The 72,089-nt window shown below is 36.0% G+C and overlaps 1 protein-coding gene across 1 annotated transcript; it reads left to right on the top strand.

Moving 5' to 3' along the window:
- Positions 1-13,981: 13,981 nt before the first annotated feature.
- On the top strand, positions 13,982-61,738 carry LOC149797144 (uncharacterized). Its single transcript, XM_089960719.1, has 8 exons — positions 13,982-14,057; positions 16,298-17,281; positions 18,242-19,660; positions 20,566-20,741; positions 29,648-29,732; positions 34,783-35,007; positions 48,186-48,311; positions 56,861-61,738. The coding sequence occupies exons 1-8, from the start codon at positions 13,982-13,984 to the stop codon at positions 57,100-57,102; spliced, it is 3,333 nt and encodes a 1,110-aa protein (XP_089816845.1). The 3' UTR covers positions 57,103-61,738.
- Positions 61,739-72,089: the final 10,351 nt, after the last annotated feature.

Genomic DNA, 72,089 nt, shown 5'->3' with positions numbered 1-72,089 from the left:
CTTATTCATTATTATTATAATGAAAGACTGGTCAGCTTTTTTAATAACCTTCTATTCATCTCATGATAATAGATGCAAAGAATCCAAGTCCTCTAGAAATGTTAGGAAAATGTTTTCTTGTGGGACTGTTATTTAAAATTTCTTACCTAGTAGGTTCAGTAGAAAAATCAAGGTAGATATTGCATCCACTAAAGAGTATAAAGGAGGATTCCACTGTAGTAAAAACATGCTTATTTGATACCAAAGACTTGCTTTCATCCAGTGATGTTTTAATCAATAATGAATAGACAGCTCTTTACCTGGTAGGATATAATCACTGTCCGTAAGAATCCAATCTTGTATGTTTTGTAGTTTCCTTCCCTCTTTGAGTCTGTTTTTGTAGTTTCTTTGTTTTCCATTAGTTTTTGGTTTTTATTCAAAGAAATAACACAAATTTTCTTCTGTTTGTGTTTTCTGTAGACGTTTTTCTTTGGTTTTCATGAGGCTTCTCAGTATTGCAAGTTGATCTTTTCAGGATTGATGTGCCCATTTATTTTGCCCCTTTCTTGATGGTTTTAGCGTAAGTTTGTTTCTTGATGTCTGGGTTATGATACCTATTATACCTAAATATTAACATGATTACAAACAAATGATTGGATCTCTTGCAATCATCTTTTACTCATAAGGAACAAAGAATCTGAGAGTTCTTTGTTCCAGATTAATAACGAAATCATGTATAAATGGTTTTTGAACTAAGTGTAATAGATGCATATGTTTGCACTGGTTTTTTTTCATTAATAAAAATAATTATTTCAGTAGCAGTGATATTATTGAAACATTCCAGGTGCATTATGATACTAACTTCATGTTATTTATTTGATGACATGTAAAATAAGTGTGGCTTACTCTGTTGGACAAACCCATATGTAGGTATCTTAAATACATTAATAGATTAGCAAACATAAATGATATAAAATAACTTTATTATTCCTTTTTTCCATGTTGCAGCACACTTTAACGACAGCTTCCATAAATTACGATATTTGTTTTAAAGCTAGTTGATATTAGTAATTTGGAAATAAAACATCTGTTAATAGAAAAATGTGCTTTGCCATCTATCCAATATGTTTAAATTCTAAGGTCATATATAGACTGACCGCTCCGGTGGCCTAGTGGTTAGAGCGTCCGCCTTGGATGCAGGAGGTATTGGGTTTGATCTCTGGCCAAGTCACACCAAAGACTTACAAAAATGGTTCTAACTATAGCCTCGCTCATTAAGAGGTTAGTGTTAGGACTGGTCGGCCAGGTGTTAGGATAATGTGACTGGGTGGGACATCATACTACATGTCTGCGGCATGATGCCCCAGTGCTAGACATCACTATAAACTGCCACATTGCAGACATCGTAGACTTATGACTGAAAAATTGTTAAAGCTACGTTAAAAATCCAAATCACGTCACACATATATAGACTTATTAATTGACAAATTCATATTATTTAGTCAGAGCTGTTCCATTAAAACATACATGGGACCCGGGGATGGCACTTTTAAAAACATATATGCCAGGGTGGTATGGATTCAAAATTCCTTCTGTCCCAGGTTGTTTATTCAATAAAAGTGCGAGCTAAATGTAATCGAAATCTTCCACTTTAGATATCCAGTCATTAAATTTGTATTTTATGTTATGCATGCTGTATTTGTTCCCATCAAGAGTAGGCCTATTTCCTTTGAGCAGACAAGAGACTATAAAACGTTGTCATTGGTCAGCTATAAATAGGGTGGCAAAAGCGTACCACGTGATCTGCATTGTAGTTTTACTAATCACAAACATAGCCGCCAAGTGTCTCATTTTTCCCATATTTGTCCTGTATTTTGAACCTGAATATGGGTGTACGTTTTTTTGGGGGCAAAGAATATGTTTTTTCATTTTTTTTTTAAAATTAATAAATTTCCTTGGAATTTTCAGTTTTGAATGGGCACTCGGTTCCATTCTGATAGCAATGTATCTCATGTATATAGGAATACAGTTCTTCAATATGATTGGTTCCATGGAAATGGAGGCTACCATGCCTGTCTTTATCTCCAATATTGGATTTCGCAAACAGTCACCGCTGTCACTGTATCTCATCTTCATAATATTCAACTTCTAATCATGTTGAATAGGAAAGCAGACTATTCCGAGTTTTCTCCAGGAAAGACAAGAAAACAGAACTGGAAGGACAATTGTGCAGTCTTGTTTAGATTTGTGAAAATTTATAGCAAAGGAGAAAACTTTACGTTTTGCAAATTGTGTAAAGTGATTTCGCTATTGGGCATGGAGGTGCCCATGAAATACAAGAGATTGAAATAGCCAATAAACATCAGCTTGTTGCTTCATCATACAAAACTCAGCCTGAACTTAATGACGTATATACCAGAGAGAACCTTGATGTAATTTGATCAAAATTTGGTTTATTAAATTTCTTTTAGAAATGAACCTTCCTCGTTCAGTTACTAGTGTTGCTGGCTATTTATTTTGCACTCGTTTTCCAGACAGTAAAATTGCAAAGGATTACTCATATGCTAGAGCGAAAACAATTCAGTAAGAAAATCACACAGAATTGAGATCATCAGTGAAAGTTGGTACATTGGAATGAATAATGATTGGGAACATGTATTTTTAAATACAGTACTGACAAACAAGAAAACCTTGTACTTCTATACTTTAAATTATATAGACATTGCATACGAATGAAAGGATTTGGGGGAATTGCAACAGTATTTCAGTTAAATAAGACTGATAACCATAAAAAGCGGCTTTCATTTAATAAAATTGTTAAACACAAATAACACAGCACAATAGAAAAAATTGTAATATTGTTATTAGGATAAAGTATACATGTCATTAAAAAGAGATTACTCCTGTACTTTTATTAACATTTTGAGCAAAGATATAACTGTATAAGAAACAAAATTAAAATTTGCTCTTGTGACTGATTAAAATTGATTTTCAGTTGGTTAAGTGAAACTGATTATCAATTATGAAATTCTGACCAATTCCCATCACTAGTATTTCAGGAAACGTTTTGTGATTAGTACATGTTCAGGAGTACAATATTGTTGGGAAAACATTTTTATTACATTATTTAGAGTTCAAATTTGCATGAACATTTCCATGCTTATCGTTAACAACTGAAATTCATTTGCCTGGTTGGACAAGTTATTATAGCTATCACTTGCTTTGACCTCAGATTTACTTGCCTTTGGCAGTTGGACAATGTCTAGCCCAGCACTGCTTTTGGTGGCTTCTTTGTTTTCAAAAATGCATTTTAATAAATAAGATTTCTGATCGCTTCCCATGCTTGCTATCAGGAAGGAAGTCATTTTGCAAATATGCAACCTTCCCATTTGTGCGATATTTTGAATAAATAATAGTCTTTATTCTATTTTTCATTTTGGTTATCAACAAATGCATGGCATAGTGGCATATTCTCTGACAATTTTTCTCAATTGATTTTCTATTTGATGTTCTACCTCGCACCACCCTTTTTGCTGTTGCTATTTGGTAAAATTGTAAAATGGTTGTGCATGTGTGTGTCTTTGGATTTTGAATGTAGCTGTAAAAACTTTTCAGTCATATCGCTATGATATCTGCATTGTGGCAGTTTATAGTGATGTCTAGCACTGGGGCATCATGCCGCAAAAATGTAGCATGATGTCCCACCCAGTCACATTATCCTGACACCAGGCTGACCAGTCCTTACACTAACCTCACAATACTGAGTGCCAAGCAAGGCAGCTGCTTGTTCTATTTCTGTAAGTCTTTGGTATGACTCGACCGGCTTCTAGCCCATGACATCCCACATCCATAGTAGATGCTCTGACCACTAGGCCACTGGAGAGGTCAGATGGTTGTGCATACTGTTAGGATCTATGGTCTTAAACTAAGTAACAGATAAAGCAAAATCAACAAATTTAGTAAAATTCAATGCATAATTTAATTTGTTAAGTTATAAAATGAAAATTTTAGAGGAACTTACAGTTTTGTGAAATAAATCCCAAATAATCCTAAAAGTTCTATCATAAATCAAAAGTATAGTGTTCCAAATGAATTCAAGTGGTGTTCCAAAGTAATGCCAACTTTGATTCTGCTGATGTACCATTAGATTAACCCCAAAGTAATATTTTAGTCTAAAAGTCAAGGCGCACTTTCTCATTCTGTTGAATAATTTAAATAAATCCTATCAGATTATAACTGAACACAACTAAAAGATTGATATTAAGATGGGAATAGGAATTAATAACTTTTTACTTTTTACCCCTTAAATGCATCCCCATGACTCTGTTGCAATACATCCCTATTTCATCATTGCTGTAATACATCCCCACCCACCCTATGGCACATGCAACTCTGTCATCCCAATGGAAAATTACCTCAAACAACCTATTTATAGCTTACATTATCTGAAACATAATCTACCTCTTGGGCAAAAATTAGTTATGTAATATGTTTACAAATGATCATTACAATCTACAGTCATGGACAAAAGTTAAACAGACAATATTGATATACATGACAATACATTTTGGTTACAAATCAGATCAGTCTCTTTTGTTCTTTTGTAAATTTTGTGCAGAAAGATATGAAGAAGGAAAACATGTCAAGACCCTTAGCAGTGTCTTGTTTAAGTGTTGCATTATTCTGATTTTAGAATTTTGTGCTGCTGTTCTGGATCTCCCCACAGATGCTGATATATACACTCGTATGCAGGCAGAATTATCTGTCAGAAAGAGGAATTGTCACCATAGCACATGTATTGTGTATCAACGAAATGCACTTTCAAAAAAGCAACAAAACTTCTCTGCTGATCATGTTGGTTCTGAGGCAACTGGTTCATTGTTTTGTGGACAGCTGTTGGTGTTCACATGGATAGAAGGTAAATGCTCATGTCATTGTATGAGAGTGTGTGTATATATATATATATATATATATATATATATATATATATATATATATATATATATATATATATATATATATGTTTCAGCCATTTTTACAGATTCAACCAAGCCTATATAAATCAAGAATGATAGAACATTCCTTCTTCAAAAACACCAATTCTGACATTAAAATTACTACAATCAGTGGTCTAAGTTAACTATGTTACCTTTGATTCTGAGGAAAATTCTGTTACCTCAACAAAATTGGCACTCCTGATCATAGAACACGTTTCCACATATAACAACTTTTGGAACTCCACGTACAGTGTGAAACTGATTGTGGTCAAATGTTGTAAAGTTGTCATCTGTTCCAAATATTATGTGTAAAGAACTATTTGAGTGCCATAATAAAAGGTCCCCTTTTTAATTGATGGATTCCACATAAAATGTGAACGCAAAATTCAGTATGTTGACATTATGACACGTAGTTTCAGAATATTAAACTTTATTATGGGCTGCATCTGTGTAATAAAAGGTTTTAGCATATTTTATTTTCTGTGGACTATTATTTTCTTCCTGGTGTCTTTGTTGTAATTATACAGGACAATAAATAGTACATGGTTTGGTGGACGTGACGAGTTATATTCGTCACCAATTTTTTGGGGTTCTACAGTTTGCAAAATTGTAAAGGTACATTTTTCTGATCTTTGATTATATGGGTTTTTTTTTGTCTTTAATAAGTTCATAATGATGTATGTTGTTGCTCCTAACTTGCCTAAAATTACACAGAGCTGCTTCAAGGAAAGTGTTGATGATGATGTAACAAAATGGCAATATGAAAATAGCCCAAATTTTCAAATTATTTTGCTTTTGTAAATGGATGTAAAAATGATGACAACTGTTTGTGCATGCTGGAAGTATTTTAATTATTATTACATTTATATATCTACATTTAGATAAACTTTTGTTGTAATTTTTCACTCTAAAGTCAGTCAGTAGCAAAGGTACCCATGATCTTGGCCAAGCACATTACCAAGATATAATACTGCCTTGTTGGAAATTCTTATACCCTATTGAATTATGGTGGAAAATCCTGTGATATTTAAATTCATTCACTTTGCTTAGATTAAAGTCACATTGTATTTACTTTGGCAACGTCTTACGTTTTGACTTTATACATTATTTTATTTGTTAATTTACAAATATTTTTACGATGAAACCCAGTATTTTTTATACTAAAGGCAGGTTCTTATGCTAGAAAAAGAGTAATTGTTATGTATATTATACAATTTCGCATCTTGATTGACTTGGTTTATTGCCATCATGGAGTCATATTATCTAGGTTTGTTCTGTTTAAACATACATGGTACCCAAGTAAAGACAGCAACCATACCAATATTGATGGCATGATTCCTATTTTGAACTCAGATCACACCATTACAATCATTTTCTTCTTTCCCATTTTTTTGTCAGATAAAATTTTATATTGGCGAAATGTCAACTTAATACCAGTAGGTATATCAAGATTACTATGATGCTGGTAACATCTGATTTTAATGAATTTTTGGAAGTACACCTAAGTGTTTGTTACACTAAAGCATTTGAAAATTGAGCAGTCAAAAATGTCAGCACAGTGCACTGATTAACTGGAGAAAGATCATGAATATGGATTATACTTCAATGAAAAAATGTACATATGCTGCAGAAATTCAAAATGGGATAATGCTAGTCATTAACATGCTGTGAATAACATTCATTGCAGTAACTTCTGTACTTGAGCTTGCACAAATGGCCAGGATGAAGATCATAGAAACATGTTCAACAAAACTCAATTTGATTCACCAAAACTTTATTCCATTTGTTATGTTCCAATTCCAGGTTTTTAATAATCACATTCCTGTTTGATGCTGATGGGGATTGGTATATCTACCTATGAATGTCAGTGAAAGAAAACCCAATAAATATCTGATAGGGTACTTGGAGAAGTTGGAGTTCAAATAAAAATTGTGTATTTTTGTAAATTGAATAAATGTGTGGCTATCCAAATTTGGCAATGCCTTTCCTTATCCAGTATACGTTTCATTCAACATTGAAGAGCAATTTTCTGGAAAACATTGCATATATATGAATATATCAACAGACCCTCAATTAAATTCAATGGCCTTTGGGCAACTTATGTTCATAGTCTAATGAAATGACAGGGCATTAAATTTGCTGAACATTCCCCCCTCCCCCGATAGGATTATTTCTGAGATTTTAATAAAACAGATATATGCAAGCTTCTATTATACAATTAATGACAATCATTTTAGGCTATACAACAAATTGATTGCCCAAGATGATCGATAATTACAGACAGGCAAATGCCATATACAGTATAAAATACATGCATTGTGTAGCAGAGAATTACTGAGAGGCAAATGCCATATGCTATGTAAAATACCTGCATTGTGTGGCAGAAAATTACTGAGAGGCAAATGCCATATGCTGTGTAAAATACCTGCATTGTGTGGCAGAGAATTACTGAGAGGCAAATGCCATATGCTGTGTAAAATACCTGCATTGTGTGGCAGAGAATTACTGAGAGGCAAATGTCATATACAATGTAAAAATCCTGTACCGTGTGGTAGATTATTACTGTGCGACAAATGTCATACACAGTGTAAAATACTTGCATTAGGGATCAGATATGTATACGGGTAAGTTCCATGAAACTCATCATGCTCAATGTGGGTTTCATCAGCTGGTTCTTTCCTAACAGGTATGCTAGGATCAAGAAATGTGACCCCAGTAAAGAAAGTTATTTATAAAGTTCTGTCAGAGAATTTATGTACATATGAAATGAAGTTTCCATCTGAGACAAAAGATTAGCAAACCACAGATAATAGGAATAACTGCCAATAGTGAGGGCTGTTCAAATACAATTTTAAGACATGAGTAAGCATAATTTTGTTTTAGGTAATACCTACAGCTCCAACTCTTCACCTCTATCATAACCAGGTGCAGTGGAATGATGGCTACAAAGATCTAATCACAGTTACAAACTTCAACAATATTAGCACGCCCTCCTGGTTTTGTTTTCTTTTAAACCCCTACTGATTTTAAAAATGAAAAGCATCAAGGATTTTTAAAAAATGCACAAAACTTCATTTCATTCATTAATTTATAATTTCTAACTGATTGTCGCCAAGGGTCTCTAACACTGTTATCTTACTGCCATTTCAACACAAACGGAAGCTCATGATGTAATGAAGCAAACTGCTCGCTTTCCATTTCCGGTTTCTAGAAGAGTCTATTTCAGTAAAACCTGGATCCTCACTGTTGAATATCTGCATTGTCTGGTTATAGTATTTCTAAATAATTTCAACAAATAAATGGGAGGAACTCTTGTATACAAAAGTTAAAGAAATTTAACTCCATAATTGACAGAATTATTGAGGTTATCAAAGACGGTGAACTACATCACATCTGCTTGAAAACATAGACTGGCCGAAGAAAATATAGCAACTCCCATTTGATTCATAATGTCAACAAATTGATAGTATCTGTGACCCCCTGGTGACTATCAGATCAGAACTTATAAAATAGTGAATGAAATTACAAAGTTTTGTGTAGTTTTTATTTCACTGATGTCTTCTAAGGGGGTGGGGGGTGGGTTACAAACGGTATTTTGTGAGAATACTAGGCAAAGAAATATGTGAGTTTCCGAATGCACTGGTTATAAAGTTTGGGTGGATAAGTGAGATTTTTATAATGATAAGTATATATAATGTACTAAGTACTTCAAAGTACTGGGCAGAAGTGGCTCAGTTAAATGCAAAATCAGTTTCAGGATAATTTTTTACATCTTTTTTCACGGGGTGGTGGTAAAAAGTGCTAGGGTCAACAATGAAAAACAGGGATGACACATATTTTTTGTAGCCTGATAGAACTGTCTTATTGTTATTTCTTCTTAGTTTGCATTGTGAATTAGTACAAATAATAAATAATTTATCAAATAAATCATAAATTACATTTTTTGTCATGAATTACTTGATATATGGGAGTAGAGCTGTAAAAATTTCAGTAAACTTCTACTGGGTGCCTGTCAGTCGGTTACCCATGTTACCAATCAAAGGGAAATTGTATAAAATGTGAACAAACCTGATATACTTTATTGTAGGTTGACACTGACATGACTGGTATTCAACATTGTATTTTTCAGTGGTTGAACTGTACAAATTGGGGTGTATTTTGAAAGTCAGGTCAGTCTGAAGGGGTGGCTTATCATCAGTGAGTCAGTATTGCAGTTTGGAAAAATAAATAAGCCCAACTGGATCACTAGAGATATAGATATGAAAGATAGGAAGATATAAAAATTATGCACAAAATTGTGTAAAACACTTGTGTGATTGAGTGGAATATGTCACAGATGTATTAGCCTAAGATCTGTTATAATTAAAGCCACAACGCTTGACATTTTAAATCCATTTCTGTGATAAATCCATGAATTCAGTTATAGGTCACGTAGCGGTATAAAAATAGTTCAGAATGACCTGATTCACAATATCTCATCATGTTAATTCCATGCATCTAGTTAAGTTCACATTTTTTTAATTCACATTATCCTATAAATGTCACTACCTAATGTCATCTGGTACAAAGTCTAATAATTCATCCTCATTGTCTAATAAAGTTCTGAAATCCTCCCTCAACATCTAGTAAATTGTCTTCATCTAGTTATCGTATATATCGTCTGACTCCCTTTTCTTGGCCTCACTGTCATTTGTGGCTACTTATATAGAAACTGAGCAAGGCTCTGTAACTAACACTTGATCATACAGTTTGTGAAATCTATTAAAGGTTGCAACGGAGCACATGTCAATTTTGTGGCAAGATCAAATAACCCTTCTCTTTTGCTGGTCAGTGAAAAAATATTACATGGATCAATCAGAGTCAATGCCATGTAGGAAAACAAGCTAAGGGATTATGGTGAAATGTTTACTGGAAGAGGAAAATTTCTGCTAGGCCCTAACAAGTTAGTGGGCATCCGTTAGTCTCGAGAGACGATGGCAGTGCGCCCATGAGAGATGTTGTGCAGCTACTGCTGTGGCTAAGTAGTCCAATGCGGGAGTTGCAGTCCCTGCTGCACTTGCAGCACTTGAAGGTTGTGTCAGGTGTTGGTTGAAGCTGCTTCTTCTTCCATTGTGATCGTCTTTCATCAGCTAGCAAGCATTGCTTGTCCTCTCTGGCTTTCAGACCAGTGATCAGAGCATGTCGCCTGCCTGATCTGTCTAGAGCGAGCTCTTCCCAGTTGTTGACATCAATATCAAGGGCTTTCATGTCATGCTTACGGACATCCTTGAAGCGGAGATGTGGCCGTCCGATCGACCTTTTGCCAGAGGCGAGTTCCGAATAAAGAATGTCTTTGGGGATCCGTCCGTCAACCATCCGACGTACATGGCCAAGCCATCTGATGCGGCGTTGGCGGAGGAGTGTGATCATGCTAGGAATCTTGTCACGCTCGAGCACCTCGTTGTTTATTACTCGATCGCTCCAGGTGATCCCGAGTATGCGTCGGAGGCATCGCATGTAAAAGGCGCTCAGTCTTTTCTCTTGTGAGGCGTACAGAGTCCAGGTTTCACTGGCATACATGAGAGTGCTTAGCACGCATGCACGGTACATGGTGATCTTAGTTTTCATGGTCAGCATGCTGTTGTTCCACACTCTCTGCGACAACCTGGAGAGAGTTGTTGATGCCTTTCCGATCCGCTTGTTGAGCTCAGCATCGAGCGAGAGGTTGTCGATGATGGTAGAGCCGAGATACATGAACTGACTCACCACCTCAAGTTCGTAGTTGTTGACGATGATGCTTGGGGGTCCGTGTCCTGAACCATCACGTTTGTTTTCTTTAAGCTTATGGTTAATCCAAACTCATCACATGCTTTAGGAAAGCGGGCCATCAGGCGCTGAAGCTCAGATTCTGTGTGGGTGGCTAGAGCAGCATCGTCTGCGAAGAACATGTCCCTGATGGTTACTTCATGCACTTTGCTCTTTGCCTTCAGTCATGCCAGGTTGAACAGTCTGCCGTCTGCTTGTGTGTGCAGGTAAATCCCTTCTGTGGACGTCCCAAAGGCGTGCTTGAGCAGGACTGCGAAGAAGATGCCGAAGAGCGTAGGGGCAAGGACACAGCCCTGTTTAACTCCACTGCGGATGTCAAAGGGGTCGGATGTTGAGCCATCGTACTGCACTGTGCCTTTCATGTCATCGTGGAAGGACTGGATCATGCTTAGCAGCTTTGGAGGGCAACCAGTTTTCGCCAGGATTGTGAACAGTCCGTCTCTGCTGCCTTGGTGAGGTCTATAAAGGCCAGGAAGAGGGGTCTGTGTTGTTCTCTGCATTTTTCCTGTGGACCTCTCTGCGCGGAACCCGCACTGCGACTCTGGGTAAACTCTGTCAGCAAGTGTCTGCAGTCTGTTCAGGATGACGCATGCGAAAATTTTACCCACGATGCTGAGAAGTGATATGCCCCTGTAGTTGTTGCAGTCGCTTCTGTTGCCCTTGTTCTTGTACAGGGTTATGATGTTAGCATCTCTAATGTCCTGAGGCACTGCCCCCTCGTCCCAGCACTGGCAGAGGAGGTCGTGCAGGTGTGTGAGCAGCACGCTACATCCACACTTGATGAATTCTGCTGTGATGCCATCCTTCCTTGGGGCTTTACCTACGGACAGTTTCTCTGAGGCCTTCTTTAGTTCGTCTACAGTAGGTTTCTCGTCCAGTTCGGCCATGAGAGGGAGGTTTTCAATGGCGTTGAGGTCATCATTGTTCACGTGGTTCTTTTTGGAGTACAGTTCGGAGTAGTATTCCACCCAACGCTCCATCTGCTTCCCCTTGTTGTGGATGGTATTGTCTGTGGCAGACTTCAGTGGTGCTGTCAGTTTCTTCGTGGGACCCATTGCTTCCTTTATGCCATTGTACATGCCTCTGATGTTTCCAATATCTGCTTCTGACTGGATACTCTGACAGAGCTGAAGCCAGTATTCATTGGCACACTGCTGTGCTAATCTCTGCACTTTGCTTCTGGTAGACCTGTATGCCTGTAGTGTCTTCTGACAGGGGGATCGCTTGTATTGCAGGTGAGCACTGCGACGCTCTTCTATGGCTGGCATGAGTGTGGCAGAGTTAGCCTCAAACCAGTCATTGTTCTTTGATTGTTTCTTACCAAAGATCCGTGTGGCTGTGCTGTATACAGTCTCTCTGATGTGATCCCATCTTTCTTTGGCACTGCCGTTGGGGGGTTCTTAGTCAAACGTCTTGGAAAGAGTATAGGTGAATTCCTCAGCCTTGTCAGGATAAGATGTCTTGCTCACATCAATGTGTGGTTGACCCTCTTCCTAGAGCGGTGGATCTTCTTTGGCTGAAGCTTCATTTTGCAGCACACCAGTGAGTTGTCGGTGTCGCAGTCAGCACTTTGGAAGGTACGGGTAAGAAGCACACCCTTCACGGCTGACCATCTTATAATGATCAAGTCCAGCTGATGCCAGTGTTTAGACCGGGGATGCCTCCAAGACACTTTGTGCTGTGACTTTGTCTGAAAGAATGAATTGGTGATGCTGAGTTCGTGGTATGAGCACATCTCTAGAAGGCGCTGTCCATTCTCATTCATCTTCCCAACGCCAAACTTGCCAAGACAGGAGGGCCAAGAGACATGATCGGCACCCACTCTAGCATTGAAGTCGCCAGCAAAATCAAGTTCTCTTCCTTGGGAATTTTGTTGATGAGCGAGTTTAACTCATCATAAAACTCATCCTTGGTATCTGTGGAGGATCTTAGCGTGGGAGCGTAAACACTGATCAGGTTGACAGGCCTGTTTGTGGTGTGGTGGCAGAGGGATAGCATTCTTCCATTTCCTTGTTGGCAGGGTTCTATCATTCTCGGCAGACAGCGAATCCAACACCAAACTCTCTGGCTTCATCTGCACTCTTTCCTTGCCAGAAGAATGTGTAGTTCTTTTGTCTGAGGGACCCAGAATCTGATAATCGTGTCTGCTTTAGTGAGGTAATGTCGACCTGGAGCCTTGCAAGTTCGTCGTTGATGACTGAAGTCTTACGAACACCACTGATTGTCTGGAGATCATCTGAAAGCCCAGTCAGCATGGTCCGGACATTCCAGGTACCTAGCTTGAGGATTGAAGTCTTCTTTTTTATTTTTATTTTGTTATTTCTTGGTGCAGTAGTTGCAGTCCGCTTGTCAGGTACTCGCGTACCTTAAACCTTACGCACCCAGCAAGGCAGGCGAACTGTGGCGGGACGGCACCTTATTGGTTGGGGGCTGCCCAGTTTGAGGCGGGCGGTAGCTGTCCAGTGAAACATGTTGGTCTCTCCCACCGTCAGAAGCAACCCCTGGCGTCTGGCTCTACGCCAATCGAGCGGTGACTTATAACCGGTAAACTGCTGCTTCCCGTGTTGTGTCGACGCTATGGAGCGAAGCTGGAGTGTCCTCCCCCTTCTCCACGCAGCTGATGGATCCAAGGGAAAGGACAAGTCGATACGTCATGGCACCAGCTGCGTCGCAGGAGTTGCCGAGATGACACTGAAATCAGTGCCAAGTCGCCTTAGGGACTCCGACTCCGGTTTTTCTGTTGGGGTTTACTCCCTTAGCCTTTCCCCTGAGAGGGTATAGTTGCAAGGCAGCGAAGGTTTGAAATCGGAGTTTACTTTCTCCTAGATGGGCGACCATCCAAGGTTAACGAGCCCCATCTGCCCGAAGCATCTGGTTTTGAGGCACCAGAAGCTCGCCTGTCATCCCTTCTCTAGTCAGTTTAAACAGGTTCCGCCACTCGTGAAGGCCTGGGGCTGGATTTGGTTGTCAGAGGCTCTATCAGACGTAAGCCATTGGGAGATTTCCATGGGAAGTGGGTGCTTGTCTCCCACATCCGCCCCCGGTGATGACAACCATTGAAACCCAACTAACAAGTACATGTATTCAATTCATGGTTCTATCAAATGGATTATCAATTTGAAAACAAAGTGAGTGCTGCCTTTACAAGCCAAGAACTTAAGGGGCATGTTTACAGGTAGAAAATTTGTACTAAGTACCAAATGGCTCAGTTTATTACCCAGGTTATTATCAACGGGCAGGTACCTGAGTACCCAGGTAGCGTTCGAGCTCTTATTGGTAGGCGCTTATTTACCCCTGTTATCTTTATTGATTGTCATATGACACCAGTTTCACATTTCATTAATAATGACTTCATGGTTCCTTCATATTTTTAATGTTATTGTATAGATCTTTATCCAGCTGCTATGGATGGAAGAAGCGCAAGCTTTTAAGGTCTTAAGGTCATAGCCCAGAAGAATTTAAGGGATAGTCTGTTTTCTGATGTCCATACGTCAGTTAGTACAGGTTTGTTATCGATATACCTCTTAAATGACTTGGATGATTGATGTTAAACTTCACACACACATTCATCATGAGGTCTGGTTAATGATGCTGCTTATACATCCAGTATGGCCATCACAGTAGCCATCTTAAAATCTTGATATCACTACTTCTGCAGAGTGGATGGTCATGTCAACATGCGTAAAAAATTGTTTATCATTCTTGTGTATACTGTTAACTCCTTTGTGCTAATACATATTTACATAGAACTTGTAGTGTGTGCATATTGGAATGAATATATGTTTTACATAAAAATGATGCTCATGCAGGTGAGACATTGGTACATTTTTACTAATGGCATAATTGGAGCAACCTTTCCTAGGTCCCTAGCTAAATCAGATCTTAGGCGTCTATTAATTCTTAGCTCCTGTTTTTTTTCTCCATTAACATTACATTGTCAGAATCTTGCATGACTTCATATTGCTCAACACATGTCTAATATATTATTTTCTATTCAGAACTACTTTGATTGTAAACAAACATTGTATGCTCATGTAGCACAAGCTTAGCTTTTGGGTTATTAGATTCGTATGGGGATGAATTAAACAAGCTGTTTCATCAATTTGAAGTAGAGATGATAAAGTTAAACGATGTGGACCAGTTTACAAAGTCACTTTTGAAAGTTTCATAAAAGCAAATGAATGAACATGATATTTGCAATGTCAGCAAAAACATGAGATTTGCATTATTAGAAATACCTTTCTGATCATTTAAACAGTTATTTAGGAGTTAGTTTCATAATTTGTCACACTTAGAAAGGTTCAGATTATGACAAGTGCTCTCTAGGGTCTATACAAATAGCATAGATAAGCATATTGAGGCTATCAGAAATGTACCATTTTACAAGTCAGTCAAAACAATAAATTTTAGGAAAAAAATGCAACTCAAGGTTTTGGTAGAAAATTAAGAGCCTTAGAGCCAATAAACCAAGACAACTAAGAAGTCTTATATCTGTTAGCTAAATGGATGGACAGCTGCTTTGCAAATTTCCCAGTTGAAGTTGTTTGATATAATGTTTGGATGTAGGCTAGCAATAGAAGCCATACAGGTCATGTATGTGCAATCCCTCCAACAGAGAGCATTGCAAGTGACAGGGCACAAACATTTTTCTTCTTTAGGTGGCATTAAGAATGGCAGTAAATATACTTACATTTTTGCCTCTTGAATTTCCTCAAAATGTACTTTTATAGTTCTGAAAATCCAAATTACAAAACTTGATACACACCGCAAAATTGTACTGTAATTTTTGATTACATTTCCAACAGAAATCACATTCTCCTTACTGCACTAAAAACTAAATGAATGTAACATTCCGTAGCGTCATTTTGACAATCTCATTTAAAAGAATTAATATTTTTCCCACATTATGATTCAGAAAAATCAATGACGGGGTGCTGTTGATTCAAGGCTGTTCCTCCACTGCTCAAATCACATGTACATTGTATGGAATTGACTCAGCTAATAAATCCAGTCCATCTCAAACAGAAAAGCAGAATTGAGTTGGATCAACAGAAAAACAAAATCCATCCTTCTAGACCAACTGGAAAAGTTTTTTCAGGGCACATTCATTCACAGTATGATCCTAAATTTCAATTTTAAGTAGAGCAAAACAGGAATTTTCTGAAACTAATGTCGAGTGTGCGAAGAAGTTCAAAAGTCACTGGGTGGTGCTGTATGTACATTACTATTGTTACTGTATATTGATGAATCTACAGGTGTGTATTTATTTTGGAGCATGAATTCAGTTACTTTGTTTCTTGTAGTGCATTCTTTTTATTATTAAACCTCAGGTAGAAAAACAAAATGAGTATATAATAAAAAGGTTACTGCATTTGTATGGGAAAATAAAACTCGTTTTTTTTAAATACTGATGCTGCACTCCCAAGGTCATGCAGTATTACTTAGAAAAACTAGTTCATATTTTCCATTACAAATGCAATGATCCTTAAGTATTGTGCATTTTTATCTACTTGCAGGCATGACTTTTTGTAGTATTTTAAAGAACTTATTATGCCCCAAGGATTCACTGAAAGTGAATAGAGCAGAGGCTGAAAACCTCATGTTTAAGAAAGGAACTTTGAAAGTCATGGCCCAGAACTCTTATGGTAATGAGTTTGCAGATCTCAGAGTAAAGGATAGAATTGGGAATGTCGCTGCCCAAACCTTTCTTAGTACAGAATCAGAAGTTAAAAGTCTCGTAGTTAAGAAGGAAGCTGCAGAATGCACTTTCAAAACCTCAGGTGAGGCTGAAGTCAAAGACTTAAGAGTAAATGTGGAAGTTTTGAAAATCATCACTGAAACGCAAACATCTGCTGGTTTGGAAGTTGAATATCTCAGAGTTGAGAAAGGAACTTTAGACAACACTGCCCAAATGTCAGATTGTACAGAGATTGAAGATCTCTTAGTAAAGAAGGGATCTTGGGAAATGACTGCCCAATCCTGTATCAGTACAGAAGTTGAAAATCGAATAGTAAAGGAAGGAACTGGGAAAATCAGTGCCAAATCTGCTAATAGCATTCCATCAAAAGTCCTCACAGGAAAGGAGAAGAACATTAAATTCATTGTCAAAGATGATGTTAATGCAGAAGATTGTACTGTCTGTGTAGATGAGGAATTCGTGAAAATCACATCAAAAGCCACATGTAAGGAAGCGTTGGAAACTTATAAAGCAGAATGCTGTGTGAGTGAAAGAGATGACAAAGTTGAAGGCTATAACAATATTGTCCCTTCAAATGGACCAGACTTTGGACAATACATTGATGATTGTGTAAAGATGGATGACGTGAATAAACTTAGTCTGCAAGGAACATACAGATATGAAGATCATATAAATGAGGATAAAATTAATTACCTTTTCAGCTACCAAGATATTCACAAAGGAAGATATCAGCTGGCTGTATTTGTTGAAATATTTGAATCAATAACAGAGAAAAAGAAACAGCAGGGCTATGGAGCTAAAGGTAAGTTATAGAGAGAGAGAGAACAAGCTGCACTAAAGAAATAGCATCGTTATAAAGAGTTTTTATTATCAGAAAGAAATTAATTCAAATATAATAAACAAATTGATCATCCTTGCATTTGAATAAAAAAAGTCATAAACATACATAGATAAAGATATTTAAGCCATCCATCCCTTCAGTGAAATTCATAATGATGGAAATATTAAATCAAGAAAATTAGGGCACGATTTCAGTATACGTTTGAAGTCTTCCAGAAATAGAGATTTTGGTCCATATTTTCTTCATGCTTGGTTTGCAGCAGTGACTGTTTTACAGACGATTTAGTGAGAATAATTGTTTAATTGTTTATGATACCTTAAAATTTCCAAGTGAGTTTTATTTTATCTTGAAGGAAACTGAAACGATTTTCAGCAATTTTCTTTTCTGTTTCAAGGATAGAAAAGATGACCATGGGTCATATTTTAACCTATCAAGCTTTTCCATCAATTCTGCTATCTCTATCACAAAAAATGTCAAGATTTTGTCATAAGTATCATAAGCAAGATGATGTAAACTCTTAATTTGAGAACCAATTTGGAGAAATTCAAACTGGCCTGCATTCATAAGTTGATGGTATTGCTCAGTAGCATTGTAGGTAAATGGCAAGAAAAAAGAAGATATGTATGTATTAGTGACTGACTGAGTGATCTGGCCCAATATTCATACAAATGAATGAACAAAGAAAATTGAACACAGATGGTCCACTAGATCCACTACTGAAGACCACATTTAAAGCTTCAGTTTAGTTGAAATTTAGTAAGCGTCTTATTTCTGTATTCTAACCAGTAGCAAATTTCCAAAAGATTACTTTTTTATAATTTAGCTTGAGTTAAGTATTTGTGCTTAGAAAGTGTAAGTCTTTTAGACCTGATTACATTTTTTGGAATTTCCTATAATTATCTCTGTTTTTAATGTTTACAGAAAGAGAACATGGCTTGTCAGAGAAAAGAGGGGAGATTGCACAATGGTTTCAGGAAGGTGGGCCATGGCTAGAGTCGTATCCATCAGCCAGATGTGTGCAACAAGAGTTTACTCCTGTTACAAACACAGAAGAATCTGTATTAATAGTCACAGAGGAACCTTTTGATGCTTCTTCCCTGAAGTACAAGGAAATAAATGATGAAAATTCTGGCCATTCTTCTGACTTTATTTCTCTTGAGTGTGAGAAAAAGAAGAAGAAATCTGTATGTTCAAAATTACATGTAAGGACCATAGAGAACGGTTCATGTTTTGTTTCCCATAAAAGTAAATTAAAATATGCAGAGGATTTAAAACATATGAATGGGGTAAAATTGTCCCCTTGTAAAAAACAAGAGACAAGGTTCTCAGTGAGAGCTTTCTTTGTAGCAGAGGTTGCGAATTGTGACCAGACAAAAGATGCTAATGAAACTGAACAGCAAATCTTATCAAACATGGATGTCAGTGTGCAGAAAAAGAAAAGTGAGGTTGACATTGATGACAGAACTGTTAGAGACATTGACCTGAGAGAGAATAAAAAGTACCATCTTAGACAAATTGTGTTGAACCCAAGAAATTGGTTTCCACTACCCAAACTTAGCAGAGATGCAATAATTGCATTTGTTGAAGAACAAACCCGTGATGGACATGGCGGGTCTGCCTTGCCTCCTTCTGATCATGAAGAACTGAGAGAAATGTTAAGACAACTTGCTTCAGATAATGTACCTGGGCCACAGATTACTATGAAATATGAGATGCTCCGACTTTGCACAATGAAAACCTTTCTAGGACAGGATCGACCATTTGCCATCAGAATTATTGGTGCTGGATTTTATTATGCTGGACACCAAGACCAGGTTATATGTTATTGCTGTGGCAATCGAAAGGACAGTTGGGTTCTTGGAGATATTCCACTGTTGATTCACCAGAACATGGCTCCAGATTGTGGCTTTCTTACACATAATGCTCTAGTCAATGTTCCAATTAGAAAAGCAAATTCCACAGAATCACCATCACCTGCAGAAGTTCGTCTTCTTGCAATCCAAAGATCTTATGGGTCAAATCAGTCAGACACAGCACAGGGCGAGTCATCTTTGGTGCTTCCGTCAAGTGAACAGAATCGGGTCAGTATTTCAAATATGTCTCATCAGATGTTGGTCACTGACAAAAGCACACCTCCAAATCAGCTGGTGTCTTCAGAGGGACAAAATGTATCGGACAATCTGCAAACTGTTTCTGCCCACTCAGACTTCATGGAAGAGCCACCACCTAAGTATCCACAATATACAGTTAAGAGCATGAGGATTAACTCCTTCCAGGGATGGCCAGCAGAACATCGACAGAGGCCAGAGGAAATGGCTGAATGTGGATTCTACTATGCAGGTACAGTAGACTTTGATACACTCTCATACTTATATAAACCACTATATACATGTATGGATCAACTAAGTATTAAAAACTCTCTTGATGGAAATTTGGTACTTCATTGTGTGTGTGTGTGTGTGTGTGTGTGTGTGTGTGTGTGTGCATTAAGAGACAGCAATGTTTAGACATCAATATCTGGTAACCTATGACTGATTCTTTTTGAAAATTTACATTTGGTGTCTGTATTCCAAAATTCCTTTTGCAGTTCCTGTAGCTGTTGGAAATGAACATATGTTAGGAAAATACATACAGAGTAAGGTATTAAATGCAATGAGAAAGTTACATTTGATGAACTATACTTATAAACCAATTTAAACCAACACAAGTCCCAATAACTTTGATATTAATTTGCCCATGTTTGAAAATGAAGCCAATGTAGTTTCATTGACCCATATGTATACATATTTATGTGTGTTCTACGTGTTTGTTTGTTTAGATGTACATGCATAGGTAAGTGTTCATGTGGGAAAGGAGGTAATAAGTTGCAAGTTTAGAATTTTTATATTTTTTGGATGTTAAAAAATTGCACAATTTACTTTATCTATTATTTTGGGTCATACAATTAAAGACAGTGCAGATCATATCATGTCTTTTAATAAACACATGCAATTTGTTTACTTTGTGTTTTCGCTAATTCTGAACCCCACCCATTTGCTGCATTTTATCGGATTTGTAACAGGGATGGATGTCAGCATACCAATTTGGTAAAACTTCCATAACTCCCAGTTACATGATTTGCACTTGTATTAAATACTTGTATTTTATTGAACCTGATAACATGCTTAATGTCAATTATATAATTTGTTTATTCACTATTGGAAAACCTATTAATACTGAAGAAAACCATGCTTTTTAAATTCCAGGATTCAGTGATTGTGTGCGCTGTTTCTTTTGTGGTGTTGGATTGCAACATTGGATGAGTGAAGACGATCCATGGATTGAACATGCACGATGTTCAACTGAATGTATATATGTACTCAAGATGAAGGGGGAGGAGTTTGTCTCCCTGGTAAAGATGGCAGTAGAGATAGTTGAGAGGGTAAAAGAATTAAATCTGCATTGCCAATGTATGACATAAACAGAAAATAGAAGCAAATTCCTTACAGTAAAATTGTGCAATCTGTTAATAGATATTTGATTTGGTGACCATTGTTGTTTTCCATTATGTAATAGACCATTCCCACTACATTTTTTGTTCTTCCTTTTAAATATTGCTACAGTATTGGTGCAATGTAAAGTTAGTACTGTACAGTTCTTGTTGTTTTGTATTTTGGATTCTTTGGGCATGGTCTGTGTACTTTTGATGTTTAAAGATCAGAAGTAATTTATAAAGGATTAAAGATGTTCATGGCTTATTGTTGGATTAGTAATTACTAACGTCAAACAGGTCATTTAGGCATTCAGCACTGACTATTTCAGTAGTGGGTGTTATTGTTTAGAATTTGATTATACATACCTTTAAGTGGCAAGTCTTCACTTCATATGGATTCTTATACATACATATTCCTTTGGAAGGTTATTATTTAAATGCCCCGAGAAGTGCATAGGGCAAAATCTGCTAAAGTACGTCGACATTTTTTGACAAAATGAACCTAAATGTGTGATCCGATACAATCCATAATGAATGTCATGCGTTGTGATGTCACAATGAAAGTTACACATATTGATAAACAAATTTGTTCTGTCCTATATTGTAACGTTTCCAGTTGACATGCTCTTTTCTTAACCCAAGATTAGTTCATGAATACCATTGTAAATGACCATAAGGATAGATAATTTTCATTAGACGTTTCTTGTTGACAGTTAAGGTGCATTCAGTAATCAGGATTGAATAGACTTTGGTTGTAGAAAATTAGTGTTAAAATTTAAAAGATCAATATATGTTTAAAATGAGTAAATACGCTAAGTGATCAGTGTGAGTTTTACTATAAATGCTTCAGCAATATTTAAAGTTTTTCAGGATATCATAAGGTGCATTATCTCCAAATGCTAAACCTACAAAATCTGAAAAGCCAAAATATCACATGAAAATCAGTAATGGATACAAACAGGAATTTCAGTGATTGGTGTTATAACTCTAAGGTCTGAAACTATGTAACAGGATGAAACAAAGCCAACAGGTTTCATTAAATTCAGCAATGTATTTGTCCAGAAAACAAAGTGAAAATTTAATAGGAACTTGCATTATTGTGAATTAAATCTCAAGTAATCCTAAATGTTCAATCAAAAGTTGAAACTGTAGAGTGAATTTCAATATTGAATATGGTGATGTATGAATAGTCTTGATAATTTACTGACAGTCTTGATGTATCACATTGATGTAATCCAGAATATGAATAGTCTTGATAATTTACTGACAGTCTTGATGTATCGCATCGATGTAATCCAGAATATCTTTGAATGAAGTCGCAATAATTCCCAAATAGTAATTTAGTTAAAAAAAAGGGGCACTTTGTAATTCCAGTAATTTCAAATAAATGATTCCTCTCAATTTATATATGAACACAACAGTAAATAATTCCACAAAATGAACTTAATAGCGGAATGTATAATTTGTTTACCTCAGCTTTGTATAAAAACCTAAGACTCAGTAAAATGGGTAAAATGTTTGCTTCTAGAACATTCTAAGTTTTATAAATAAGGCTTGACCTTGAACTCATATCAGTAAACAACTTTATAACTTACAAATAAAATACAATCTACAATAATGGATCTAAGTTAGGTACATACTATAGATATTTGATACATTGGAATCAAGTTCAAGGGAACATATATTTTACCATTCTTAAATAAAGTTAATTTTAAAAAGAACATGCCAGATTGCACTTGCACCAGTCATGAGTAGTTTAGGCAGACAACCAGGAATCTGAATCTAGAAAACAATTTAAACTTCTTGGTGAACTTGAAAAATGTTATACCAACACTCGCATTCAAGTGCAGACACATTTGATAGTAGCAATAGCTTACCTATAACTATTGTTTAGATTTCTTTTTTGTGCTGATAAACCCATCTTTTTGTTTGATGTGATTACATCCTTTCCTAGAGTGAAGAATTGTCAGTATGATGCAACTTGCTTGTCCTTGTTATGTCATGCACAAAACTAGTGTAGATCATCTGTTTTAAGGATTTTGTAGTGATCAGACATGTGCCAATGATTTACCAGAGAAAATTTGCTTGTATCAGTGTTTTTTTAACTGCCTGGCCTCTACAATTATTTGTCTCTAAGGGTGTTGCTCAATCCGTTTATTTTTCCAAATCTTGTATGGTAAGCATTGCCCTATGGTATTTGGTTCCTTCAGGGAAGTGGGGTTACTTTGTGTATGCCACTAGGATTTGGTACATTTAACAATAAATAATTTGTGTACGGTATGTAAGTGTAAGTTGTATGCAAGGAATGACAGCTTGACTAAATAAAGGCTGTGTGTTCTTCTCTATAGATGGACACTGAATATGATATATTTTGTATTTTTTATTCAGCACATTAACTTTTCTTTTCACATTGCTATTGTATGTACATATGTATGTATGTATGTATGTATGTATGTATGTATGTATGTATGTATGTATATTTCTTTTAATCAATCTAAGTTTTTAAAAACGACCCCAAAACAGATAACTCTAACAGTTTCTACAATTTACATGTAGTGTGGGCAGTTTAATATTTCAGTTATTACAACATATTAATATATCACTATGTGCTTCTGATTGGCCCATGAAATTCTTGCACAGGATTCTATATACTGATTGTGCTGTGATTATGGGAACATTTTCTTTACGGAACTTCTTCATTTTACTAATACTATGAACATTATCGCAAGCACTTTTCCATTTGACTGCCCAAACTGGACATAAATCCCAGCTGACAGAACTTTTATTCAGCTACAGCATTTACATGGTAAATATATAGTGCAGTTCTGACTCCAAATGAAATTTGTATATGTCTTCTGTAGTCTTCTGTTCCAAATCAAATAACGCAAATATGCAATCACAAATACGTTAAGTAAAATATGGGAATTTCAACATCCAGTAATCCCTTTGACATGAATATTGCAACAATGTAATGTTTATTTCTGAAAGTGACACTTGAGGGTTAACATGGATTGTCTACTGTACTCTAACCGGTACTGTATCAAACAATGTGACATCACATGCGTTGGACATTCTGTGTTGAAAAATGATTTTGTCTGTAAAATGTTGTTTATTCAAAAGGACACTTGTTCTTTGATTTAAAGTTCTTGCTAAAGTATAATCTATTTTTAAACGTTAATACTTATTCATCTTCGTTTTATGACTTTTTTATGCAATGATTGAAAGGTGCAGTCTCATTCGGAATGCACGAAAGTATTCATTCTTCTTTCTCTCTAAGTGATTGCCACTGAAATAAAAATTGTGTGATAAAAGGAACCTCACATGATTTAATACTAAAAGTGGGAAGGTATGACCACAAGAAGTCTTCTTGGGACTCTCACCCAGACTGCATTAAATGTTCAAAATGCACAAGAAAAATTTGTTTTGTAAATCATGGCTTGCAGAATGCTGGAATCATATGGACTTCAGCCACACATATCAACAAAAGAAAAACTAAGCTCTTAGTCTTCATTAAAAAATTTCTAGCTTCTCTTTTACAGACCCCTCAAGGCTCAACAAGAGCCATGGCCATCTGACCAGAAGACCCCTCCCAGGGTGTAGCTACCTCCTGTTGTGAAGGAAATACATTAACCACCTTTCAGCATCTCGCTGCCTCCCATGGAGGAGGGATGCGCAGCTCATTCCATAGAGTGTTGCTGCTTCCTATTGCGGATGAGATGCACCACCTCACCTCTTATTGTGTCATTTGCCTCCCATTGTGGACAATATGCACCACTCATCTCGTGGCATGTCGCTACCTAGCAGGTAGGAGGAGATGCACCACTTACACCATAACGTTCTCTGCCTCCCATGGTGGAGATGAACCTCTTTTCTCAACTGCTCCGGTGGCCTAGTGGTTAGAGTGTCCGCCTTGGAAACAGGAGGTTGTGGGTTTGAACCCCGGCTGAGCCATACCAGAGACTTACAGAAATGGTACTAACAGCAGCCTTGCTAGGTGCTCAGCATTAAGAGGTCAGTGTTAGGACTGGTCAGCCTGGTGTCAAGATAATGTGGCTGGGTGGGACATCATGCTACATGTCTGTGGCATGATGCCCCAGTGCTGGACATCACTATAAGCTGCCACACTGCAGACATCGTAGCGATATGACTGAAAAATTGTTAAAGCTACATTAAAAACCCTAATCATACACACATGCACCTCTTTTCTCATAGCATGTTGCTGCCTCCCATCAAAGAGGAGATGTCCCACTACCACTCAGTCAGGGGTAGTGACTTGTACATTATCATTGGAAGGATTCAGCACTACACCTTTCTGAGTTTTGCAGCAGTCAATGTTAAGGCTTGACAATACTGGGATAGGCTTTAGACCAAGTTACCTCTCTTCACCCACTACCACTTCATTAAAAACGACATTGGGAGTCTAACCAGTAGGCTCAGAATAGACAAGGAGATAGGATCAATATACCCCCTCTTCTTATTATCCCAATAAATCCCTTTGGAATTTGTGTCCCTCCACCTCAGCTACCTTGATCATGTATGTGCCACCTTGGGCTTCTAGATTGTGCCCTCTTAGTAGAGGTGATATTGTGGCATGCATCTCGCCATCACCTCATCACCAGGTAGAAACAATTCGGAAGGTTAGAGGTGTCACTTCTTCCAGGACAGACAGACATTCTCATCTCTCCTTGGCAAATGCCATTCCATAAACCCTCGCTCACCATGAAGGGGCTTTGCAAAGAGTGTTCCTATATCCTCGTCACATCTGAGGAACTTTGTCCTGCCCACACACTCTCCAGCTCAAAGTGTCCTCAGTGATGCTTTCTCCATTTTATTAGGCTATAATGAGTTCAACATCGAGGAAGCACTTATACCCACTACTTCCTCACTATTGGGTGTGGTCTTTTTTTAAATTGATAAACAAAGTATATCACCTCTTACCCTGACTTATGTCTAAAACCACCTGGTACACAGTCCAAAAAGATCCTTTCCAGTTTGGAAAAGATCTCAGGGGCTGAACCTCAATTAGACCTCCTTTTCCGATTCTTGAGAAAAATGCTCAAAAGTTTTTGATGGCCCAAACCATTACTTTGCAGTATTGAGGATGGACCGTTCTTTCCTCAACTTTGATACATTTGGTCTCTTCTGTCAGCTACTGGTACATTCCCCAAAACTTTCTTATGCTGACCTGTTCTCAACTGCTTCTTTTATTATGCTGAGAGAGGCCTTGTTGAACACAGCCACTCTTCAGTGCATGCTGGAAGCTGTGGAAAAGATGTATCATCATACACTGCTTAAAGTTTTGTCTGCATAACGTTTTCATTTGTGCCATGGCTTTGCTTTTGATTCCTTAAAGGTCTTAAGAGATCACCATAATGACCTTCTTAGGGTATCTCCTTTAGAAGCTGAGACCATCTGGCAAGTCCTTCAAGCAGACATCCCCAGTCCAATATGGAACCTCAGACTTTACCTCCTCTTCCTCTGTTAAACTTACAGAAGCTGAAAAACAGAGGTTCCCAATGAACCTGGAAAGGAAGGAAGCAGTTCTCACACTCTGCTTCTTTTCCCAAAGAAGGGGGTAGGGGATATCCATAGAGACTTAAGCCCTCTCCTGCCACACATCCCTCTCCCAGATGTTCCCATCAGTGCTTGCCTAGGCCACTTTTTCGAGGCTTGGTAAAGCATCACAGACATTGGTTGGGTCCTTTGTGAGGGGAACCAATAGCAGTTTCAGTATCTACCTTCTCTATCCAGGACCTCAATCTTTCTTCATCAGTCCAATTTAGTGAGGAAGTGCACACCCTTTTACAGAAGGATGCAGTCAAGAGGGTTTTGAATGATGAGCCATCTGCCTTCTATTCCTGTATCTCGCTGGTTAGCAAGGGAAGTGGAAAGTTTCACATTGTAATCAACCTCTGCCCATTAAATTATATTCTTATGGTTGAACCTTCTAGATGGAGACCACCTCCTCAATCCAGAATGTGCTTTGCCCATCAGATTGGACAGTCTCCATCAATCTTCCGGATGTTTAGTGACACATCCCCATGTTTCTCCCACAACACAAAAATATCCAGTTTTGCTTAGACCAGGAAATTCTTAAATTCCAGGTCCTACCATTCAGAATTGTTTTTGTGCTTTGAATTTTCACCTGAGTTATGGGATTAGTAGCAGCATACCTCCGATTACTGGAAACACCAATTCTCCAGTATTTCAATGATTGGCTGATCCACAATGTTCACGTCCAGTGGGTTGATCAGACTCAGATACACTTTTGTTCTATGGTAACTCATTCAGGCCTTTTGCCCAAACTAAGAATATCTGAACTCATTCCATTGCAAGACTTTGCTTTCATCTAGATGAATTTCCTTACAAATCAGAACATTGAGTTCCACTGGATTAAATATATTGAATGCCAGTTAGAGGTGCTACGAGCAAAAACTTCTTTGTGTGCTTGACTGTACCTGTCATTTCTGGGAACCTTGAATGCCACTACCACTTCTATTAGGGCGTCTTCTTATACGGCCTCTACAGCTCCTCCTCCTTGCAAGGTGGAAACAGCATTTCATCACCATTTGCAATGGTGGATAAATCTGGACAGATTCATGATTGGATTCCCCATGCATGCACCTGAGCCCCACTCCCATCTGTTCGCAGACACATCAGATTCCAGTTGGGGTGCTTATTTAGAACCAACAAATCATCCCTCCACATAAGCAACCTAGAAATGAAAGCATTATACCTAGAATTGCATGGGTGCATCAACAGGGTTGATGTGTCATGGTCTCCTCCAACAACAACATCCATTGTAGTTTATCTCCAACATCAAGGAGGCACACATGCCCATTCTAGTCGGGAACCTCCTCCGCTGAACCACCTTGGAAAACATAACACTCAGTGTTCGACATATTCAGCACAAGAAGATTGTTTTGGCAGACAGTTTGTCCAGAACTGGTAGAGCCATCATCACAGAATAATCTCTTCGTGCAATCTCTTTGTGCTCTTCGAGTCCCTTTCTCTGTGTGGGAAAGGGCCCAGGTGGGTTCTATTCGCAGCCAGGCTCAGCAACAAACTTCCCTTTTACATTTCTCCTGTCCTTGATGAAGGAGCATGGTCTGTGGTTGTCTTCAGTTTTAAATGGCATCAGATGTTTGCTTAAGCCTTCCCACGCTTCCAACTGCTCCAGGTTAAGTTCCCATTGTTCAGATTAATCTCATAACCCCACCGAGGTCTCAGTACTCATGGTTCAGCAGTCTCCTTGACCTGTTGATCACATGACCCAGGTGTCTTCCTCACTGGAGGGATCTTCTGTCACAACACTGTGAATTCCTCCTTCATAACAGACCCCAAATTATCCACCTTCACGCTTGGCCTATCTTAAGCGATCTCGCTACCAGAATAAACTTTCTGGCCGAGTTGCCAGTTGCATCGTTAATGCCAGGAGAGATTTTACATCTAAGGTTTATGATCCCATTTGGAGGAATCTTCTGTAATTGGCGCAATAGGAAATACGTTGATCCTAGCTGACCCACTATAACATATGTTGCAAATTTCATTTTGTTCTTCTTTGACAACAAAAGATGCTCAGTATCCACTATTAGAGACTTATTGAGCTGTCATTTCAAATACAGTTAAAACCCCTATGAACCATTGAGTGAGGTTTCCTTTTAGGACCTCACTTTCAAGACTGTGTTTCTAGTCCCCTTCACCTGTCAGAACACGAAGTAAGATTTATGCCTTATCTATCGACACTGTCTTTCTCCAGTTCATTGGAATTACAATTTGGATTCCCTGCTTTGTCAACTGGTACCTTTAGTCAAAAATCATTGTCAGTTACTTTCCATAGATCCATTGCCAGTAGAAATCACCAGTTTTAGTTGAATATGTGCTGCAGATGATACAGATAGTCTTTATGCCCCGTGATAGCACTCTGTTTCTATGTTAGGGCATCCAAAAGGAAAAAGAAAGGGTACTAAGTGTCTTTTCCTTCTTCTCAAGGGCTCCATAGACATTTCAGCTGCCACATTCTCATGATGGATTGTCACCACGATCAAAAGAGGATACCAGTCTCTTACTGATTTGGACCTTTCCTTGTGAAACTTAAAGCATATGAGATCTGAGTTGTTGCTACCTACATTAATCACTCCACCATGGAAGACACAATGAAGGTAGCATTTTGGCCTTCCAATACTACCTTTTCCTCCTTTTATCTTGATGACTCAATTAGCACAACAAAAGGAAGGAATGTTTTTCTGGGCCTCAAGAAAAACCAACATTCCAATACATGGACCTCTCCATCAACTTTATGTTCAGTTTTCTCTTTTTTTTAACAGACAGTGGGTTTTTCAGCATGAAAAGAAAGCTAAGCAGTAGATATCGGTAGGTATTGCATAATTAAAATTAGTTTTACCCCACAAAAGCTACATTTTTCTGTTCTAGGGAAAATTCAGGCTGACACCAGTGGCAACCTGGATCCAGTAGTGATACATCCTCTCCTGAGTGTTGAGATCTACAATGATGAGAACTGCTACAAAGATAATCCAGGCAACAAACTAGTATGAAAGAATAAAATGCTTGTGCTACATAAAAAGACACTTAAAAGGCAACAAGCTGCTGTAAAAGGACTGACACAATGAGATGATATAAATATTTGAATATAGAAAAGCAAAATGGGTACAGTAGTTGTCATTTTATCTATTAGCATGCTAAAATGTGGTTCATGAAACTCCTATGGATTTAAAGCCAATCCTCTGACCAAATTTAGTAAATTTCCTGATCTGTCAAAAGCTGCATAGGACAGTGTGATGTTTTAAGCATTAAATGTCATGAAGACTTTGTTGATTTTTTTAATTGTTTTTCAGGAGGAGGCAGCAAGAAATAATAGTGGAGGAAACCAGGCATCACAAGATCGCAATGAACCAGCCCCAACAGCTGTTGTACAGGAAGGTAATAAGGGGGATAAATCTCAAGGAAACTGTAATATCCAAACCCAAACTAGAGGAGACACAAAAATTTGGTCTATTGATTGTAGTGATGGTATGAAACAGGAGTATGCAATAAATGGACTGTCAACATATTTTTGTCTCATGGCCATTACTTATTACATGTGTATTTGTGCTTTTATTATAGAAAAAATCTTATGCCATGCAGCCCATTTAGTATAAGTTAGGATCAGTTCTGGCTTACGTAAATGTTTAAGTTGTGGGCCACTTATATAATAAAAGGGTAAATGTAAGTATGGTAGAACAGGAAATTATAATTTGTGCCCAAATACATTTTTGTTCATAGAGTGTGACCCAGATAACTGGACTGTACCATGTTATGTACTGAACCCTGTTTTAACCAACCCAAGTCAGTAAGCTGAAGAAAGTGATGCATGTTCCAAAAATATATTGGGTTGGGTTAATAAAAACATTAAAAAATACATGCTTTTCATTAAATGAAGACAAAACTAGTCTGAAATACACTTATAAATTGACAACTTATATCGGTGTGGTACAATGCTTATGCATTAGGTACTGTACATGTGCATGAAAAATCCATGAATTTGAGTATAGATCGCACTATAAAATTAATGTATCAGTTGCATCCAGTTAGAAAACATGAAGAACATGCATAAAAACAATGGCAGTCTTCATGTGATCTATATCCCATTATCAACAAGCATGTGTCACTAAACATTTCACTACGATGTTCACCAGTAGTATTAAATTGGCCTAGATTTTGGTCAGCTGGAGACAGCTATCATCTTGCTGAAGCTGCCCAAGGAATGAAGCTGTTCATAGTCAAATGAAAACATGAACAAATTAAAAATTAAACAAATATCTTTGTGAAATGCCCCAAATTCAGTTAACTTGAAGGCCAGCTAACTATGGTTTAAAAATATTGGAAATTTAGTTTGCATTTTATGTGAATGTTGGTAGTAAATAGTAAGCATAAAATTTTTCCCTGCAAAAAAAGGAAACTTTTCATGGTACTGTAAACATTCCAGTTACTTTGGAAAATACAACAATCCATCAGATCATATTGCTTTTATTTATGTTTGGTGCTGACTTCCTTTGATGAAAGGTGTTTGTTTTTATTGAAGATTGTCGACAACTTGCTTTGATGAAGGTGTGTGTTATTGAAGTCACTGCTGTACAACTTTGGAGGACCAAACATATGCCTTTTTGTTGTTGCGGTAGCAACATCAAATAATTGTAGAACATCAATTGAGACTGAAATATTTTTTCATCTCTTTAGTATTTATAAAGATCATTCAGCACTTCAAAGGTAATAATTTTGCATTGAAGTTTCAACTTAACTATTTTTTCTGGGAACATTTAACGGAAAAGATGTATCTATCATTCATTCGATTATAGCTGTTCCTCCTCCTGTCTTCTGATCATGAATTTTAGTCTGGTAGCATGACTATTCAAGTGTATCACATCATACAGTACTCAGGCCAGATGTCGGCATAAGTTGATTTTGATATACCAATGCACTGTTAAAATAGTTTGTCAGTATGAGCAAAGGATTTGTTTATGTAACAGTATATAGATTCCAGTGCATTTTGTAACTTGTGGCTCCCTTTCATGGTACCTTTGAATTTCCACTCCAAACCCAAAACTGTATGTACAAGTTTAAATGGCCAACAGTGAGGAAAAACGTTTCAATTCTAGATTAAACTTTTTAAACTCAATTTTCATACTTTTAAGAAGAAAAAATATTGTTTGCATATGAGAAAAATACATATGAAATTTCAGGAGTCATGCCATGATTGTCTTATATAATATTAGAATTATTATTATTATAGAATTTTTAGAGTTCACACATGCTTTGTTCCCCACAATGAAAAGAAACTTTTTACTCATTATTTTTTGTACTTTAAAGAATGCAAATATTTTTTGGTGTACGAGAAAATTATGCGCATGCAAAATTTCAGGAGCGATGCCCCGATCGTGTTATATTTGAGTTCATGTTATAACTGAGTATACTATAGCGGGATCATGCTCTGTGTTTTAGTAAAAACTTTCTTATTTGTAATTTGATAGACATGAGCCAATGATAAACTTTGTTTACTATAACTATTTAACTACTAACAGCTTCTCATAATAGAATATAAACTTAATGTTAATCTGACAACATTTTAGTGCACTTTTACATTTTGCCATATATAACATGTTGTCATTATGTTGTCATGGAGTGTTATTATACTTGTTACATATCGATAAATTATGATATAGCCCTTTTCAGTAACCTCCTTATCTGCCCTTTCTTTCCAAACTCTTTACTGTATGGAGGTTGCACTAGAAATATTTGTGGTAGGTATTGCTGCTGGTCAATATTGATCAATTGTAACACAGAATGAAGTGAATCAAATTAGATTTCTTGCCATGAGCAAACTTTCCAACTAAATACCCTAAATAAATGCATGTTAAAGTAATTAACAGATAATTGTTAGGCACAGTGGATATAATTATAAATCAAATGGTATGTTTATTACCTGTGCAGATACTTGTAACTGAAATTTTAAACAAAAATGTGGAAGAAAAAGATAATTTGTAAAATAGTAAATAGTTTAACACAATTCCTTGGCTAATCAACAACAACACAAACAAATAAAATGAAAAAGGTAAATGAATTAAAGTTAAATTGAATATTGAAAGTAGCATTTTATTTAATGAATGATCTTTCATTCATGATTATATTCTATATTATACATAATGTTTAATTAGAATATGAATCTGATGATGAAATTCTTTTGTCAACCTTCTGTAATTAAAACAAAAATCATTTAAAAATAAAATAACTAATTTCCATTGCATAAATTCTTTCCATTGTGCTAAAGTTTTGTACTATCAAAAAATTCAGCAATGAACATTATTTTGTGAGTGATGATTTTCATTTGGATATGGCAGTTGCATATTTTCTCAAATACACACGTTTCATACAATTATTATCATCAGATTTGAAGTATTTCGTGAGTGATGATTTTCATTTGGATATGGCAATTGCATATTTTCTCAAATACACACGTTTCATACAATTATTAGCATCAGATTTGAAATTAATTCTATTTTCTGTTAGGCAGTTCAAACAGATGTATATGCATCTGATGATCAAAAACTTCTTTTGACTTTTTTCAATTTATAAACAAACATTATTTCCATTGCTTATTTTGTTTCCATTGCATTCTATGTTTCTGATGCATATTGTCTTTTCTTTGTTTTTCATATTTTTTACTGCATATTTTAGTCATACCAGTCTGTAATCCACCAATCATGTTCCACAACAACTAGACCATTTATCAAAGCTCTTTTACAAACAGTGAACTGTATACTGTTTCATTTGTGGGCACTTCTCCACCCTTTTACCTACGTTGAGCTATTGGTCTCTGAAGTATGTCCCTTCCTCGCCCCTGCAGCCATCCAAAAATGCTTTTTTAAACTTTTGTGTGGTGTTTGTTTTTCAGTAAAAGAAAATCAAAAAAGAATTTGGATGAAAAAAGTATTATTTTTGTTCAGGGGTCACTCTTTGTTATTTTCATTTTAATATTTTACCGTCATACTCACTAGGTCCATGGAGCTGGTCCCTTTGTTTTCATTCCCAGTATATTTTTATGATCTATACATCCCTCCTTACACACTAGGTCTTGCTGCTGGTGTCTATATCATGGTTCCTAAATTAAAGTGATCTTGGCAAGGGATCAATCTAATATCATGTGTGTTACATGTGTATGCTATATTGTTTCAATCATGCTACATTGTCTTTGTGTTAGGACAGTATTTTTTAAAAATATTTATTTACTTTTTATTTACATACAGAAAGGAAAACAAAAATGGTGTAAGGTATAATAGTTGTATAAAATTATGTGTTTTGACAGTTCTCCAGTCTTGTTCTAGTCATTCTTTTCAAAATTGTGATGAAATTGGAGTTTTTGAATATAGTTTAATGCATATATGTATACCCATTGATATTTTCTTCATAGCGTTGCTGTATACATATGTGTTTGCACTGTCCTTTCTCCCATAGTAATTGTATTTTGTGAGAGGGGTTAGAAATTACCCAGCTTTGCATCATGGTTAATGTAACTATGTACATCTTGTCCAGCAGCTTAATTACCTACTATAGTCTGACTCTACATCCCCGTTTGTTTGTACCCCCCTACCGATTTCCAAAATGAGAACGTTTAATGTGATAAAAAGTGCACAGAACTAAATCGATTGAATCATTGATTTATAATTTCTACCTTGACTATGACCAGAATGTCACTAATGCTGGCATCACCTGCACCATTTCATGCATAACTTTCCATACTAACATGGCGCCATATTGCGTTCACTGTAGGCTAGTTTATTTCCATCAGACAACATAATGGCGTTCATCCTGTTCAGCAACTGCTGAATAATTGTATAAATTACATAATGCTGAGAGTTTGGAATTATATCCCTCTGCATATATGAACAAGAAATTAAATCGCTTGTTAAATCCACATGAAAAGCAAATTTGTAGTTGTCATTATTTTCCTTTGCTTGATTCGACATTGTAAATATCGGAAGCAGACGACTTATATATGTACACCTGTACCCCTTTGCTGAAATTGGACTTGTCCAGAAATTGTAAATGGATCCGAGCATGTCCGTCTATTACACTGAAAACTTCCGTTAAGCATGAAACGCGCATAAGATGACGGTGTTAGGGCCGCTCTACTCAGTGTCAGGTTAGAAACTATAAATCAATGAAAGAATTGACTTAAGTTCCTTGCACTTTTTATCACATTAAAGGTTTCCATTATTTTAAATCGGTAGTTGGGTACAAACACACGGGTTTGTATTATCAAACTATAGCTGTTGTACATGCCTAATACTAGAGGGAGATACTAGGTTACTGAAAGGGTCTTTAGGTATGTTAACCAAATAACATGGTAGTCATGTAATAAAGTGTTCAACGAATAACATCACCTGTTGACAGATGAGATCTAATAGAGATGAAATAATTTCCTTCATTTCCATAGCCCCAAACAACAGTGTTACAACTAATTCCACAGCTTCAAAAGACTTGCCAAGCAGTGTGAGAGCCACAGATGGCAATGTTGTTAGTGGGGCAGCATCCAGACTGCCACCTGGCAATACAGAGATACAGAAATACTTGCTGACGGATGCAGCTCAGAGTGTACTAGACATGGGCTACCAACCCAAGCTGGTGCTGCACGCAATTGAAAGAGCGCTGATGAAAAAGGGTAAATGTTTAAATGAGATGACATTATTGTTAATTTCACTTACACAAGCAGATATAATATTGAGTGCCCCAATAGTAATTTATATCGGTATGGATTGTCTAAAATTTCAGAAAATGATTATTAACAAAGGGGTAGGTACTATGAGGTCTATTTTGTCCCAGAATTTCACACATTTTCAAAAACGTTGCTGATCAGATAATATGGTAAGAAATATATCAATATTTGAAAAACTTAAAATTGCAATTGATGTTTTTAAATTATTTGATGTGACATCATAGGGATGTGCTTGTGATGTCACACTTGGCTATAGAATAACCATTTTGTGCCAAAATTGGGAATTATTGTAAAAAAAATTAAGGTTGTCCACATGTGGGAACCAAATTCATATTTTTAAAGAATATAAAGGTACATGTGAGTAACCTTTCACAAGAATATTGTTTTGGTTCTTGCATGTGGACCATGTGAAAAATAATAAAATTTAAGTGTGTCAGCATTCATTGGTAGCTTGCATGTCTACATTTGTCAAGTACTAACTACATCTAAATTGGTGTTTTTGCTACACTGAATGCATATGATAATTTTTACGTATACCAAAATGACTTACATGTACACAGTAACATGTACATATATGGTATAGTGAAACACTAAAGTTTGTTCATACCTTCGTCAAAAACCACAAATTTTGCCATATTTCTGCATCTTCTAAAGACCTCACAAACTACCAGCACAGTTTAGAACATGTTTTATTTTATGACGGAAGACACTTTGTTAAATCTATCTAACACATCTGTAAATTTCAAATGTATTCCTGTTTAAGCTACTTCTTATCAAAAAGATAAATCATTCTTAGCTCACCCCCTATGTCCCTCACCATATGGGCTATACAGGCTAAACAAAGTACAAAGTATTGCTTTTTCTCTGAACTAATTTTAAGAGAAATTTGACATTCAGATGTTGCCTGTGGTTTGTGATATTTCTTTTCCTTTTTCTCTTCCTGCTTTGGGACAATCTGAATATTGAGCTGAGGAGTTAAATGTAGAAGAGGCACATAAAGAAAATTGACCAACAACAACAAAAAGCATTGTATGGCATTATTTTATTAAGTTAAAAACAAGGTTTAAGAGATAATGGAGTCATGATAAAATAATAATAGTCTGCTTTTCTCACTTGATGAATTAGTTCAGTGCACAACTTCACAGTTTCCTTTGCTGAAGACCATAGATGATAATAAAATGAGGGGAAAAAATTTGCTTTCAATACTGCCATTTCAACAGGTTGCTTACATTTGGCATTATCTAGTGCATTATTGTTTATCATTCCACTGTTTCCTGATGCTGATTAGTACCGATCATTTGGGGGCCTCGAGTGGCCGAGTGGTCTAAAGCGCTCTCCGTTACGGTTCACTGCCATCTCACCTGTCTTCGCTGGTTCGAGTCTCGAATTCAGCCAGTGTGAGTATGTGAGAAAGCTTGCCTGTAGCTTCTCGTGGGTCGGTGGTTCTTTTCAGGGTTTTCCTGGGTTCTTCCTCCACCATTAATACTGGCCGCCATGTACAGCCGATCGTGTGCTGAAAAATGGCGTTAAACCCCACAACAACAACAACAACCGATCTTTTGCTCATGACTCTGGCTATGTGAGAGAAGCAATAAGAATGGCCATATAAAAAGAACATAAACTGGAGGGGAGTGAGCCCTTTAGGGTCTTTCACATCTCTGTCATTGTTCATTCGCTGGATTTTGAATGTTATATACCTGTCTTTAATCTTATAACTTAAAATTTATATGCATTTTGTTTATGTGCTTGTGGATTGTCACAATTGGGCAAGTCGGTCTGCCATAGCTGCTCCTTTGTTTCAAATCAAATTATAAACAAAGCATTTGCAGGTATAACCACTGGTAGAAAATTCTCCCTCTCCTTGAGTAAACGGCTTCTTTTAAAAAGACTTGATAGCCTGGGACTCTTTGTGTGTGCATAAGTATTTGTGTGCCTACACACTTAGCCAGATACACACATGCGTGAATGTATATAGATTCTTCTTATCCATAAACTCCATATTGAAGCATGTATGAAACATTTTCGGCATTTTTCATGCCAGAATTTTGACAGTTATCCTGTTTAATGGTTCATTCTAACATTGATATCAAAGTGGTGTACGTCTTTTCAAGGTTTAGTTCTATATTTACATGCTTACAAGAAGACAAATTTTTCTGTGTTGGCTTGAAACTCAATGCCAATTGACCAAATGAATTTGAAGTACAGGTGTTCAGGACTTCAGATGTCATAAATTTAATATAAAATTTCAAAAATTTGGAAAAATAAATCCAACAATATGGCACATTGTTTTTTCAAAAGTGAAATTTAGAGCTGTTTCCTGATTATATTAACCACTGAATATACAGGAGCCTAAAGGATAAATGCCATGCATTTAAAAAAATTGATAAAATAATGTTGAATTCTAATTAGGTATGCAACAGCTGCATGGCGGTGATAAACTCATGGGCAAAGGAGCATTGTTCACTGGAACAAATACATTTCGATTAATCTGTAAGTTTTTTTTTTTTTACCCTCCATTCTGGAGACCCATTTGATTATAATTAGAATAATTGCCAGTTCACTTGTTGTCTTGACAATAAATGTATAAAAACTGATATCCTAGGTCAGTGAAGTAATAAAACCGTACAATAAATGAGAAATGAGTGCCTCACACGCTGTATAATTACAGCTACTGTACTCTCTCATATAATTTATAGAAATATATCAATACTTAGGATCAATCATCATCATAACGAATATTTTTGTTTGAATTATTAATATGAACCAAGTTTTAACCCCTAAATGCTATATAATCAATACAGCTTTCTTCGCTGACATCTTTAATTCTTCTCTATTACACAGGATTAACATTAGGCTATCATTAATGTACAGAGTTTATTCGCTACAATTTATGTTTTTTTAAAAATGATAAATACACCATTTTTTTCACAGGTGATTAGGTAAGAATGGGGTAGAAAATCAGTGCCAAACATATATAATGTGAAGAGTTTTCAATGAAAATGAAAATAGGTTTCAGAGTAAATCAGTTGAACCTATATATATATCAATTATTTATTGTTTCAAAACAAAATCAAGTTTTATAAGTATTATGATTGATTGTTTGCACACTGCATTCAGATGATCAATTTAGGATATATATTTTTCGGCAGTATATATGGGAGGAGCGCTTTAACCTACATACCATTAATCCATGAATATATGTTCAACAATGGAGAAGAAAGCCATAGACATTTTAATTGTCAATTTTCTTTATTAAAAGTGGTCCTGGATAAAAATCTTGCACATATTTAAGGAAGAGACAATGGCATATTTTGTCTGTTTATTTCATCTGGATCTGAGTTTGGACCGAAAATTAGTCTTACAGTAAGTAGCCCTTTCTATGCAAGAACATGGACACGTGGATGTTTTCACAATTGTGAGAAATTTAAGTTGATTAATTCTTATATTTACACACTCAGTCTCTATAATACTACTTAGCATTAGGAATCATACTTAAGTGTAATAAATCCCATAGCTACATTAAGTCATTGAATGGATACACATACTCTGTATTTTGTTCTTATCTCATGGTAGTTCATGATGGAAACTTGGTTGAACATTGAACCACCATGTAAGCTGAATAGGCAGAATCTCTGTACAACTGAGTTTAGAGCATAGATGTGACCCTTAGTATAAAGCCAGTAAAAACGTCTGAACAGACCATTTGCTGGAAAGTCCATTTGCGAAAAATAAAGCTTCCTACAAAACTGAAAAATATAAGGTCAATAATGTCAAACCGAAGCTTCAAACCAAAACCAAGAGTTTCTCTAATTGTGTTAGTTTATTTTGTTACTTTTTCTTTGTCCACGTTTTTCTAAATTTGCAATGCGTGTTTTGTTTATCTTTTGGACACTCATTTGTGGTCGCACCCTCCCTGCTGCTGTATTGTGTAAGTAATTAAATCATTGTATCAGTAATGGAATCTTGCACAGCTGGATTAGCTCAAGAGTGACTAGAGGCAATTAAAAAATATATCTCTACGTATGATGCTGTCAAACAAAAATTGCAAGCACGTCAGGAGTCTCGGGTGGAATTTGCAGAGGGCTCGGAACAGTTATTTAAACCAATTATCAAACCAACAAAGAAAATTGTTACAACAACTGAGGTGACTCAAAAAGCTCTTGAAACATTGCCTGTTGATATTGCTGGGTGTCTTTAAGCAGCTCAACCACCACCCCAGCAATCTCCTCAGCCACAACCTGAAGATGAGCCACACCCTGTCAAGATTCAAAACCAAGATAATAGATAAATTTATGCCAGAAGGTAATGGCACTATCAAAGACCCAAACAAATTAATTGATATTGCCACATATGGATATCGTGAAAGAGAAAAATATGTAAAAACCAAATATGTTAAAACTCTTAAAAGCAACTTAAAAAATCAAAAGCAGAAAGGAAACTATGGAAGAAATTTGGAAGAAATTACATATTTCACCAAGTAAGAAAAAGCGGATATGACAACAAGTGAGGAAGAAGAAGCAACTGGAAATGGTATTGGTTCAGGTACCAGGGGTAGTGGTCTTATTACTTCAAGTCCCAATAATATCCTTCCTGATGTTGAAAGACTAGACATTCTGATTGGCGGAAAATGAGCTGGTAATAATTCCCCAGAAATCATTAATAAAGCAGCTGATATTTGTCAATGATTATCTACAGGCGGTTTCATGGACATTAATGTTTATTGGTCTCTCATCAATGAAATCGTTGATGATTATCACAGTGATTGAGGGTATGTAATTAGAAGAGTGACAATAAGATGATCATACATAATTCTCAACTTAAACCTTGATTAGTCAGGGTGATAGATTCGCGATTTTCAAGATACTGAGCATTCTGCGGTGATGAACTCAATGATGTTGTTCAGGGTCTGTTTCAAAGGATAGCCCCAAAAGCAATACCGATTGCAAAGCAGCTGGGAATGAAAACTATTGACATTTTTCATGATAAAAGTATTGGTGATGTTGCTATTAAAGCATTCTTGGCAATTAAGGATAGACTAGCACAATTAATACGATGAAAACCCCAGCCAGTAAAATTGCCAAGCACTGAGGATATGTCTTCAAATGTTAGTAAAATAATAAATCAAGCTGCAAATAATAAACTAGCAGAGTTGGCTGGTGAAGCAGAAAAAATACAACTGTTAGTCTTATAGTGGGAAGTGGTCTTTGTGTTAGACGATAACAGTTATAATAAAATGTTCAAATGTATGTCAGATACAGCATTTGAAATGGATGTACCAGTTCTCAAAGATGAATCTGTGCGCAATTATCAGTATTATTCTTACGATGCACAAGAACCAGATCAGCATGGGAGAATCGAACTATAAGTTCAGAATACAAGTATATATTTCTTACCCGCTGAAGCATTTATTGAATTAGAAGGTGAACTTCTAAAAACAGATAATACTGAATATAGAGCTGATGATAGAATTGGTTTTGTTAATAATAGTATATTGGCATTGTTTGACAGCGCCACATGTATCATCGATGAAATATTGAATCAATTCAGAAAGATGTTGATGTTGTCACAACGATAATAGGTCTAAGATATTCAGATGATTATTCAAGATCAGCTGGTCCGTCAGTGATGTTTGTTAAGGATACTTCTTTTCTGATTACACACAGTATGAAATAAGATGACCAAGAGACAATGCAGGCGCATTAATCTAAAATTAAAGCCGGGATTTGCGGCATGTCAATCAATGTTAAAAGGTGACAGTAGACGATTTTCATGTGCAATCCTATTATCTCACATTTTTAGATTTTGTAGAGATGTTAGAAACGTTATTTTTGGAGATAAACATACTGTTGCACTTGTAAGAAAAGCTACAGACATTGATGTAATCTGGTGTTCAGTTGATGAGGGTAAAGTAATATTGACAATACTTTCATTGTGGATGCTAGTGATGACTCCATCAATCGACGAAGAATAATGATTGTTATCTTTCATGGTTTATTCATGCACCAAGACGTATATTCGTCGCATTTCAAGATATCGCATGAATAAATGATCACAATAATAGCATAACGATATTTGACAAACTTGGTGTTAGTGAAGTTTCTTTAAGGATAAAAAAAAAACATCAAGAGCCATCTGAAGATATATTATTAAATTTTGATCAAAATCATGTGGCATGTGTATATCATCGTTTGATGAAGTGTATGTGGCATGATGAGAATATTGATTCTGGTTTACAGATATTACAATTAGATTTTACAACGCTTCATCCAATCTATTAGTTTTCTCTGGAACATTTAGATTTACTTAGACAATCTGTAAGTAGAGATGATGCCACTATTCCTAATTATAGAGCAGTTGCTGTTATGCTCAGCGACAAAACAATGCTACTTCAAGGTACTGGTGGACAAATGAGAGATGCCCTAGTAGAAAACTTGTAATTAAATCACTCATGATATTATAACATCATATCATCATGTTAGTGTCAGTCTGATTCCTGGTCAGATTAAAAAGCTTTAATCAAAATCAGCAAAAAACTGGAATAAAAATATCACTGAAAAAAGATCAGATCACAGGGGGTCAAAATAAACTATCATTGTCAGAATATCAATTCAGGCACTTCAGTGACACCAAACAATCAAAAACAGGTGTTATATTTCCACTTCTTGCAGCTATACCAACATTAATAGACGCTGCAGCACCAGCTGTTACAAAAGCAGCTGCACTTGGTGTTGTTGAACTGCTGCTAGAATGGCATTAAAGAAAGCAACAGGAAAAGGAATAAAGACTTCTAAAAATGGGAAGGGGTCTAAGATTGCCATGAACCCTTCATTGGTACGGAAAAGGTCTGAGACTTCCAGGAACACTTCGCTGATTCTTTTTGATTTACTTGATGCTGCTAAAAAAATTAATTATAAAAAATTTCAGGTGTTCATATGCGTTACCAATTATTAAAATAATCAAATAATATTGAAACGGGCATTATTAATCTTGATAGAAGTTCTGGTCTAGGTGCTCTTTGGGTTGCATACGCAATTGATCCTCATGGAATTATTTATTTTGATTCGTTTTGGTTGGCACCACCAAAAGAATTTTTAAAATATGTTGGCAGTGATAAAATCGCTGTGCAAAACACTCTCGTCTGGTATTCAACATTACCAATACAGACAATAACAGATCCGCCAATATGTGGCCATGAAGTATTTTCTGTGCTCAACACTGTGTCATCATCAAGAATATCACCTCAAAAAGTCATGCACGAGTATACAAGTAGACAGTACAACCTTCCACCATCGTTTTAAACAGATTTTAAAATATAATGGTTGATATTTAAGGAAGATCTTCTTTCAAAGACAAAAGAAAAAGATGATATTGATTTGTCAAAGTACACTACTAGAGATGATCTTTGCTGATCTTATGAACCTCTATGGAGTTGTCCAGGATGAAGTTATTTTTCAGGATAAATATGGTGTTTTAAAAATGAGTAACATTAAGTTGGTCGACATAGTTCGTAGAGTTCTTGTTGCTACCACGGTTAACATTCCAGTACTTACTGATGGTGTTAGAATCAGAGACTCATATGTTTCAATCTCAACTATTGGAAATGAAATTATAAACAGTGTTGCTAATCGTTTATGATCAACCGATACAAGGACATGTGAACTCAACATGGGCAGTAATTCTATTACCGCTTTAAGAGAACCAACATCTGATCTAGATGCCATAACCAAAAAATAATCAGACAATAACTATACTACAACAGAAACCATATCAACCACGCTGCGATCTGTGTATGATGTTCATGTAAACATGTTTTCAGATATTCATAGAAATTTTCAAAAATTCAATAAAATCGCATATGATTTCTTTGGAAGTCCGTTTGTTGATGTAAAACTCTCTGAAATTAACACACAAATCGGTGATATTAAAACAGCTATGTCAGACATTGAAACGATAAATAAACGATTGGGTGTTATCAGAGATCCTAAATCATTTTCAGAGGTAATCACGATAGCGCAGAGATATTAGAAAAAAACTAGATTTTATCAGTGGAATTCCTGATATTGTTAAAATATTTAGTCTGATTAAAATTCCTCACAAGCAGATCATCAATGTGGTATACACAGTATCATCAGGATCATTCACATGGTCACAGCAAAATAACACTATCAAACATACTACCGCTCCGGTGGCCTAGTGGTTAGAGCGTCCGCCTCGGATGCGGGAGGTCGTGGGTTCGATCCCCAGCTGAGTCATACCAAAGACTTACAAAAATGGTACTAACAGCTGGCTCGCTTGGCGCTCAGCATTAAGAGGTTAGTGTTAGGACTGGTCGGCCTGGTGTCAGGATAATGTGACTGGGTGGGACATCATGCTACATGTCTGCGGCATGATGCCCCAGTGCTAGACATCACTATAAACTGCCACATTGCAGACATCGTAGCGATATGACTGAAAAATTGTCACACATCACATCAAACATACCGCTCAACAAGGAAATATTTTGCATAGATTTACCCCTCAGGTACGTTCTGGATATTTAATCATACAAGAACCCATTAATCCAGTTTATCTGCGATGTCATAATCCATATTATCAAGGATACATTTCAAACTTACTGACCAATCCGGTCACCATCTTGATTTGTAACATGAAATTTTGAATATAAATATGTATGTAAGCTCAGAGATCTTTACGTTCGTGTTTGATTTTCAATCCTGACTCCTAATCAAGAGAAATAAAATATATTAAAACAAAATTTGTTTTTTTACTTATTCTCGTTCATATTTCTGGTAAATGATACTCAAAATAACAAAAATTAGTTAGATTTTATAATTTGATGGGGTATATGGTACTTAAAATTGTTAAAATTAGTTAGATAATTTGATGGGGTATATGATACTCAAAATTGTATGTGTGTGTGTGTGTGTGTGATTTAGATTTTTAACATAGCTTTAACAGTTTTTCAGTTCTATCGCCTCAGTGTCTGCAGTGTTACAGTTCATAGTGATGTCTAGCACTGGGGCATCATGCCGCAGACATGTAGCGTAATGTCCCACCCAGTCACATTATCCTGACACCAGGCCGACTAGTCCTAACACTAACCTCTTAGTACTGAGCACCAAGCGAGGCAGCTGTTAGTTCCATTTTTGTAAGTCTTTGGTATGACTCAGCCGGTGTTTGAACCCACAACCTCCCGCATCCCTCAAAATTGTTTAAATCAGATTTTATAATATGATGGGTATATTACCCATATTTTTTCCGATTATCAAACAATTTCATCAAATTAATGGGTATATTACCCAAATTAAATCAGATTATTAGTCAGTTTCATCAAATTGATGGGGTAAATATTACTTAAAATAATAAAAATCTCATCGAAAAAAAATTACAGGATAATTTCACAAATAAATATAACAGAATTTGTCTTTTTACTGATTCTCGTCCAGATTTCAGGTAAATGGTACTTACAGTTATGAACATCAGTTAGATTTTGTAATTTGATGGGGTATATGGTACTCGAAATTGTGAAATACCGAAAACAGAAAATTTCATAACAAATATTATAATCTGAATCTCGAATTTGATGGAGTATATGGTACTCAAAATTGTTAAAATCAGATTTTATAATTTGATGTGGTAAATGGTACTAAAATTGTTAAAATCCTACTAAAAACAGAAAATTACGTAATAAATATTATTATCAGAATAAATATTATCATTGGATAAATATTATTATCAGAATAAATATTATAATCTGAATAAATATCAGAATAAATTATCAGATTTGTTGGGGTATATGATACATATGACACTAAAAAAATAATAATAGGACTGATTTCATAATTTGTTGGAGTAAATGATAGTAAAATTAATAATTATAATATTGATTTAAATGATACAAAAAATAATAATTATAAGGCTGAGTCAGAATAAATATTATTACCAGAAATAAATCTGAATCAGAATAGATACTATAATCAGAAATAAAACAACTGAATCTGAATAAATACTATAATCAGAAATAAAACAACTGAATCCGAATAAATATTATTATCTGAATAAAAATAAACCTGAATCAGAATAAATATTATAATCGTGCTATTATTTTGTGTTAACACTTTTATAATCACTAGTAACTTTGTTATTGTTTTCTTTTCACAATCCGTTACCTCAGACAAAGCTGAAGCGCTTGCTGTTGCCATAACTTTCACTTTCACAATCCCCGTTAGTGACGTTTTCACTACTATCACTTTCCTGATCACTACAGTCACAGTTTTCATTTTCACAATGAATCTTTCTCAGTTGCCTCACACGTGTGTTAATAATCTTTTGTATAATCGTGAGCTAATTGTGATCTATCTTTTTCAACTGCACATGAGAGAGATAGGAATTTTTCAACTTATGTATCTTTGTCACCAAGGATTGTAACCTAAATCGTTGAATGAACTTGTATTCTGCTGGTGTTGTGTATGTATCTTCAAACTTTCGTTCTTTTGCCGATTCAAAATCACAAATAATTTTTTCAGGATTCAGTTCATTATATATTTTTACACTGTCATTTTAATTTTTAAATTGCAGAAATAATAGCATTAGTATTTTCGTGATTCGTTATATTATAATCTTATATATAAATGTATTTTTAACAAAAAATAAACAGTAGCATGATAAGCGGTTATCATTCATGGGGTCTCTTCATTTGCCTTTGTGCCTTTTATAAGGTCTATTTGTGAGATCTTTCTTATTGTCTTTTTGGCACCCCATGAGGCATTTCTTTTTGGCTGACATTGTTTCTGAATGTTTTTGTTTTGGGTACCCTTCAGTGCGATTGAGAGCTCACATCACACTGTTTATTTTTGGAGGCTCCACGAGTTCTTGCATAGACACCCACCAGCGAATCTCTAAACGAAACAAAATTTTAGAGATTTAGAGGATTTCCTGATCACGATGAATTGCGGTATGGCCTTGTCTGATTTTGACGCTATGTTTTTTTTATATCAGAAATGATACTGCACCAAAAGATTCCTTGCCAAGATCAACCTGTAGCAACTGTGGCCATCGCAAGGGTCCTTATTGATAAATTCGTTCAAAAATAGATGCAACTTAAGTTGCTGTTTTAGTTGATAGTGGTTCTGCTTTTTTATATCTACTTACAATGTATATGATAGTCAACACATATTTGTATGCACGTGATTGATATCTACCAATTTTAATAGCAATAGTATCATGTGGTAAAAACAGAATATCTGCTTGATGAACTTCATTGTAAGTGGTGACATCAAAATGTGCGTAATGAATTTGTTTAGGTGGTGGTAGATAAATTTGCCATGTTGCCTGTGGTACTAACCAATTTGCAGCAAGAGAATGTGTGACATTTGTTGCATCAGCAAGTTTACTAATTGCTGCTCTACCTTTCCAATATTCTCTTGGGCTATAATAAATTGATTCCATTATTTTAATAATCGGTTGATTAATTACCATCTGCTAGCACTAGTTTACCTTTCATCGCAAATTTTACTAGAAAGCCAGTAAGTGTTTGAGATTTATTCTTATTGAATTTAACGAGTGAATTAACTTCACATCTGCAATATGTCATTGTTGTAAATCCTTATTTTTATTAGCTACATCATGAACGTGACATGTTTGATCAGTCGCATTTATTTAATACTCTCTAGATCTTGGTTGATATGATTCATCAAGTAGGATATCAAGTCGGGTTCCAGGACCACAATAATTATATCCAGGAAGATGTTTTCCTCCTAGGTATTTAGCCCATGGAGTCGCTGGTAATTTTCCCAGTGAAGCAGTGATATCAACACCAGACACTTTGTGTCTGGAGATAAATTTATATTTTTTTTGTGCCACATTTCACACATTTACCTGAAAGTGCACACTTTTTGTTTTTTGTTATTATTGTTGTTAATCCACTTGTGGGGGTGGATGCTCTACATCAAACACAATATAAATCCATATTATTTATCATATTTGTACAACATGGATATTATTGATTTCTCAGCTCCACAAAAGCAAGAGCCAGTCAAGCATCATTGTCATCATCAAGCATCAAAATTGTTGGACAAAGATGGTAATGATATTATTAATTTTATCAGCGATATTGATGAAGCCCTATCTGTAGATGACCTCAGTGGATTTATTAATATCGCATAGTATATGATGATGTGATGAAGGACAATCCAGCTTGGATATTTTTTCGAGGCAGGCCTTAAATTCACTGATGTTATATATATTACTCAGCGATATACACAAATACCTAAAGTGATCAGAGATAACTGTGATATTTTAGTTGTGTTTAATGAAGTAATATACACATACTCTGCGAAATATTCATCAGACTTGGTGTTCAGGAGACATGGACATGGTTAAGTTCAAAAACTTCTTTTCAAATGCATAAGGTACCCCACATGGATTTATCACAATAAATTTACATGATCCTCGGTCGCGACATTGTATAGGTCTTGATAAAATATTTGGTTGAGAAACTGATATAATAACGAATTAATTACTCACACAATAGAGCAGCAGGAAGGGTGCGACCACAAATGAGTGTCCGAAAGATAAACAAAACATGCATTACAAATTTAAAAATACATGAATGACAAAAAAAGTAACAAAATAAACTAACCTAGTTAGAGAAACTCTCAGTTTTGGTTAGATGCTTCGGTTCAGCATTATTGACCGTATATTTTTTATTTTTATAGGAAGTTTTATTTTTTAATGGACTTTTTTTCCAGCTAATGGTCTGTTCACTCTCCCTGCTGCTTGTTGAAATACTCAGGATCATAGGTCTATTTGTCTGGTACACAACTTTGCAAACACATATTTAAAGGAATGAACTAGGACATATTTGTAGTCATGATGATTTTTATCTTTTATTGCCCCATTTGATCTGCAACTTGCTATACAACTTTATGAAACTTTCATTTTGAAGTTTGTTTTAAATTTGACAGTCTGACATCTAATATGCCTGTCCAGATTAAAAATGGCTTGAATCAAATTCTTCATAAATCTTGTAAGTTTGTTTTTGACTCTGATCCTTTAAAATTTATTTTTTCAAAAGATTTTATCTCACAGTTTTTGTTAAATATCACTTTATGACTTCTCACCAGGAACTGAGGAACTGACTGGAGAAATTATAATGGAAGCCGTATTTGAAATTGACGAAGAGGACAAGTTGCAAAGTAAAAAGCCAGTATCTTTGCAGTCTGCTGAAGGAGATAAAAGCATTGAAAAAGGTAACATGTGACTGAAAATTTTATTGTTTTAATTCTTCCATTTGTGATAGCAAGAAAGGTACTACGATTATTATACAACTATAAGCCTAATTCTGTTTAATTTTGGCAAATCCTTAAAAAATGAATCAGCCCACCACAAATGTTTCAACAGATTTACAAGGCAGGCACCTTGGGTATAAATATGAGAAATACTTCATTTTATTTTTTACCAGGTTGACTGTTTATATCTTTTTAGAATTTTGTTTTAATATGGTCACATTATGGTAGATATCACCATCAGTTTGGTAGATATCAAAATAAAATTGTGTGTACATTATACAGTTGTCTTCCAAAGTTTGCTTGTGGCTATAGACCCTAACCAAAATGAAACTCAAAGAACATAGTTGTAGTAACTGATTTGATTAATTATTGATAAAGATGTACAAAAACAATTGCACAGCACAATCACTTGCCATTTCAGAGTTATGTCTGTCCTTTTCTCCTTCGAATATGTTCCCTTAAGACATTACACTAGGAATATTAACATGTCACCTAGCAAATCCATCCCTACTAAAAGACGAACATTGTCATTCCCTGTTTATATTAATAGACAAAGGGCAATAACTCTTGCCCATTACCTCCCCTTAGCATCGTCAGGTGTTGCTAGTTTTTAGCTTCACAGTTGTACAGACCCCACATCGTATAATTCATCCTCTGATAATCCAGCTATTTTTATGTTCCTATGGGCCCATCCAATATTAATTTTGGATTTATCGATCTACTGAAGGTTGTATGCATTATTTTACAATTTCTGCCAGTTTTTATGTGATTTTGTCACCTTTTGGGACTTTGTCTTTTATGACCTCTGTCCTACCATGCTATCATTGACCTTATACCAGGTCTTTATGAGTTAGCATACCTTTGACTTTGTTCACATACTCCATCCATTACGGAACTCTTATTAGTTAATGTCTGAAGTGCTGGTTGATATATATGCTTAGTACCATTTATTATATGCAGCATTTATAATATGTAGTCAGTGGAACTCTGAGCTTCCATTTTAGCTAATTAGTCTTGTACAATTAAACCAATTCATCCTAGATGCTAGTTAGTCACATACTAATTTGCTGATCTGTGTTTTGTTTTCGTTTGTCTTTGCAGGAGAAATGTTTATTCATGAAATGCACTGTACACTCAATGTAAATTTCCTTTCTGCAGTGAAGGGAAGGTAAGATGAAATTGGTTAAGGAAGAGAACCTAAAGTTTGTTGTTGACAATACCAATTCATTGGTAAGTATTATCCAAGTTTAGTCAACCCACAATGTGCAAGACCCCCTGCATGCCCAAGCATGGTCTTTGGGCATTTAAGTCAGGGTGCATGGGGTTCATGTCAACTCTTAACAGTGCGGTACTATTACTGGCTATCCCAACATCACCAGCCAATCGGCCGACACCGTCAGTCCAGCCGTACCAACATGGTGACCTTTTCATTGAAATGGTCCAGCCAAATAGTTCGTATGGGACAACTTGAGACTAATCATCGACTGGAGTCACCTCAGCTGATCCAAGATGCAAGGTCAATCCACCTCTCTGTTCTATGGGATGAGTATAACATCAGTCTCGATCTGACCAGCACATACTTTCACATTCTTATCCATCCACAAACATTTTCTCCATTTGTTTTCTTTGCTCACCACCACACAGTTTCCAGTTCCCCATTCTTCCCTTTAGCCTCAATATCAGACACTGGACTTTTACTCAGATTATGGATTGCATTGGCTCTCAATTCTGGTCGACATCATCTACAATGACAGAAGCATACCTGGAAGACTTCTCCAGAATCACAAGTTTTATCCTATTCCATGGCAGGAACAATCCTCTTTCTCTTCTTGATCATCTAAGCCTTTTAGTGAACTGGGACAGTCAGACCTCTGTCCATCCCAGAACTTTGTTCTTATTGCTATGGAGTTGTTAACCAATCGGAATCTGTTGCATCTTCTTCATGTTTGTGTTACCAGATTGGTTGAATGCTTCGAATCCATCTCCAACAAGATTTGGATTTCAGTAAGAGAGTTCTTGCAATTCCTTGGTTTATTCAATGAGGTAGCAGAGTTGATCCCACTTGGCTGTCTTTGTTATGCAGACACTGCCAGTACAATGACACCCATTTTCTAGTGCCCTTGATAAAACAGTCAACATCATGCCCAAGATTCGATCATTCCTGTGTCAGTACGGCAACCAAGGTAGGCTGACCATGGGAATCCTGCTAGAGAAGCCCCAAGTGGAAATAACAGTAGGTACCAACACCAGTGCGCACGGTTGGGGTTTCCACCTGTTGACAACCTTCACTACCTTCAGTGACACTTGAAATCCAGGGGAAAGGCCTCAACATATCAACATGCTAGCAATGAAGGTTGTCATCAATGCCTTTACCTTCTGAAAAGATCAGCTATGAGGTGAAACTGGTCCTCATTATGTCAACAACTCTGTGGTGGTGACCTATCTCTTCAAACAGGGAGTAACCAAACCACCTTACCTGTTCTGATTTGGCAGTTTCTATTTTGTTGCAACAATCTCCATATCAACATACAAATCAGACATATTCCAGGCAGAGGTTAAGTCCTTCACATGGAATAGTCGTAGAGACTATCAATCGGTCTTAACTCGGATTTGTACACTTCGGGGTCATCTGATGATCAACCTCTGGCAAGGTGGAATCACAAGCTACCCACCTTCGGCTCTCCAGTTCCAGACCCAAAAGCTTGTGCCATTGATGCACTGTCCATCATTTAGGAGGGGCTGTGGGCATTTTCATACCCTCCTAGAGTGCTGAGACTGAAATAATCCAGAAAGTTAGAGTCAGAATGACATCATGATTCTGATAGCCCCTCTCAGATGGGACAAGTCCTGGGTCAAAGATCTACTCATTCTTACGATAGATATGCCAGGAAAGTTCCAACCGAATCTTCCCCAGCAACCATGTTTATAGCTGGTCCTTCTCTGCCTAGACCATCCTCTTCTTCTATACACATGGTTCTCATCAGGACAGCCTTGCAAAAGAAACAATTCAAACCTTCGATTGTGGAGAGAATCTCAAGAGCAAGTAGGCCCTCCGCTCTGAAAGCGTGAGGGAACTGGCGTGTTTTCAGGGACTAGTGCCATATCAACAACAACATCCCTGAACTGGTCAACCTTTTTCTCTGGCTTGTTGATGAGAAACAGCTTGGCCCCAATCTCTACCAAATGCTACATTCCCATGATATTGGACACGTTCTGGTATTATGGCAGACATGTTTTTGGGTGGGATATAGATCTATCAGATCTTTTAGACAATTCTGGTCTCAATCCACCAGTGTTGCTCTTTTGTCTCCAAATATAGCCAGTCCTGGGTTTTATCATGGCTCAGTTGGAAGCCATTCAAAAAAATCTAGTTTAAAATTCGCTAAAGTCACTGTCATACAAGTCAAGTTTCCTGATAACTTTAGCTTCTGCATGTCGGATAAGAGCTACATGCCCTTTATGTCAACCCAAACATTGCACAGTTCAGATAAGAGGGTTTGGTGATTCTCTTGACACAATCAGGCTTTGTAGCCCAAACTGGTTACCATTCGTTGGTAATCAAAGAGTTGTCACTCATTCGGTCTCTTCCATAAACAGGTCGAGAACAGCAGCATGTGAGATCTTGTTCATACTCTCAAGCACTATGTGATGTGCACAAGAATTAGTTGTGGCACACACAAATGCCTCTTCCTTCCTGTGTGAGCAGGAACAAAGGATACCACCCTTCAACCCCTTTCATTGTGGTTGAACTGGGTCGTATACTTGGTCTACTCTGACATCTCACCAGATCAGAGTTGCTTTCATGAAGGCTACTGCTAAAATGTTTCTAGCAGTCTCTTCTAACCTTGCATTCAAACAATGTTCCGACCCAGTATATAATAACAACTGTTTGCTGGCATGCTCCATGAGCCTCCAATACAGAGATCTGATGTCGAAGAGGCAAACCATGAATTTGGTAGGTTGAGTGGTGGCAGCACAGACGGCCATCAGACCTAACTAGATCAATCAGCACAGCCTGTTATCTTCGCTGGATTCGCTGGTGAAGTTTTGTAGATAAGAAGATTTCAATAATCAGCTCCTAAATGTAAGTTAGGGGAACAGGTCATTAGTGACCTCAGACTGTGTAGCTTATATAATTAGAAGAATGGGTTATTGTTCACATGCAAGAATTCAGCTATTCTTCCCTAAGGGTACCTGAGGTAGAGGTCCGATGCTCAGCATCCCCTCCTATTATTCTCCTAACATAGTGTGATTGGGGAATGTATTTGAAGGAGAAGCTAATTTTAAAACAAATTATGTTTCTCCAAGAATACTTACCCAACCACATTACTTAAAACCCCTCCCAACGACCCTGCCATGTGAGCATCCTTGTTAGTATTTCGCTCAGTTCAAAACTATTGGCAGCTGGTGGTGTCAATGAAAGTAATGGGCCAGAGTTAATGCCCTTTGTCTATTGTGATAAACAAGGATAGACGATTTTCATATTTTAGTATGGCTGGATTCGTGAGATAGCAGGCTGATGTTCCTAACATATTTATTATTATTTGGTAAGTATTCTTCAAGAAATTTAATTTACTTAAAAAATATGCATTCAGCTGGAAGAGATTGTGTTTATTCATCATTTTGTGAGGAACATCAATTGTTTATATTGGATAAAATCTTATCTGATTTACTAGAAACCATATTGGAGTTCTAATTATGATAGCTGCTCATTGATTGGGTTCAAACAGAGAGAGTGATAAATTTGATTTGTTGAGTATTAGCCGTGGTGCTATTTAGAATCCCCACATTTACCAGGGGACATTGGGATGTAGTTTGTTTGTCAGTCCAGCTGTGGAAACCTTTGTTTCAAAACTACAAGGTAGAAATTCATCAAACTTAGGCTGTCCTTGTGATATCCACCTGCAACATGGATATAATTGTTTGGGTGGTGATCAGACATCATATGCAACAGCACTGCAATTACAGACTTGTATGGAATATTTTTAGACCAAATTCTTTGGGGCACTCTGTCATTAAAAAAAGGGGGATTTGCCATATTAGTTCATTTGAATAGGCTGTGGTACTAATATTTACATTTTACTATGGCATGGTGTGTGTTGAAATGTAGATTTGTTCAAAAAAATTTACATCTGTTTCTACAGTTTATTATATGTTACCAGACCATGACTAAAGACAACAAAAAAAGCACTGGATAGTTTTAAAATTACTTTATTTCTATGTAAAGTTCTGCAATATATTTATTGCAATTAATTTTTAGTTTATCTAAAGTAATGATACTCAATGGCAGTGATCCAAGTACCTATCACATTTGAAACTTTGCTGACCATTTCAGAGTTGCCAAGCCCTAATACTTTGTCATCATGTTTCAGCCTCAGGCCAGCCAGAAGATTTCACTATTTGGAATTCTCAGAACCATCTCTCTACATTTTGCCTGTCTTCAAATTCACCAATGAATTATAATTGGCCATGACTGTCATTTTCTTCAGATTATAGAACAAAGCAATATAGACTTAGCCGTATCAGCATTTTGGAACTTCAACTGACTTTAACTTTACTGGTGACTAAATTTTGCTCATGTCCTAATGAGATAAAAGATGCACTGAACTTTGTTCATTTACTGATTTATAATTTCAATCCTGATTATGCCCAGGGATGCCCTAACACCGTATCGTCTGCACATTTCATTCCAAATGTAAGTTTTCAGTGTAAAAGACTACCTTGATTGCCAGTTATTTCCAGTAATTAGATGGACATGTGGATTCTGCTTTAAAGAAATCCTCTGAGTGAAGTTTTGTCATTAAATTGTCATTAAATTGATTTGAACATTTTATTGTTGGCAGTGATTCATGTCATTTCAATCAAGTAAAATAATAATATTTCATTTTGTCTATGTTGATATAGGATAGCGTGCAAGCTCATTGTTTTTCACTGTAAAATATACCTTAACATATTATGTCAGATGGTTTTGATCAGTACTAGCTATGATTTTGATATATTATGAATCAGTTAGGTCCTCAGATTAAAGAAAGACAGTTACTGGCATTTATTGTGATGCTTCTCCTGCCTAGCAGTAGTTTTTGTCTGTTTCCTAACCACATGTTGCTAACCCATCCGCTCCTATTTGTGACTTCATTCATGGATCGATTTGGGGCTAATTTATGTTCAGATTGACTTTTCAGCTAACATAAGTAGTGAAGCGAGTAATAAATGAGATGGAGAACAAGGAAAGAACTGTTAAACATATTAGCATCTTTAAAAAAAATTTAAGATCTGTACGAAAGTATCTGACATATTAAAACAGAAATAATAATGAACAAAATAAAATTATACTAATTTTCTCCATCTTACTGATATATAAACTTTATCATCTTATTGAATTTTTTTCTCATTTTAAAATATCAGTTTTATAAAATCAACAGATCATGTGCTGTAAGCTTGCTAAGTTCATATGTTTGTCAAAACAAGAGGGAATATTTGATTATGAAGAGCCGGTCCCATTGCTTTAAGTTCTTTACAAAGTTTTCTGGAAAATGTTGAGACCTTGTATACTGTATGCAGTGGTCCTTCACTGTAATCAGTGCTCAAAAAATCTGATAGCCTGATGCCTGGGGCCCTTTAGTTTCAGATCAGGCCCCGCCTGTATTCAAATTGAAATGTCTGTCTGCCTTGTTAAAAAAAAATTAATTTCCCTGAGAAAATTTATAATATGCTGATGAAATGTGGAAATTTATTTTCAAGATGTTAACATATCTGTCATAACATGGCAGTGTCATGTTAAAAACATGTTTGTTTTTTACTCTCAAAACTCTAATACTGTCATGTTTTTTGAAAAAAGATCTTCATTAATTCTCGGAAATAGAAGAAAAAAACACTTAAGTATATGCCCTTTACATGTAGCATGTATACATGGTAAACAGTCATGATTGGAACTATCATGTAGTCTCTTTAAATAGCGCCAGCTAAAAGGCAAAGGGGTTAGGTATAAACCACCAATTTACATATTACTTAACTGGTCAACAATAGCTAGTTCGATGTGTTTAAAGACTGCAGAGGGTGAGCCTATTGTGCAGATTGGTATAGGTAAAGATCCCAAAGTGGAACAACTCCGTATAGTTAGATCACAGAGCTTCTAGCATGTAGGAGAACTAAAGTTATTACATATAATTGCCTTTAAACAATGTTTAAGCCATCTGTCTTAAAGGTAAATAACAAGTTTGCGAACAGTAGCGATGTTTCTTTGAGGTCAGGTTTTACTCCATATGTAAAGTGGAAAGCATGATTATTTCAGTTACTGGAATATTGTTCAAGTGTGGTTCATTTTTGAAGGCAACTTAAAAAGCAATTTGATATCAGCAAAGCGAACAAAGGCCAGCAAAAATAATTTTCAAAACTTCTGGTTTACAGAGCTTTATTTTGTGAAGCATGCCAGCAAGAGACATTTAATTCTTTGCACATATGACAAAAAAACTATTGACATATGTCATTCCCATGTGTACCATGTCCGTCAGAACAGGGACACCACCTGTATGTAACATATTCAACACTCTCAATTGAACATTCAGGTTAGTTCTCTTTATTATTATTCCTTACCTTAATCTAGTTAAAATACTATTAATTGACCTATGCTTCTCGGAATGGTTTTAGCTGTGAAATAGATTAACTGAAAGACATTAATAAGCATATGCTTGTGTTTTGCACAGTTGGTTTGTGTTGATAATGTATACCACCTATGATAGGCAGAGGCATTTATTACTGCTGTATTACCTGTAAAGATCCCATTAAACTTGAGAATACTGTGCCTCCATCCCCCAATGAAATGGTCAGTCTAAATATATACCTTTTTTCTATGAAGACAAAGATTCTTGTTATCAAACTGCATCAGATACAGTTTACACAATGCTAAAGTTGTGGTCATCTAGAACAACTTGGTCCTGACCAGGATTCACTGAGAGAATCCAGCAGAGAAGTTTTGAACATACATCCAGACGCTAGTGAATTTAGTGATGAACACTAATGACACTTGCATTACCTTCCGACCCCTTATTTAACCCAAATGAATTCATATTTGAAGTGTACAAATTGCAACATTGTGTATCAAATAATATTAAATGATGGTTATGTTTTAGACATACAGCAATTGGAGTCCAAGCTTGTTGAATCCTAGTTGGAACTTTTGATTTTTTTATAGTCACCATTCCTTGGCCTGTGTCACAAATTTTCTCTTTGAGCATTGGTACTGCCCTTTTGTATTAGGTGGATTTTTAATAATGTGCATGTGATTGTACTGAATTTAAGTCTATCAAAACTAGTCATCTCATTTCATTTGATTTTTTTTTCTTACATATTGAGTCTCAATTCGAATGTGGGTTTGTATTATTAAATACCCATTTTTGTTCATTGTGTGTATAATTCAACAAAATTACTTCACTTTGTTTATTTTGTTATGGCTTCATAGCATTGTGCATAATCCAGATACCTCATCCATGTATAATACATTGTTTTTTCAGGGCATGAAGCATCTGGAACTACCCAGTCAGAGGGATCCCAAATAGATCCAGACAAAATCATAAGAGAACACAGAGAATTAAGCGAAGCAACACTGAGTAAAATCTGTTTAGTCAATACCATCAGTGTGGTTTTTCTGCCCTGTGGTCACCTTGTGACATGCCCTGACTGTGCCCCAGCCATGAGGAAATGTCCAATCTGCAGGACATTGATTAAAGGGACAGTGAAGACATTTTATGGTTAAGAGATACCTGAATGAAATACAAACTGACTTCACTACAAAGAGCACTGAATTGTTTCTGATACAATAAAACATTCAGTTGCAAAACTGTTCTATTGCCTGTCAGATGAAATACACAAAGTAAGAAGGAAATATACTACAACATGATGGACACAGAAAACAAATTATGAGTCTAAGGGGACCAGGAGATAAGAAAATATTTTTCAGTTAACCTGACCATTGATGGTGAAAGGCTGGTGGCACTTATATAGGAAATTTGTTGGGGTGAACTTTGAATGGATGTTGTAACCATGTGACCATTTAGTAAAAGTGAACATTAGGACAGGTTGGACTGTAGGATGCTAAGTCAACAATATGCTGGAAGGTTATTCATAAAGTATATACTTTGTGGGTTTAACACGATTCTTCAGAACATGATAGGCTATAAATGGCAGCCTGCATACCGTGGTGGAGGAAGAACCTGGGAAAACTCCGAAAAGAACTATCAACCCATGGGAAGATGCTGAATATTCTCACATTAACTGATAGTATTGTTGCATCTAAAAGCAAAGTAAATAAAATCATTTACACAGATAAACCAGAATTGAATACAACTGGATGTTTAAGTAATATTGCGTTGCTTGGTGGAATTAGAATATTGAAAGAGGAAATCGAAACTAACAAAGGTCAAATAACAGGGTTCCCATGCTACTGAGAAATCAGGAAAAAGGATAATTTTTTCTTGACCATGAAAGGTCCTTAAATTTTGCAAATATTGATGAAAGTCTGTAAAAACTCAGGAATTTTCAGCCACCATTTGACGCACGAAACATTGAGTTGTAAGTAAACTGATCATGATTAAATATATCGAGTTCTAACCAGAATATTCGGAGGGTACAGGATGGATCATTTGGGTGCATGCAATAAACATATATGCTAAGTCAGTCCAAATGCTCAGTGGATTAGATTCGTCTAGAAGACTTTTATTTTCACAGTCAGCTTGATATCTGTATCTTTCCCTACATACAAGGTATGAAAACCAGTCTTGCATCACAAGAGGCCACTGCTCTGGTGGCCTAGTGGTTAGAGCGTCCGCATCGGATGCGGAAGGTCGTGATTTCAATCCCCGGCCGAGTCATACCAAAGACTTACAAAAAGGTACTAACAGCTGCCTCGCTTTGCACTCAGCATTAAGACGTTAGTGTTAGGACTGGTCAACCCGGTGTCAGGATAATGTGACTGGGTGGGACATCATGCCACATGCCTGCGGCATAATGCCCCAGTTCTAGACAACACTAAAAACTGCCACACTGCAGACATCGTAGCTATATGACTGATAAATTGCTAAAGCTACGTTAAAAATCCAAATCACGCACACACACTCACAAGAGGCCAACATGGTGGTGGCAAAGCATAGCTGCTCACAGAATGGCCTAGTAAACTTAAACATTGTTAAAATGAGTCATACATGCATGAAATCGATATGGAAATTACTTATTTTCTCAGAAATTGTGAGTAATGGAATCATTATGTCTTTAATCTGCAGAGAGACAAGATAAAACTATGGCATTGTTGAAAGGTGACCTGGTACTTGCAATTTGAATTGCTAGTTGCATGAGTACACAAATCTCATAACCCACATTTTCAAATGTTGTAGAGAAACAAATTAAAAAATATTAAATGAAAGTCGTATACTGGTTGTAATAAAAATACAAAAATGAAAGAACACAAAATTCTCCATATTTATTCTGAGAACAACTTAAAGAATTTTGTTGTATCACATGACTATCACGTTGATGTGCTCGCTGCTTGATGAATCAGACTGGCCAGATTGCTGCGACAATGACAAGCTTCATGTCGTTGTTCTCGAAATTAATATGTCAAGAATTATATGTTCTTTCTGGTTTGTACAAAAGGTATCTGACTTTCATTTAATATAATTGAATTTCTATACAAAAACATTAAAAAGGAGTTTGTTGTTGATATCACGTGGCTATTGGACTTCAGATGTCGTCATATGAGATTTGTGAAGTCATGTGACTAGTAATGCAAATGGTGAGTACTGGGTCAGATTTCATGCGGGTATGAGTCGATATAACGTAAGTTTAAATTTGCTATGCTTGCTGGTAAGCAACTACCATATGCCGCTACTGCACTTGGTGGCAAATTCCAAATTTTCTCTACTGGGAGTATGCAGTTGCAATGACTCCACACCCCGGCCTAAATGTCCAAATGTGAAAATTGGGATGGGAATATTCGGAGGAAATCCGGATTAGAAAACGGACTGCTATTCGTTTTAAGCCAAATTTTTGTTCTCCAAAATGTCGAATCTCGGAGCTGAAATGAGAAATTTTTGTCCCTTGTATTATATATTAAAAAACAATACTAAACCCTGTATCATTACAGGTTTAGGGACTGGTTTAGCGAATTACAAGAAGACAAGTTGATTTTACAGAAAATTCAGTCCTTGTTTATACAACAATATATAATTTTGAAGGTCTTTTGTCAAAATTTAAATCAGTCCTTTTGAAAAATAATTTGAATGATGGATTTTTAACCAGATCATTGTAAGGAGATTAGGTTGTTTAAAAAATCTTGTTTGGGATTTTATTTCACATAAATTCAGTTTTAAACTTTTTTCTTTACAAGACAAGATTCTAATTCTTTGCATTTATTTGGGTTTTTTTATACTGTAATAGGAAAATGTTTACTTTGTATAAGATGCATGTATATATACAGTGCTATAGAATTCTTTTGAATTAAAGTTTTGGAAGGAAACAAAACTAATTTATGTTCATTATGTTATTCCCACTTAGCAGCATAATGCAGGTCAGCAAAGTAAAGTTAGAATTTGTATTCTGTACATAGAAATAACTTTACATGACAATTTATAGGAATATAATCAAATTTGTTTTGTTTATACATTTTGTGGTTTTGTACATGATCATTTTTTCTGACTTAGATGTTTCGGAGAGTCTTGAAAGAGAAACATCTTTAGATTTACAAAATGCATGTTTTATAATCTAGAATGTTCTTTAATTCGATTCAGTAATGGTCATGTGTGAACCTTGAAAAAAATAATTTCATCCTGGAAATGATCTGGGTATTTATCTTCAGAAAAACATGGGGACCATGAAATAGAAATAAATCATATCCCTAAGAGCATGCTGCATTATGATTTATGAATTGTTTCATGGAGATTTTCAAATAACTCCTAACAAACAAAAGATGCCACAAATAGCTAGGTATCTCAGTTCAACACACCATATTATCATGTATCCCTCTAGAAGCATTGAATCCTACCAAACTCTGTAGAGAGCATTACTAAAGTTATCAGAAGATGAAAGAAAATACTAACAGTGCAGTGGGAAACATTTTAGTTACAATGTTTGCAAAAGAAAACAACATACTGAACGGTAGTAATTGTCTTTTCTAAGTAAATGCCTACAACATTTTTATGATATGTAAAGATTTGTGGTTACCAGTATTGGTTAGAATAAAATGAATAAAGCATCATGAATTTAAAATTTAGAAAGTTATGATCAGGAGAAAGTTAGAAACAAAAACAGTGGTATTGAAACTGTACAGTTTGTTTATGGAATGAAGTTTTGGAAAAACACCTGACTTATAAATACTGACATGTCATTGTCCACTGTATTAATGCATTGTTCCCCAGGATTCTAGTTTTAACATTACACTTGCAAAAGCCTTCAAAGTGGCAAAAGGTGAAAACCAAAGCTATACATGCAAAATATTTGCCCTCCAGTATGATAGGATTACTTCCAGATCAATTGTAAGATGAGAAAATCATCGACATAACAAACAGTACAACTTCACTGGTGTCAAAATTTAATTCTTCCTGAATGGGCTGAAACAGTGTGGTGTATGAAGAGTGGACAAAACAATCCAAAAAGGTCATTAAACGGAGCAAAAGAAAAAATGAGTAACTATAGAAATTCTGCCACGTATAGTATTTTCCTGCAGTGTTCACTTAATACAACAGTTACAGAAGCCACTCGGGATTTCATTGATGAACAACAAAAATGCATAAATTAGCTTAAGTGGTTCAACATACTTCTTGATATGCACCAGCTTAGAAAATACTCTGTTAAACCGATGACTGTTGGAATCTAGATGACATTGTAGGTTACATTGTAGACATTTTCAAATATCACATTGGGTGAGTGTACAGAAGGATAACTCTCTATCAAATATTTGAGACAAAATGCATGTTATTTGTTCATCTTCATGATGTTCAAAGAAGCGATGGAAACGATTTGAAAATGACCATTTTATTCCAGATGACACAAAAGTGTAAAACTGTGGATACATTGAAACAGAAATAAAGATAAAAACTTTTAATGTGTTTAAAGTCTCCATTCTGACTATTTGCTCATGAAAGTCTGAAGAAACATCACATTCAGTGACACTGTAAGCAGCTTATGTGTTATGCATGTTGTTTTAAAAGCTTGTTGCTTTTTTGCTCTTTTTTAGGTTATACTTCTAGCACTTCTATGATCCAAGTACATTCTTCTCTTTGTGATTTACTTTGTACTTAAATTATATGATTTTGATAGATATCAAAGTTTAAACAATTTTTAATCGCACATTTATTGTATTCCTGTACAGTCATGAATGAATAAAGAGTTGATCTTATTGAGCATAGTTCTCTAATTGCAATGCATTTAATTCATCATTCAAAAATCCAGAACTGTCTCCTGAATTTATGTATTACCAGACTGAAACACTGTTCTTTAGACAATCACTATTGTCATACATTTTACTTTTTTTCCAGTTATTTTCAAAGTTTTGTACCTCAACATCAATGCATACAAAAAAATGCCTCAGTCATGATTAGCTTTATTATATTACAGTTTTTGTTATTCAGCTTTTTGTAATAGGATTTGTATACCAACTTCCAACACTTTAAATTCAAAGTAAATTGATTTGTCTAATTTGATTTTCATCTTTTTCAGACTGACTAACACTAAGTCATTGTTAAAATTTGTTCTATCTCCTATCATATAGTAGTGTCATTATGCGAGTTTTGCCCCGTTTTTACCTGTTGGGATATACATCACAGTCGTTATCCCGCATTATTTTGGCAAGCATGCAGCATACTATATGCAACCTACAGCTGATAACAATAATCCACAAGCATGACCAGTCCCTGGGGCGGGGAATAGAGGCTTATGACATATCAAAGCCCAATAGGTAAAAAATGCCATTCCTGGCCAGATTAACACTACTCATGCTATGTACAACCGATGGAATGATTAGCACCGACACGAATTCACACATACAGCAAATATGATATAATGTCAGAGACTTCACATGGGTGTTTAATGAAGCACCAAAGTGCGTTTGCCCCCACGTGGTACCAAGAGATGGATACACCCCATTTGAATCACCACCTATGCATTTGGCCATCATGTCCCAGACATGCCTACCATCCTGCATTTTGCTTATTAGTCCAGCAAAATGTCCTTCGTGTCCTGCAAATAGGCATTTAGTGTTGAAAATCTGCAAAAGTGGGGATCAAAAATCTGCATGTCATAAACTATGCTATAACCGATCAGAACACGAAATTATCAAATTTGTGCGTTCATGATGGTTTAAAATAGCCACTGCAAACACATGTGGTCTGAGGTGGTTCTCGTACAAAAATCTACATTCATAAATTCTTTTACATTTTGTTTACAGTGAATTGTTTTTGATTCTGGACAACAAAATTCATGACTTCTAAAAAGCAGTTGGATATCAATGAAAGATTCAGAACTTGCCGAAAAATGCTCACAATATTTTTATAAAGAATACGCTGAGGAGTATGAAATCATAAGCCATAAAAAAATGCAGACAAATGCTCTCTGCAACATCTGCAATTGTGAATTTTCAATAAAGTCTGGAGGAATGTTCGATATACTCAGACATGTTTCAGGAAAAGGCATTCTGACCTTGAAAAAGAAGTTAAATGCTCTAAGAAAATTGTTGATTTTTTTCATTATGGCCTGGATCTAGTGCGACTTCATCTTCTATGCCTAAGTCTGATGCAATTAGAGTTGAAGTTATTATTACTGAACTCAATCTGCCTATGAGCGCACTTGATACATTTTCAAAGGCTTTTAAAATTATGTTTAGTGGCTCTGACATTGCTAAACAATTTCATTGTGTTAGATCAAAAGGAACTGCTATTGTTAAAGAAATAGCTGCCAATATTACATTAAAATTAGCTGGAAGAATGCGGAATTGCCCATTCGCTGTTTCTACAGATGGATGCAATGATCAAGGAAATTTCAAGACCTTTCCTCTTGTTATCAGAACTTATTTATTATAAGTATGCATCACTGGTATTTAATGATGTTTTGAGAGAGTTTATTTTGCTTATTCACGTTAACATATGTTCCTCATTTTCATGCTTTGTCATTATTTTTGGTGGTGGCATCCCTCAAAAATATTTTCTGGGGTAGGCATGTCTGCAACTCCACTAGGGCAACAGCATGTTAACACAAATCTTGGTTGTAGTTCTGTATTCACTGGACCAACTTGCAGTTCCTCTAACACAAATGCTCAGCTGGGAGGCTTTGGCCCACCTGATTTTAATCCAGTCATATGTGTGACTTCATTGTTTAGTACTGCTATGACTAGTGGACAAGTCTTGCTACCCATTCCTGAGATCACTCTGCAGTTTGAGATCTTATTAATAATTTGTATGTTTACTGATGACTAAATAACTGTTCTGCAAGAATGAATGTTAACATGTCCAACATGAACTCGCACACTGTGTTGGGTTAACAGCTCTGCATTTGAACCACGAAACTCTTTGCCAAGAACCATTTGTAATGATAGTGGCAATGCGACTGGTCCATGTGCATAAACGCGCTCAATTGCATATGCGACACTTTAAGAATTTTTTTATGTCAATGCCTGCACATCTTTTTACATGTTGCAACATAGACAATCATTAACGCTTACTTGTAGATGCGGAATCAACCTTATCAATCACAAACACGATCATGTGGAAGAAAGAACAGATTAGCCTTATGAACCTCATTTGGTATTTGAACATCAAACCAACCATGGGAATTTTTCTTGGCACTCAAAGGTAGATTTGCCACAATGCTTGTTTGGACAACTATGTTCGAGCAATCCCATAAGTAACCTTTGCTCCACATAATAACGTTTCTATCGCAACTTCAAGTCTCCAATATCCATTCCGACTGTAGTATATTTCTAATACCCGACGTTTTGTGTCCATGGTTTATTCAGTATAATTTACTTTTAATGAGAGCCTCAAAGTTCAAGGTTGGCCTTCATACCTTCTTTGATAGCCCATCTTACGATTCGTTTTCCAGCACATAGTCCCGTAATCGCGTTTAAGTCATGGATGAGATCCAAGTCTGAGTTTACATGCATGACTATCTTTTGATGCTTGGTACGCATGGTCATTTTGGTAACATGCAGCATCAATGCAGTTGATTGATGCTTCGTGAGGCTTCGGATGGTTAGAATCATGTTGTATATCCAGCCCAATACCAGGCCCACAGTAATTGGATCCAGAAATGTAATTTTCACCAGGATATTTACTCCATCGTGTTCCCGGTAGCTTTGTTAATGCAGCCGTGATATCACCTACTGACTTTTTTTTATAAACCAGACCCTGCATGTACACAGATAGATCTTTAAGGTCTACTAAACGTGAACTGATTTGCAACAAGTTCCTGGGCAATGAGTTATCTCTGTTTGTCCAGTACTTGTTAAAATAGGATTTGCAGTACACATTTTTGCCCAACATTGTACAATAGGAAGAAATGATTGTATTATATACAGTATTATTTGATGGCATCACGAGAAAGGGAATTCGCGAGAGATTTTTTGGTCATTGACTTCACTCCACAAGCAACACAAAAAACTATACAAGCATGGTAATGAAACTGGAAGTTCCATTTTCCAGACTCTGTTCGTGCACTTTTCATTGGTCCTGCAGGATCAGAAAAACCATGTTGTAGAACATGGTTCAAAGATGGCTAAAGTGGGATCGGTTGTACGTGGTTGTGGCATCGGCTGATGATCAACCGAGTTATGATGTTTTAAAAGACTTTCAAAAAGCGCTACGCATAGGTGGTAACAGTGCCACCATCAATTTATTGTCTATAGACGAAGCACTTTCATTGACGATTTGAATGCAAAAAAAAAAAAAAAATCTCGTGTACGATGAAGTGATGCTTGAACACCGAGTGAATGGCACACAAACATTTTAACGAGGCCAACACAAAACCACCAGTGTCATCTATTTAACTTGACGATACGCACATGTGCCTAAGGTGATTTGTCACAATTGTAACATGTTAATATTTTATTGCACTGACACACGTGGTCTTGGAAATATTCATTGGATTTGGTGTGCCTGTGGGATGAATTTCAGGAGATTTTTGCGCAAATCACAAAGAATCCGTATAATTTTCTCACTACTGATTTGACTTGAACTTGCAGGGTAAATATCGTTCTGGTCTGAACAGGGAGGAGTCTCACACGTCAATTTAATAATACAAACGATCATATAAAATGTCTGCCAGTGATATCATAGAAGAATATGAGAAGCGACACCAGGAACTGATTAGTAATGTTATTACAAGTCGAAAAAGTGTAGAGGGTCTGTTACAGTCGTGACAAACTGCACGAGGAGACATAACGGTCAGGTTTGAACACATATTTGCACGTCTAATTAACAAAGAAAATAGCTGAACATGGCGAGGATATTAAAAAGGTTACAAAGGCCATATTGGAATATGTGGCAGTGCTTACTGGAACAGATGAAGACCCGGTTCCAGTTCGTTTGATAGCTAAGCACACCAAGGCTATCAGAAAAGCAACACAAGCAATTGCAGAGGTTATTACACGCTTGCCATAGATAGTTGCTGTAGTCGAAAAAGAAGACAACGTCGAAGAACTGAAGAGCGAGCCACCAAATAATCATTTCCATTTTTATAGCTAAACACACACTCACCATATTTCGTAAAATCAACGCCAACGATGCAGTTTGGCTCACAGAAGGTGCTGCAGGCCAAGTTGAGTTTTTCAACACTGACTTTGTGGATGCCTTTACTAACCCCTTCACTGACTAAAGAATCGCAATTGTTATCATTTATGCAACTGGAACCGCCTCAACGCTCTCTTTTCTTGCGCATACTACAGACGCACTTGTTCCAACAGGTAGTACAGGGCAGTAAATAAGCACTCAACCTATAATTACTGCACCAAAACACTTGTTCGAAGCGTTTAACAGTATAACGCGAGATGATCACGAGCATCACAAAATGGTATTGGATCACTTACAAGTGACCGATGTTTCTTTGTGATGAAATGGTCCTCAGGAACCCTCTGAAGAAATTCAGCTTAACTATACAGACTCAAATCATATTGCACGTGCATATCACAATATATTATCGTTTTTGGGCCGGCATCAAAACGTTGACATGGGTCTGCAGATTTCACAACAAGACGTTCGTACGTTGTACCCGATTTAGTACTTTTCATTAGAGTATATAGAGTTGTTCAGGCAATCCGTTGCTGATATGTATTTTCATGCACGTGTCGGTGCACTTCCCGCTGGCAAGGTTAATAACAAATGTTAGGCTGCGATACTTTATGACAAGGCTGTTTCGGGGGTGGGGGTGTGCTTGTGATCTGAGGGTCACCGATGTACCTGTGGAAAATGCATAATTTAACGTGTTACATACTTAAATAATGTCCTATCACGAGGTGAGGGTCAACTTTAGTGGAAATTAACTTGCAAAAATAAGACACGCAATAAAAAGAAACAATGATGGGTTCACACTAAAACGTTCCTCAGCAAAATTAACTGGAAATGTATGGTTGTCCCAAACACAACTCATCAGCTTAATGCAGCCAAACAAAACAATTCCTTGTTGACATTAAAATTATCCACGTCAGAGGAAACGAATGAAAACTACCGTGGAATATTTCCATTCCTATAGCGATTGCAGCGTTGCTAGCATCAGCGGCTCCAATGGCTGAAAGGGGCTGTCGGAACTGCATTAGTGAGGTCGGAGCAATAAGAAGCAGCGGCGTGTCTGTAGCGTTTATCAAAGGTTATGTTATTAATGATGATTTTACAACAAAACAATACGTGGATGAACAAATTGCTAATGTGCTGGCACCGCCACGCTTAGTAACTTCAATGACCTTAATTCTGAGAATATAATCAAAAAAGGAGAAGAAAAACATGGCGTCTCAATCTTAGCAGATGGTCGACTTATGTTTGGTTCTAAAGATGATGGCTTTGATAAACCTAAAGGTCACATCTCAGAGGTGCGCTAGTCTGGATCACACCTATTTATCATAGCTGGAAGTAACATTTGTGGGATTGAATGGCAATGTTGATAAATGATAAGCAACAGTATGGTTTGAGTTTTGTATCACCAATATCACGTATCACATACTGATGGCGAATTTTACACAGTTGCATTATTAGCATCATTAGTTGCCGGATATGAAATTCAGTTCGAAATCATTCAACAATTATCCGGACGGAAATTTAACCGTCTTTGGTGTTTGTAATAAAGATTAGATTTATAATTTTTTTTATAAGTAATGGATTCTGACCACGATGATGAGGTTGCGGAATGTACTGACGGGATATTGGATCAGCTGACAGTGAAACCAACATCGACAGTGATTTTGTTCCACATGTCAATGAACATCTGCTTCAAAACGGTATTACAAGACCCTCGTATGCACTGAAATAAAATCATGTTAAAGGTCTTATAGAAATCTCCCTTTGGAAACACCTTGATGTCACATCCAGCTCCAGGTCCAACTCAATTAAGCTCATAGTATATCATCAGCAAGCAAAAAGAATACAAAGTAATATTCTATAACTAGAAACTCCTGGTGAATTAAACATATGTAGATAATTCTCCACATCATAAATAACCAAACAGAATGACACTGGTACTAACATATTCAGAATTGAAATAGTCTGTCAAAGGTCCAGAACTTAAAACGTATGATTTCACCATTAAATATATAAAATTATTATTTTGAAGATTTTGCGTATAAATGTAACTTTAAAAATTGTTCAACCATAACTGTTGTATTCAATAAATACACTCTAAAGCTTTTCTAAAGTCAACGACAACTGCATATGCAGAAGGTTGTAGTTATTTATATACATACTTGGAATATTATTAAACATGAATAGTTGCATCGATAATACCATTATAAAAAGATTTTAAAAAATTGTATCTCATATTGAATTCTGTTTGTTTGATCGCTCACAATATTGTCGTTCAACGCACTTCTTAACGACTTAGTCATACGGCTACCGATTTCCTCTAAAATAGGAGGATAAGTAATCCTTCTACAATTATTAATCTTATATTCTTCCCTTCTTTAAAACAAGAATTATTCCACCTTCAGTCTAAGTACTAGAACAATGACCGCTAGCATAAAGTAGAAGCAAAAATGACCACTATATATGACAATGGAAAAATACAAAATATGTGTTAAATAAATATATTCTTATCCGTCTACCCGATTAAAAGCTTTTTAATAAATATATAATTGTATAATAGCTGTTTCAGATTTACTTAAAACAACTCCCACTACCTAGCTCCTGTAGCAGAGGCTGTTTTATAATGTTAAATCGTTGTGCACAGCTACAACCATAAATCATATCCAAAGGCTTGAAATCTCAATACGTAATGGTATAGAAGGAATCGCGCGACATCGGTCATTCAAGCGTTCATGTGGGATGGACAGGATTTCATCTTCACCTTCGAAACTCTTTTGAATAATAACACATACATACTGCACCTTGTAAACCATAAGTTATATACGGCGAGAAAGGAAGGTGGAAATTGATATTTTAGTTTATCACATGACGTCAACGTTTCTTTGCTTTAATCCGTTTCATATTCTTGATATTAATTAATCCCAATACTAAGTGTTGAAGTAATGCAATCCATAGGTGTAATGTCAGATACATCTGAATATATATACTTCAATGGCATCTCATTTACATATCGATATATTTCGATGCCATCCCATTTACCTCTGAATATACTTCAATGTCATCTCATTTACATCTGAACATACTTAAATGTCATCTCGTTTACGTCTGGACATGCTAAAATGTCTCCTCATTTACATCTGATTATACGTTTAAGTAATCTCTTGTACATCTGAATATATTTAAAAGTGATCTCGTTTAATACTCCATTGACTAAAATCAATATAACTTTCGTTATGTAATAAATATAATTTGATTTATTAAAATCATAATGACTTTCGTCCTGTGATAAATAATACATTGGCGTTCATTTTTGTTTTAAAGCTTAAGAAACGAGTTGAAGTATTCCAAAGCTCTTACTCGCCTATTATAAAATTTCCAACTGTTTTAATTACTCAACTAGTTTCGTAAATATTATTCGAAATGAGTTCTCGCATAAAATCCTATTCATTCACGTTGTTAGATCGTGCAGAAACTTAGTCATAGTCTACTAATCTCTGTGCCTTGGTCACAGCTACACCACAATTCAGTCAGTCTTTCGATACAGACATTGCAACTACTGAAGCAGCTCAAACAGCCCTCAAACACAATATATCGGAACGTTTTTCATCACCATGAAATCCACGAAATGCTGTTAACCTAGTTTTGTAGACATACATTAACTTACCTAATTGTAAACATTCCCATGTATTTGATATGATGTGCTGATAGCTAAAAATAACCTGGGAAGTCCCATAAAATCCAGATATAAATATAGCGCTATATTTTCTATTTTACAGTGTCATCTCAAATAAAGAAAACAATCCATTTTGCACACATACAATTTTAGCCTAATTGTACTGTAAAGAAAGAGTTTTGTTAACAAACAAGGAAAATAATGTAACGTTCCCTGCAAGTTTACCCAGTGTGTCACGTTCTTTAGATGTATCGATTGTCCAAATATTGATAGCTATAGGGAAAGCATGTTATCAAAATCTCTAATTTGTTGAATGGGAACCTGCTGTGGCAAACTTCAAAAATATTGTACCTGATAATATGTTGAATATTACTTTTGACCTGACTAACAGACAATATGGGCCTTCTGACAAATTTTATACAATGACCTTATCGAAATGTCACACAGTCTGCACCTGAAAGAAAGATTACGTACCAAGTACACTTGCTTGTTCATGCACGAACAACACCAAATAGAATAGGTCTATGTAAAATCACTACCTACAAATAGCAGTGATCCAACAGCTCAACGTCAATTTGTACATTTTTTCAATAAGGGTCATCAGATGTGAGCTTGGTGGTCAATTAAAACAATGGATCCAACAGCTGATGCAGTATTAACCATTTTGATATAAGTATGTATGTATATATGTATGTATGTATGTATGTATGTATGCATAACTACTTTTTTGACCCTGGGTGGTCTAAGGCGCTCGTCTTCACAATTCACCGATATCTCACCTTTATCTATGTGGGTTCAAGTCTCAGGCTCGGCCAGCGTGGTTAGGCGAGAAAGCTTGCCAGCAGCTTCGCGTGGGTAGGTGATTCGTACCGTTCTTCCTCCACCATATATGCTTGCCACCATGAATAGCCAACATTGTGCTGAACAATGGCTTGAAACCCAAAATAACATGTACTTTCTGACCTGGTATTGTGTATAACTAGTAAAGTGAAAATCGACTGAACTGGAAATGTGACATAGTATATCAATATAATTTGGAGAAAATAAAGTAACTTTTTATTTGCTTTAAGAATCCGAAGTTTACAGGATCACCTAATAACTTTGAATTCACCCATGGTATATTGAAGTATTCAGCTAGAAACCACGACACTTTTATGTAGTCGAGATGGATTTGGATCAATATCTGAACAAAATTATCGCATATAAATATAACAGTTTTGCTGGTGGTATCAGCCTAGTCAGATGACGAAGTTTATGTAGTAGCACCTGTTATGTTTGGAGTGGAGTCAAAAACTGTGTTATATATATATATATATATATATATATATATATATATATATATATATATATATATATATATATATAGGCGTTATTACTGGGGTTTTCCCGGGTTTTTCCTCCCATTCCTCCACCAAATATGCTGGCCTATGTATAGCCCCTATATATATATATATATATACAAAACAGAGACAAGACAAACAAAGAAACAGAAAATGGGTTAGGCTACAAAACTTTAAATGACTATTTTCACAGGAATAAAAGCTTAAACTTTTTGTTGTTGTTTCAACTAGCTTGTTCAACTTGATGCTGATGCTGAAAAATATTTTATATTGACCTAGAAATCGCTGAGCAGCATCACCATCTGTTATTATATCTAAATTTATGTAACCGCAAATAAAATCATCTTTCTGCAGCGGGCACATTTTCTTTAATGATTCTCTAACTTTACTTATTAGTCATCCAATAACCTATAATTTACTACTATAGCAATGCAATATCCGGGATTTAATTTGTAACATTGTAAATATTATGTAGATGAACAGTGAAGCAGTAATTGACACAAAATATATATCATAAACACGTCTCAATAATGAAAGTAAATAGTACTAATCCTAACATCTACCTTAATAGTTGATCAAAAGAAATATATTTAGACACTGAGAGAGAGAGAGAGAGAGAGCTTCATTAAACAATCAAACATTATGATGAGCAAATACGATAAATTTGGTAAATTTTCAAATATTAACTTAGAAAACTAAATAATTGTAACACGCCATCAAGTCTTATGAAATGAATAAGCGACACTGCAGTTACATAAATTGTTTAATCTGTGTACAAAATGAAGCAAACATTTCAGTTGTATTTATAATCTGCTGAAATTAAAAATGATATAGGAGTATCAAAACTACGAGAAATTTGAATAATTATAACATAATCCGTTCTTCTCATGTATGCAATTCACGTTTACAATGAAATATTGAATAAATAAATGATCTGAAATGTGGAATAAATAAATTATCTGAA

Source organism: Sinohyriopsis cumingii, chromosome 6 (genome assembly GCF_028554795.1).
Source record: "Sinohyriopsis cumingii isolate HCF-2022 chromosome 6, ASM2855479v2, whole genome shotgun sequence".
Lineage (NCBI taxonomy): Eukaryota > Metazoa > Mollusca > Bivalvia > Unionida > Unionidae > Sinohyriopsis > Sinohyriopsis cumingii.
Note: the sequence above shows the minus strand (reverse complement) of the source record. Positions and strands in the feature narration are given on the sequence as shown.

Coding starts and splice junctions, on each gene's coding strand:
- LOC149797144 (XM_089960719.1), top strand. CDS start 13,982: ATGGCTCAGTTTATTACCCAGGTTATTATCAACGGGCAGGTACCTGAG. Junction 20,742..29,647: donor CAGTAGAGATAGTTGAGAGG/GTAAAAGAATTA, acceptor ATTGTTTTTCAG/GAGGAGGCAGCAAGAAATAA. Junction 35,008..48,185: donor AAGAGCGCTGATGAAAAAGG/GTAAATGTTTAA, acceptor ACTTCTCACCAG/GAACTGAGGAACTGACTGGA.